Source organism: Pezoporus occidentalis, unplaced genomic scaffold, assembly GCF_034315485.1.
Source record: "Pezoporus occidentalis ecotype Australia unplaced genomic scaffold, CSIRO_AGI_Poc_V1 ctg3, whole genome shotgun sequence".
NCBI classification, from domain to species: domain Eukaryota; kingdom Metazoa; phylum Chordata; class Aves; order Psittaciformes; family Psittacidae; genus Pezoporus; species Pezoporus occidentalis.
Window position 1 is genome coordinate 17,127,358 of NW_026914940.1, and position 72,089 is coordinate 17,199,446.

The window sequence follows — 72,089 nt, forward strand, 5'->3', positions numbered from 1 at the left end:
AAAACTCAGTGATGACTTTTATGACCCTCTGGGAATGAAAATGACTAAATCCTTTTTTTCCCCCTGTTATAAACCAAAGTTCAAAAATTGGAACAAGGTCACTTTTAAACAGACACATTCCACCCAATCATCGTTTAGGTGAAACAAAATATGAAAGTCACTGCAGATTTATGCAGTAGCCACCAATGAAATTCTGTTCGATATAAATCAATGAAATTGGATCTATTCAGATTGATGGGGATAGGGGTCAGGGAAGCGTGCCCGTTCCTCAGCAGTCAAAGTGACAGATTGTGTAGGTTTTCTGCAAATCTGACGTGGTTTCTTAATTAGAAACATAAAGGAAGCGGATATACAAATCCCACTGGTATCCGGTGGAAATGAGAGGAGAATGCCAAATGATAAACCAATATTTACAGGGGATTGTTTCCAAGAATTTATTACATTGTTTTTCCATTTAATTACCTCAAACTGGTCCTATAGAAATATTATAAAGAATATAAATGTGCTCTTCTTTTAAGAAAATGGCAAATTCCTGTTTAAAGTGAGCTAATTAGGCTTACTAAATACATTTGAGATCTGCTTTGAAATCCCAAGGCTTAGTCTGCTTACAGCATAATCACCTTAGCTGACATCTCTCAATGGAAAAGTCTAACCTTTATGGGGCACTGGGAAAGATGATTTCATATATTATTCCAGCGTTTACAAATCTCTAAGGCAGCTGGATCCATTTTTAGAATAAAATCACACATATTGTATGATTTGCGGTTCATTATTTGCATTGAAGAAGTTAATTGTGCTTTTGTAAGAGAAAGAAACAGGCATCAAGAACGCTGTTTGCAACAAAAATCACCTGGGGGGGAGGGTTTAGGTAAATTTTTCTGAAAGAAAGTTTTAAGGAGGGACTGTTTTTTTGGATTTGGTTGTTTTTTGGGTTTGGTTTGTTTGTTTTTTTTTCCTAGAAGTGTTCAGAATTAAACAGCAGCAAATTTGTGCCATTTCCTCTCAGTCATATCCTTGAACCCAATTCTGGTACGATTTTTAACTTAAAAAACATCTCGGGAAATTTCTGGAATCAACACCTTCTTTGAAATCAGAAATGGTAGTCAGGAGCTACTGTTTCAGACCAATAAAAGTGTAGCAGTACATATGAAAACAGACAAACACTGTGAGGCAGCAGAAGATAGGGTGTATTTCCTGAAGGAAGAAATAGGAATAGGCATTTTTCCAAGTATTATTGTTCTTAAAAAATACTCTGCACTGCAGTAACACCTAAGAGTTTTATTCCTAGACCTGTCACGTTTAAAAAAAAGTATGATCCCTTCAGAACTCAAACCCACTTCACAAAAAAACATTGAGCTCCATATGTCCTATTAAAATTCATAGGTCTGACAAGCTTAAACATGTTTGCAAACCTCAGCTTTTCAATCAAATTTGAAACAAAAGGCAATGGCTAGATATAGATCAGCAAGACTGGTAAATGAATATGAGCTATCAATAGTCAGTGAGACTTATTTGTCTAGTTTTCCATCGGCAGCAGGTAAAATGAAGATCCACGTGTAGCTGTAAAGAATGGGAATGTGGACAGAGGTCCTGCCTGGGCTGCAGGACAGTGCGGGATAGAGCTTGACAGTGTCTGTCTGAAAATCTGCTGTGTGAGCAATGGAAGCTGGAGCCCATCTTTGATACTGAATGATGGGCAGGATGCAGATAATGTTTTGAAAATTTTTAAGAACTGAGACAAAGGGGCTTATTTTCAAAATGATGAAGAGGGAGCCAGGGAAGGATTGCAAAGGGAAGGATCACAGTCATGGGAGCAAGGCAGAAAGATGACCCATGCAGGAATACACTCAGTGGAAGGGAAAGGCAAAACTTCATTTATCAAAAGTGGAAAAAGTGCATAGAGAAATCACAATGTGAGCTGATGAAAACTGTGGGGTGAGTTTAGCTGTGCAGTTAGATAGCAAAGGACATTTCTTAGAGATGCTGGGCAGACTTCAACTGTTTTTTCTCACCTCACTCCTCTTTCCAGGTGTGAAAATGTTGAAAGATGTGGGAAAAGGATTTGTCAGTTAGGGGGAATGACAGACACATACTGCTGCTGTCTGCAGGAATGATGATGGAGTTGGGAGGCTGGTATAGAAACATAGAATAGTCAGGGTTAGAAAGGACCTTAAGATCATCAAGTTCCAACTCCCCTGCCATGGACAGGGATGCCTCACACCAAACCATGTCACCCAAGGCTCTCTCCAGCCTGGCCTTGAACACTGCCAGGGATGGAGCATTCGCAACTTCCCTGGGCAACCCATTCCAGTGCCTCACCACCCTTACAGTAAAGAACTTCCTCCTTATAGCCAATCTAAACTTTACCTGTTTAAGTTTTAACCCATTACCCCTTGTCCTGTCACTACTGTCCCTAATGAAGAGTCCCTCTCCAGCATCCTCGTAGGCCCCCCTCTGTCCTCCAAGGTGCTCTCATCCATACTAGCTCTTGGAACAGTTCCTTGGCTGCTCTTTTCCCCAGACTGTTGGGGATGCCCTTTCCATGGACATCTTTCCATGAAGAAACACGGGTTGCCACAGCCCAAACCATGCTAGAAATTGTGCTACCATTTATGCCATTGACTGACTGAACATCAGAGCCGTTGCCTTGTTTAGTTTACTAGAAGTTGTAAAGACTAATTTAGTTTACCAAACTAGTGCTACTTTACTAGTGCCAAACTGAGAGTGTCCACTTGGGGGAAGTGGAAGGAATGGAAGGAAATGTATAGTGGGTTGAGTTTACAAAAGAAACTTCTTGAACAAATCCCAAGTTTACCTAACTCACATAATCTCAAGAAACAACATTAGCAAAAGCCTCCCCCACTGCATATTTACTACTAATTGCACTAATCTGTGGGCCTGCCTGTCCACTCACTGCAGGCTGTGCGGAGGATCAAATTGGTTCTACCTGTTACATAGCACTTCCTACATACTTACCAATCACCCTAGTATTGGGGAGACATGAGCAAGCTCACCACCCTTGTCTTACCAGGAAAATTAGGGCCAGGTTGTTTCACAAAGCTATAAGCTCATTGCAAAAGTCACACCTTTAAAGTCTCCTATTATTAGTATTTATTATCTGCACTGCAGTACAGCCTATGCACCCTTAGCCTCAGTGTATGAGGTGCTACATACAAAACCAGAACAAAAAGATGTTCCCATGCCCCAGTGAGCTTATTCTGATCTGGCTGCTTAGCAATCTTGAAATGTTTTGTTGAATGTTAAGATTGAACAAACAGACAAGTTATGTGGCTTGTACTCAAATATTTTTTAATGAAATTTTCTGACCCAAATGACCCTTGAAAGGTAGAAGTTGTCATTCTGAGAAATGTGTAGGGGCAGGCGTCATCTTTTATGATGCAGAATCCGACACGCTTTCAAAACACTGGCACCAGAAGTAAGAGAGACTTGGGGACAATTTTTGGCATGAACATTAAGGAAAACTGTCTAAACACTGGAAGAAACTGAAAAGTTTACACCTTCTTGAGAATTTAAACTAATCTATGGTGCTTTGGGGTATTTTCCTGTAGAATAAGTATTCTGTCTTCTATGGCACTGTACAGTACATGCAGCAGAGGATACCACTTTAGAGAAAGAAAATAAACCTTACAACAAAAATCCTGCTCACCACACTTAAGCAAACATCCTTCGTATTGAATCCAATAGGACGACTTATGAAAAGTAGAGAAGAGAATTTGGTCCATTATGTGGCTATCAAATTTAAATTACACCAATAACTGAGATGCATGGTGTATCAGTGACAGGAATACTGGACCCAGAGTGTATGATTACTCAATTACTCCAATGTCTGTTGGATGCTTAAAGGCTAAAACAATTTTGGGTTCCTTCCAGTTAGTGCATATCACTGTCAGCTCTTCAGACAGTTTACCTTTCCCAAGAAGCTTTTGCTTACCTTATCACCTTCCCAGATCTGCTGCCTGCATTCTCCAATTACTGCACTTAACTGCAAGCCACGTTACATATACTTTACACTTCATCTTTATCTGTTCCATTTCGGTGATGCGATATTAGGCAAACATCTTAAACTTACAGCGCTGGGCTTTAAGTCACTGACATCTTAGATTTATTTCCCCCAGAGCTTTCAGTTCTAGCAGGAGCTCAAATGGAGCTGTCAGAAAGCAGAGAAGGGAGACATAGCCACAAATGTGGAGGCAGTTTGGCGAAAGAAAGTATTCTTAGCATGCAAGGCAAAAAGGAGCAAAACTCTGCAATGCTCTGTAGTTCTGCCTCATGAAAGAAATCACAAAATTGAAAGTTGAAAACAAGCTGAAGCAAGATGATCTAAATCACAAAGGAGAAATGCATGAAGCAAGGGATCTAAGTAACCTAAGTTAAAAGAAATCTGTAAAAGAGAACACATTAGCTGGAAACATTTCCTATTATGATGTATTTCTACTTAAAAAAAAAACAAAAACAAAAAAACTTAAAGAAAAATAGCTGTTCACAGAATGAGCAAGAAATAACCTATTTCCTCCATTAAACAATTTTATCTGATTCAGATTTACCCTGCAGTACCTATATTTGAAATGTAATGCACCATCCATGGGAATAACAGCCAACCCATAGCTCACTCATAAAAGGAATGTGGTTAATACTTAATACCTAAAAATCAAACTCGCTTGTTTGTTCTAATTTGTCACATGGGTCTTAAACTGGCTTCTGTGTGCTGATAAAATGAATCCATAGCCAAGTGGCTTCTGCTTCCATCATTTTTTTTAATGAAAATTTAAAATTACACATTTTGAACATCAGTCATCACTTCTTACAAATGCTCAATGATATTTTCCTCAGTTTGCTGTTTCTCTGGATGCTTTTTCTGCTCCAGAACTAAAGCAACAGTTTTGTAATGCAAATCAGAAAAAAAAGTTTTCAGAGACAAATGAGACAAATTGCTTACAGACAATAAGTGCAGAAAACTCACACCAATAAAGAGAAATAATAAGAAAACCAGCAATGACTACAAAATAACCAAACTATTAAACTTCTTTTCTAATATTTTTAATATTACAATACAGTTTTAATATGAGATAATAATTGGCACATTTTTAATACTGTCTAGAGAAAGTGGGATTCTTTATGTAACTCTGGAGTATTTCTAATCCTTGTGCTTTCAGGGTAAGAGCTCAGGCCCACAGAGCTATTCAAGGAAGGCTAGAAACCTAGATACTTCTTCAGAGCCAGTGTACAGTCAGAACTGGGCCTCTGAAAAAGACTTTACAGTCACGAAATGCACTGATTTAAAAGCATCTTTGGATTTCAGGTAAGCACCTAAGCATTCACATGACCATAAGTGAATGCTTATTGTTGCTGACTGAAAACGCGTGTTTTCTTCAGAGGGTACCATCGACACTACTGGTTGCTTAGCAGCTCTGTAAATCACGTTATTCCCTGGAGGTGATCCTATTTAAAATGAAAGGCATGAAATTTTAAAATATCATGTCCAAGTCACACACACATAACCCACCCATCTGTACATAAAACCAAATCATACAAATCCATGGAGTGCCTTGCCCAGCAAGGCCACATAAACACACTCCATTATTCAGTTCAAGAAAAAAAACCCTCTCTAGATAGTTATATTAATCATTGATTGGAAGTTTGGAGACTTCAGAGCCGGTAACCCAAAACCTGCCTCAAATTAGAAAAAAATGGATGTGGTAGTAGTTAATGTTAAGGTGAAATTCTTCTGATTGAACTATTTATCTGGTAGTGTTTCAGATAATTAAAATTAGGCTCTGAGTAGTATGAAAGGGTATAGTTATGGTCAGTTTTCTATCTTCTAGCACTGCAGGGCTGTTGGGACTTGAAAATTATATGCAGACAGGTTTGGAAGGGGCCCAAGGTAGACCACACTGGACTAAGTAACATCTGGTGTATAGGGCTTAGGATTTTAAAAGTGTGTCTGGACAGCTGTAAAATGGAAATGACATACGTCACTGAGTAAAGGCTATACGTAAAGTTGGCAGCAAGTTAACTGTATGTTATTAGGAAAGGCACTGTTCTCATCTCAAAGCTGGGTGCAACCAGGTACAACCTGGAGTATGTGCAAAGACATTCCAGGTACACTTGTAAAGAATTTATTTTACATCAAGTGAATTAGAAATACTTGTAAAATCTTTATCTTTGACTAGCATTTCTCCTGCCTCCTTTTCATGTTTAACAAGTTGAAAAAAACCCAAAACCAAAACAGTTCTAAGACCTCAGTCCAGCCCTAGGATGTCACCAACACAGACAATCTACAGATGACTTCAGAAACTGTTTACATGGTATGGAGTGCTGATATATATCAATCTAGTCATTGCTGAATTTAAACAGTTATATTTTTTACTCAAAGTTTTCAGAAAAAAAAAGACTTTTCTGTAAATGATAATGTACAAGCAATGTCTGCCATCACTGTCTCTGTGTTTTTCTCCATACTGGTGTAATGACATGACAGTGCTTTCTTCTGTGAAGCCATAAAATCACCTTTCCATAGAAAAGACCAAAAGCCAGAGGAAAACAGATGCCTTCCTGACCCCTACCCTGAGCACATACTGCATGGTGAGGAAGGGTGTCAATGGTGGAAGGGCGGCAGCAGAGGCTAAAGTTTATTACCATCTGTTTCTGGCCAACTCCAGTGCCAAAATGTATATTTGCATGTTTTCTAAAAACAATAGCTAAAGAGTTCCCAAGTGATTATAATCACTCTTGGGAACAATGGCCAGTGCCCACTTGCGTGTTTATTACAGTCAACCTGATCTCCATTCCTCTCTCCAAATGTTCGTTGCATTTCCCTGTTGCATGATGTCTTAAATAGAAATGCTCCTGGGAAAAGTCACATATCACATGTATGTCCAAACAGCAACTTAGACAATAAGAATAATATATCGTTATATCATAGAATCATAGAATGGTTTGGGTTGGAAGGGATCTTAAAGCTCACCCAGTTCCACTTCCCAGTCAGGGGCAGGGACACCTTCCACTAGACCAGGTTGCTCCAAGCCCCTGTGTCCAACCTGGCCTTGAACACTGTCAGAGATAGGGCAGCCACAGCTTCTCTGGGCATCCTGTGCGAGCGCCTCAGCACCCTCACAGGGAAGATTTTTTCCTCATATCTAATCTAAATTTCCCCTCTGTCAGCTTAAAGCCATCCCCCCTTGCCACAACACGCTCTTGTAAAAAGCTGCTCTTCAAATTTCTTGTAGGTCCCCTTTAGGTACTGGAAGCTTTTCTTGAATTACAGGTCAGTGTGAAGCCACCCCTGGCTATGCTGTTCTGGTCTGAATTCAGATATGTAAATATAACATATATGTACATATAGAAACCAAAAAAATGTCTCATTCTCTCTTACACATCACCTGACAGGCCCATGGGTTCCTGCTGAAAGCAGACCTCTCCCAGCTAACCACTGGTTTGGGTGCCCAGCTAAGTTCCAGTTGTGGTAATTAAGTCCAGTCAATACTTCAGTTAAGAGTGGGCTGCACATATGCACCAGCCAACTAGTCCCTGAGTCTACCAGAAGTGAATCCTTTTTCTTCTTCTCTGCAAGCAACACAACACATCTTTTTCCCAAGGAATCACCACATGCTGTCATCTGCTGCAGCCATGCAGGCAAAAGGTTGGGCTGGTGGCACCCTGTGAGAGCAGTGGTACACATGCACACCAGCAATCACATCTGCTCACTCCTGGCTGGACGGAAGCCACTTTATGAAGGTCTGTGACCCATTGCCTTCACAAAGAATCACACTGTAAAACTCCAAGAGACACCCCAGGACAAAGCACCTGCAAAATACACTTACTCCAGCAATACTTTTTTTCATTTAACAGCATCTGAAACCATTAAATCAGCAAATAACAGTGTTCCTGAAAGTGGAAAAAAAATAAGCCAAACCATTTTCCTTCCAAAGTCTGAAACATAATTCCTAGGCTGTGAACATCGCCAATTTTTATCCCACAATTACATTTTTGCTCATTTTAAAACTAAATCTATTGCAAACTGTGACTGAGATTTTATATCATATCAACTCAGTACTTAAAACTCAGTCACTAATTCCAATATGACAGATTCCTTACAATAGGAAAAATGGACCTTTAACAGCAGTGGTTTATATTAAAAAGTGTTTAAAAAGGGTCGCAGGACTCTTTACCATAGGAATGATCATTGCAAAGGTAAAGCAGGGAGAAATCAAAATGCCAGAGGTAGAAATAGTACTGCCTAGGAAAACATTTCCAGTGCCCAGGGTAAAGAATGAGGAAAAGTTTTACTATCAAGAAATGAGACTTGGTAACAGTCTCAGATGAGCAGCGCCTCCTTATATCCACTGGCTAAGGGATGAAGAAATGCAGGGAGCTGAAGGGTATTACAGGTGAAGGACAGGGCACAAAAACTTTCTGTGCCACAGTGTCACTGCAAGTTTTCTCTTCTACACTCTGCCTCTCTTGGTTGAAGTAAAGCTCCTGCTTTATGAAATGGCTGCAGCCATTTCAGTGTGGAAGATACTAACAGAACAGCCACATAGCAGTGTGTAGTAGCATGCTGAGCCACAGACTTGCTAACATTGTGCTCTTGCTTCACCATCTTACGCTGTGCACTTATGCTGGACACTTTAACATCAAAATTTTCCTTTAGCAGAGACAGCTACTCCCACTAAGCCGCAGAGCTGCCTACCTGCTTGCTTCTGCAAGTACCAGTGCTGTAAGGAAGCTGCTTCCCTTCAACCTTCCTCTGCAATGGTGAGGGGGAATTCATCCCTCCTTTGAGCTCCCATATACATTATCTAAAAGAGTCACATTTTAAAATACTAACAGCTTATTATTTCACTATTTTTCCACTTTCACATAGAAAATACTATTACTTGCAAACTACTTGCAGCTTTTTGTCTCTATCTGAAAATATTCTTCCTAATTTGAAATACAGGGAGCATGGACGACATCCAGCTACAACCTGAAATTCATACCAGCTTCTATGTAACACCACAGCCAGGGGTCGCTTCACACTGACCTGTAATTCAAGAAAAGCTTGATCAGTTTTCGTAAGGCCCAAATACCTAGAAGGTGAGGAAAAAGGCAAATATACTTTCTACAATAAATTTCAGAAGGCATAAAAATGACAAAAAACAACATCTCTGGGTGACCTATAAGTGGATTCAATCAGGAGATACAAGCTGCAGCTGTGGACTACTGGAGGGAAAATCAGCATACCTCTATAGCATACATCCAAGGCATCCCTGAACCTGCTCACAGCCCTGAGTGTGCCTCACAACCACACTGGGTGGAAACAAGCAAGCCCAAGATAGGAGGCAATGTTTTTTGTTGTGACTGAACATCAGGAGCAAAACTCTGGGCTCACTAGCGTGTCCCTGTGGCATGTGGACACAGCATGACAAACCAGCTTGCCCTGTGTTGTTCTGTGCTTCCAGGATCCTTTCATTTGCTATCTGTGGTTAGAGATGGTTTAGATTTGCATGGGGTAAATTTTCCACATCTTGGTGTTTTCCTAGCTATCTTTCTGACCATGCTGCTCATCCCGGCACTGTTCTTCCTCCACCTGGCCACATCTTGGCTCCTCCCACTGTCCTACAAAGGAGAAGGCCAAACCTGTCCCTCCTGGCTTGGCCCCTGGCCAGACCAGTACAGGGGAGGTCCCTGTCATTACACATTTGCTCCTTCCCAAAAGACAGGAGTGGCCTTTTCCACTCCCTACAAGAAGGTTTATAACTTTCACTTGTAGAAAGTCACATGTAACAACTCAAGTCACAGCCAAACCACAGCTACTGCTCCTGTCCATACCCCCAGCCGTACCATGCGCTTAACAAAGACCTGTTTCAAGTCAACATAAACTGAATTGAAATCCATGCAGTGGTTTACCCAGTGTAATTACAGCAGATTAGGTTTAATTTCCCATTGTAGCTTACCGTGGGAAGCGCTCAGCACCACCACTACAGCCTCTACCCATGAATGGTACCTTGCTGCTGAGTATTTTCCCATTGTAGCTGTGTGTGCAGCTGTGATGGGCGATTTCCTCAGCTGACCTGGCTGCCATATGAACAATTTGATCAGATTGCCAGGGTAAGTAATGTCCTAGCTTAATCTCTCTCAACATCCATACCTACAGTGGTTAATAACTACATTTCAGTAGCAGCCTGGCATATGAGTTTTCAAAAAGCTTTTATTTTCTCCAAACATGAACACTGTATTTTCAAACCAGTCGCACAGAAAAAACATGCAGCACAATGAGAACCCAGCAACATCTCTGACTGACCTTTGACCTGAAGCCTACTGTTCAATTCCTGCTAAAGCAATATTCCCAGTAAAAAAATACAGGATAGGAGGAGGAAGGTAATACAGCACCACAAATAACTCACTATAGATGCTTATGGTTGGCAGCAATACCTGTACAACCTTCACAAATCAGTGACGAAGTTTAGCCCAACTTTAGCCTAAAAGTCATTCAGGCCTTCACTGCAGTCCTGTTGAACCCTTCCAGTTTCCACTGAATCCTCTGTTACACCATGAGCAGGCATAGAGAAACATCTCCAGCCCAGCATGCGGTGTATGGGCCACCACATGCTCCACATCCTCTCCTGGGCACCTCCGTGGGATGTTCCTCATCGGATTTGCTTTTGAATGTAGCAGAAAGCTGATTTTCCAAAGCATCCTGGGTCTCTGAGCTTCATGAGCGCATGTGGGATTTGTCCCCCAGACAGAAATCTTCATTACAGCCTGGCTGTGGGGAGGGCTCTCTCAGAATGAGAAAGCCCATCAAGTTTGGATATACTATACCGCATCAGGTAGATGGTTTATCAGGACTTAAACCTGACTATACCTCATAAACATGTCCTTTCAAAGAGCCCCTCGTAAACTGGAAACAACACACCCTGCAAAGGAGAAAGCGTGGCCTACAGATAACTTATTTATTCCCACCTAACATACTACAGACTCCTGATTTTTACAGCATTACATGTTTTGAACCTTTTCAGTAACGTGGAGGTTTCTCATTTCAGCCTAACTGCTGTTAATCTGTTCCAAATGTTAACATTGCAAATAAGGTCTGGTTACCGTCTCTGCCCCAAGTCGATAATAGGAACAGAACTGATCAGCATCTGGTTTAGTTCAGAGTACAACTTGCTGCCTAATACTGCAGAATTTGGGTTGGAAGATCGTTGCATTTCATGAACACCACAAAAAAAATTAAACTAACAACACTCACATACAGTCATGTGTCATTATTTATTGCTCTATAGGCTTGCTAAAGATGGAATATTGCATTACTAATTTTGGCAAATTCCAGCACACATAAACAGGCCAAAACCTCTTAACATAAATTATACCAGAGCTGCCTAATGATAATTAAAAAAATTCAGTCTCTTACTTTCCAGACTTGTGATGGAAAAAGAGTTTAAAAATAAGAGAAAATTTTAGATCAGTTTCTTATTTTACCATGCACTTTGAACACTTCATTGTTATGTGTTGGGTTCAGTGCAAGTTACTTGCAATATGGCACTTTGAATATATAGAAAACTATGGCTATAAAGGAAAATGGTCTAAAATTTATTTATAAAATACAAATTAGTATTTTAGTGAAATACAATCATTGACCTAAAACTCAAACCACCAAGTTCAATTTTAGATCAAAATAAAACCTCCTGCTGAGTTAAATCAGAGCTGAATCCAACTCTCGCTATACAGAATAATTCACCTCAGGATTAGTTGTGACCCCTCTAACACTGAGAACTACCTCTCCTTTTTTCCTTCAGGCACTTTTTTTATACTTTATTCCAAATTCCTTTACTGTCTGATCTACTGTTTTGCAGTTGATTGTATAAAAATTCCACATACAACATACTTTGATTACATTTCTTCTGTTAACCTAGATGGCAGATTATCCTTACAAACTCAATGAAGAATCAAAAGCTCTTGACATGTATAAAAAAACCCATGAATAATTAATGACAGTTTAAGGTTAGCAAGGCACACTAGCTTATCCATCAACTATTAGTATTAAAGTTCAGCTGGAGAAAAAAAATTAATAACTACCTCGAATATTAAAACACCATTTTCAAAATGAATGCGCGGAATGTTTAAAACATCTGGAGCCTGTATAAAGCATACATGAATTCTGCCAAATTTACCCTACACTTTCCTGTCACCCGAAGCACTGACTGGGTTGACCCACATGATATAAATTTCTTTCTACCTGAGAGAAATGACACAGAAATTGCTTCTTTCCCCAGACAGATGTAACTGGTTGATCAACCAAATGGCAATATAATATTTATGAAGTTAACCAGGGTAAAACTGATAAGCACTGTATTAATTCATGGTGACACCAATGAGCAGTGATTTTTTGGGCACAAAAGATTCCCTTGATCCTATTTTATATTCAAGAAATCTGAAGCAGAAAAATTCTAAATTGACAAATTGCATCACATTGCAGAGCCAAGTCAGTAACGGAACTCAGGAAGTGGCAGGCTGTGTCATGCTGGTGACAAAGCTATACCATTGCTCATGTTTTAGCAAGATTTCTCTCATTGTAACAGACTGAGTAACTCTCACTCCATGGGAGGGGGAAATTATTAATCAAAGATGATTTCCAATAAACTTACCTATTTGATGCATACAGATTTCATCAGAGACACTTCAAACTACTCCACAGGAATAAAAAAAGGAATAACCCCCCACACTGGATGACTCAGGAGATAAGACATGTTATCGGTAACACAAAGATCAGCATTTACATGTGTCTTTTAAAAGATCAGCATATCAAGGCAAGCAACCTACTCAACATTGCTAAAATCATACACAAAACCTAAAACCACCTTGATCAGGTAAGAAAAATAAACTGATGTGAGACCTGTCTTTGCTGAAATGGCAGGGGGGTAGAACTAGATGATCTTTAAGGTCCCTTCCAACTCAAACCATTCTATGATTCTATGATTCCTTAACAGCACAAGTTACACCATCTGTACCCTGAACCAAGCAATGTGCTAAGTTAATTCACTATAAAAAAGTGAAGATGCATCTGTATGCCTGAAAGATAATTCACCTTATTCACTCAGTTATCACTTCAGTAGTTCGCTGATACATGAAGTTCTTCATGAAAGAAAGGCAAAGTGTCTAAGCAAGGTTTCTTCTCCTTTCAAACTGCCAAGAGAGGGAAGACTTAACTAGGCTGGTCCATCTCCAGCTCTGGCTGACTCATACAGAAGCAAGGACTTCTCATTCTCACCTTTATCTTCTTTTAAGCTTCTTAGAAGTAATTTTCTATATATTGTTTACAGAATAGAGAACTAACATTATCAGAAGCACCAAAATAATTTTTTTTTGTCTATGTTCCTCCTTAAACAGAAACCTCTGCCAGGACAACCTACTTCCTGGCTTCTCCCTTTTTCCATGGCCATCTCATGAGCTGCAGAGGGCCCCTGCAAATGTCTGCATGTGTAATGACCTTCTTAGGCACCCATCAGTGGATAAAGCTGGGAACCTGGCTCTGCAGAGACAGCAAGGATTCCAGACGTTTCTTCCACCTGGTTTATCTGCACTTGAGGAGATTGGGCTGAATTCGGTCCCTATGGGCAGCAGAGTCTGTACTGACATCTCAGATTGTCACCCGGGCTCCCTCCTTCACTTGCTCTTCAGAACAGAACCAGCTGTGCATGAGCTTCTTCTCACCAATCACTGCTCCCTCCTGCCTCCAGTCTTTACAGAGAAGTGATGCTTCCCCTCATGCCTCCTCCCAGCCACAGCCCGGAAGTCTATTTCTCCAGAGAGGAAAAGAAGATGGCCAGGATGAGCAGCCTGGTGCTGCTCTTACAGTGAGCTTGAAAGGAGACTGGGAAAGTCTATAGGGATCGAAGCTGCCCAAGTACCCACGTGAGCCCTGCCCTTTCCTCACTGGAGTCTGCTGGAAAAGCGAGCTGTGCACAAGAGAAAGCAGACAGGCTCCTTGGATAAACCAGCTCACCTTTGCATTTTCAGACACAGGCAGAGCTCCATAGAACTGTCTATTCTGAGCAGTGGCCTGCTCTGAAGCTCAGCAAAACCATCCACATCCACACAACAAAGTCCATTAGTAAGCAAAGAGGGAGCAAGTGCCAAAAGCAGATTCATGTTTTCTTTTCCCTGTAAAGTTCCAAGTTTGTTAGCTGTAAAAGATGCAAGTTACTGTATAGTAAATAAAAGGTAAACCAATGTCCTGGTTGCAAAAGATTGCAATTAATCGTGTAGTCATTAGGACCCATAAACGCAAGAGGCTTTCCACAGAAAAGCATTTGTTTCACTGGAGACTTCTCAGGGTTGGGTTTTAGTGAGTTTTAATGAGAAACCCAACCTATCAAAGCTAATTGGCCAATCTCCTGTTGAATTCTCCCATTTTCCCAAGCATCCATGGGCCAGAGACTGACTCAGCAACATGATGGTTAGGTCACTTGCTGGGAATACAAATAATTTCAAAGTCTCTCTCTCAATCAGGTAGACAACATAAACGTCTCCTACAACCCAGGGAAATGACTCAGTCATTAGGTTACCGGTAATCCAGTGTGGAGTCAGCCTTGTGGCTATGGCTTTTTCAGCGGGGAAAAGGTTTCAGTTTTTTTCTAATATAGAACAAAATCAGAAATCAAACCTCAATTTTATTGTAAAATAGAATTCTTGCATTCTGGCCAGTCCTCAGGAATATCACTTCCCATTTAAACAGTTGTCACCCATGGTATTACTGCTTCCCTGCCTTCCACTGCCATGGTGGCATCTAAGTGCCACAATAAAGACACATACTAATCCACAGCTTACTTCAGACCACTGCAGACCTGACACCTTGATTTCTACTTCAACTGCCTGAAGTGACCAGAAACGAGTCAACACAGCCAATATCTACGCCAATTCTGGCATTTTGGGTTCACTGCCAAAGAACACACCTGCCGTTCTCACCCACCACCAAAACCAGAACAGGACAGAACCACTACCACCCCGGCGTGACCAGATGTCATCCCTCAGTTCTCACGTGTGTCACGTTGGCCACAGCATAGGGACAGAAACCCTGCCCCAAAGAACCACTGCGGAAGATGTAGCTCATGAGAGGTGACAGACTAGAGACCACAGGAATGGATGGAGCATGAGGAAAACACTATGTGGCTCCACAGCCCAGCAGAGCCCAGGCTTTGTTACATCTTCATTTCAAGCAGACCTTCACCTCACTAACTTCTAACAGCCTCTGCAGCCTTTCTTGCATTTTTTGTTTAAAACACTGCTCTTACTGCATTAGTCCACAGTCACTTTCTTCCTATGATTTTAACACATAGATTGCCACAATATGAAAAGACACTTTTCAACTGCTTACAAACACACAGCCAGGGTGATTTAGACAACTATTCTGCTTCCACTTAGGAGTCTGGCAAATGAAGGACACAAAAGAAGTTGGTGCTTAAATTTAATAATCGAATCCATGTCTAAGCACTTAAGCACTTAATGTGGCCTGATGCTCAAAAAAATTTGGCATCAAAAAAGTGCCAGCAAGGTCAAATGGGAGCTGATGGCTTGGAGAATTCCATCCCTTATTTTGTTGCCTAAATAGCAACCCAGGAACAGGACCCAGGAGCTCACTTTAAACAAAGTATTTGTATGTATGCTGGCTAGAGCTGGAGGGAAGAAACAGGATCATTGATCCCCTCTGAATGGCAAATTGCTGGAATTTTATAAAAGCATTATGCATATTACACAGGCATTCAGACGATTGCATATGAGAGCTGGGCAGTGAAAGGACACAGAAAGGTTGCTCTTGTCCTGAGGACAGCTGCTAGAACTGGGTAAGAGGCCCATGTGCTCTCAACCTGGAACCTGCATAAGACATGGCACCTTGTATGAACTCCAGCCACCTACCCGCGTAACAGGCTCATACCCCTGAAAATCCACTTTCTGTTACGCAGCTAGGCAGCTGACACACAGGCACCAGCCAGCCTCATGAACCTTCTTCGCAGAGGGCTTTTTCTTCGGCAAACTTCACATTAAAAAGAAGGGCTGATGGAAAACCAGACATAAACCTCTTGCAAGGCTTCTTTATCCAGTTCCCTCCTGAAGCGATGGTGTCACGTATCCATCTGCTCTCAAAGCTGCTCCCAAACAACCAAATCTACGTCTCTGCTTTACCAAGAAGATGGTTTGTAAGTGGAAAAGCCTTGATGTTCCTTGAAACTGCCTGGATAACAGGCATAGCCTTTTCTTTCAAGTAGGTAATCAGGCTCTACATTACCTGAATATGGGAGCTTCCCAAGAGGAGTAAATTATCCATGTGAGCAAAGGCTCCTTTCTCAGTCTGGGTGGTGCCTACACTTAACTAAATCAAAGTTTATTTAAAGCTTATTAGAGCTTTTGGCTTCATACAGGCATCACATTTCTGGGAAGTTTTGCTGAAAAAGCTTGGCATGGCTACAATTACAATATTGTTGCAAGTCACTAAATGTTTTTGATATATTTAAAAGAAATTCTGTGCTCATTTTCTATATAATTTATCTCAATTGCAGTCAGCAAGACCAAGGGATTTATAGGCTTTGCAGAATTTTCACCCTCATTTTGAATCTTCCGTATTTCCAGCTTACAACAAAGCCTGCTAATAACACCCAAACAGCCCCCACAATAATCCTTCAGTTCAGAAAAAGAGTAAAGGAGTAACACTGCTGATTACAGAATTACAAGGATGCAGCAGCTACTCAGCTACTTACTTTTAATAGACCTATTAATAATTTTTCATGGTTTTCATCTTTGATTCTAACTTACAACAAAATGAACTGCAGCAGCTGTCGAGGGAAAGAGATCCTGTTCTACTGGGTACTTTTCTTATGCTTCTGCCCACATTACGATCTATCCACATTTACACCATTTCCAGACTCTAAACTGAAACAAATACCCTCAGACGAGCAGTGACAGCCTTGGGTGTTGTAGCTGTATTTAATAGAATAAAAAACACAAACCAACTTGTCAGACACACCACTGTGTCAAGCTCAATTATCTAAATAAACAGAGGTAATGGTTAATTTTACTTGCTGCTCTTGTTGAAACTGCCTCAGTGTGGATTTTTGCTGTCTCTTCCCAGGAGGATTACATCTGCCCAGTTTAAAGTTTCACTTCCAAACATCATGTCCAAAACCTAAAAGCTTGCTACAGAAAAACTGTAAATTTAGGAAAAGATCCTCCATTATTTGGAGGAAATTAGCATTGATCCTAACAGGAATCTTATTTAAGTGTCCTGGGTTTAGCAGTAGCAGTCAGTTTTTCTCCTTGGTAGCTTGGTAGTTTGTGGGATAAGTGGTGTTCCCATTGCCGGTGCAGGTAGGTTGTGATCTGCCCTAGTGGAAGCCCATCAGGCACATTTCCTAAGTGAATGGTCACTCTAAACATGTCTTCATCCCCTGGTGGCCCTGGGGCAGATGCCTATATGATCACCAAATGGCACAAAGCACCTTAACATCAACATGGTGTTATTGAAAGCAGTTAAAACACATAGGGATGAGGAGAAAAACATTTTTTGAACTACAATTGCACGTTATTTTGTTTTAAACAGTCTTACGCCTCATTATTTATGCAATGCAAAAGAAGAGCATTATTTTGTCATCTTGTGCAGGGAAGAGAACTACTGGACCTATGCTGACTCACCCGAGCCGAAAGGTGGCTCTCCCTCTCTCCAGCCATCCCTTTGACCTTGGCTCAAGGGCCTTCCATCTGGAAGTGTTTTTCCGAAGCTATTCACTCCATGCTTTTCCACACACATACAAAAAGGGCCAGTGACTGTGAGAACCAAGCTGCAGCCACCATGATACCACAAGTGATTTATTTATATACTTGCACTTTGTTCGGTGTGGGTAACATCCACCCTCTTGCATTGTCAAGCCCCCACAAAGGAGCTACCCAGACTGCAGATGTTTCCCAGAACAGGCCTGCTGCCTGATGTCGTTTCAGTCCAAAGTAAAGGTCCTTATGCTGACCTTCAGGTGTGCACTCAGTGCACTGAAGCTAAGAATGTGCAAAACCTTTACGGGTCAGGATCAATCCCACAAACTGATCCATCTGTATCCTCACCTCCACACTGAGATCCAACAGAACTGCTAGGGTAATACATGGGCATGGATCTCCTGCAAGATTCCTGCTGTGCAGAGGCCAAGGGGAGAAAAGCAAAATACAGAGCACAGTCCCTTGCAGGGGCAAAATCCTGCAGGCAGATCCACACCAACATTCAGCCCTACCAACAGCTGGTGGGAACTCACATCTGTATTGGGTCTCTAGGTGCATGTACCCAAGTCCCTGCTCTGCAGGCTCCAGGCCATGCTGCTCTGCTCTTATGCAGCCCTTTTCAGCCGCAACTGTGCCTGCCCACCACGGATGCTCACCTCTGGGACCTTAGCACAGATGAAGAGTGTTTTCTTTGCAGCTTGGCACACAAAGTCCTACTACAGCATATGGGTTGAACAGGCCTTTGTGCCACTCTGCAGCCTTTCCTCCATTCAGACAAGCATTAAGGATTGCACTGCTTTATACAGGGGATTTCCTCATCACAAAACAAACTCACCTATGAAGTACACTGATAAATGTTTTCCATTTCACATCCAGCAGCTGAAAAACAACTTCCTTTACGAGAGGTGGGTTCTGGAGGGCTGCTTTTTTGTTTGATTGGTTTGTAGGGTGCTGCTTGGGTTTTTCTGGGGTTGGTTTTTGGGGTGTTTTGTTGGGGTTTTGTTTGTTTGGGGGGTTGCTCTTGTTTTTTTTTTTTTTATTTGGATTTTTTTTTTAAGAGGCAGTAGATTAATAACCACTTATTTCTGAAAACCAATCTCTAGGTTGAATCCAACTTCGAGACAGTGTCTATCAAGAGAATACGGATCTATAAGGCTGCACAGTTGTCCCAAATAAGACTAATAACTAATTTCAAGCACTTTTTTCTCCAAGTAGACTCAAGTACCTATAGTTAGTTCTAAAACTCTATTCATGCCCCAAGCAATGCAAGAAAGAAATACTACATCAATCCATATTAAGCAGCATTCCTTTTCTAGACAAAATCATATTCCAGAACTGCCCTATCACTCCTCTACTCTGACACCAACTTGAGGAAGGGTGGGAGAACTGTATTTTCCCTGCATACAGGGGTACATGCACACTGCATAGCACTGCTATGCTGGAACCTGTATGGTTTGGATTTTAATGGAGTATTGGTTTTAGAGCTGAATGTATGGAAGCTCTTGAGTTACAAGAAGAATTATTATTGCAAACATGACTACAGCTACAGTTGGTGTTCTTGGAAGATGAGGGTGCAAGTAACAAGAAGCTAACAAATTCGCGCCAGTACATCAAGTTTAATTTGCTTTTCTTTTCCCCTCCCTTCTAAAACTGGCTGAAATGCAAGCTCCACTGTAAATGCAGTGACTAGCAAACATAGATGCCATCAAAAATACAGCGCTGCCAAGAGGAAGTCCTCCGTTGACTAATAACAGTTTCCAATAGCAAATGCAAGATATTCTGGGCACTGAACTAAAGAGATTTAGGGATATATTCTATACAAGATGTGCTTTTTGCAGCTACAGAATATGAACTGTATAACATTTGGACAAAAGGGTTTTAAGAAGTCACCGGTAACTTGAGAACATAGGCAGAATCAGGTTTGGTGGCTCTTCAATGACCTTTACTTCAACGGGTAACAATAAGGTTTCCCTGTCAAGCCTATTATCAACTTATGGCTGCAAAAAATGAAGAGACAAGTCACTGCTATAGAGTTTGGCATTACAGAGGTCTCAACTTTTTTGCTGTTGACTGAAATATGAAAACAAAGCCTTTTATTTTGAAAAGAGGACACTGCTTGCTTGATACTATTATTTTTGTGTAGCATTTGTCACTGTCAGAGCACAATACAGAGCATAATCAAGTTCATTTGTCAGCTACATAACCCACTCTTTGAAAACCTCTTTTTAATGCAAGACAGCATCAGTGATATATTACAAAACCAATTACTAGAACTGAAAATTACTTCTATAAAGATCCCATTATATCAAAGCTTATCCTCTGTACCCTTTGCTTGCTGAGAGTGCAGGACATTTCATATAGTTACTTCTCCTGCAGACATAGGATTTTGGTTTTCATTTGAGTATGAAAAATACCCTGAATTTCCACTGCTGTGATTCAGTAGTTCTATCAAAGACTGCCCATGTATTTTCATAGGAGTAATTTATTTTACCTTTGAAGTAAATACAAATTTGTCAGAAATACTTGCTAGGTCAGTTTTTAAGCTATACTATGTGGAGATTATGCCAAAATACAAGCAAAAAATCAGAATGTTGAATAGTAATTCCAAAAAAATGCTAAGCAGTAGTGAAAAGAAGGTTCTAAGCAGCCAAATGAGGAGAATTTGTCATCAGATCACTCAAAACAAGAAACAGAACAAACTTCCATACAGAGAAACTGATATATTATGTGCCCAAGTTGGACACTGTTATGTTAAAAGTTGCCTCTCAATAAAACATTATATCCGACACTTTCCAGCAGCATAGATGCCACAGCTGCACAGGGATACTGCACTGCTGGTTTTAGTACCTTGGAGGTAAAATGTTATGCCTCACTAGGTAATTTTGGTCTACAGTACAGCTTCCCACCATTCTTAATTTCATAATGCAACCAAATTCTATGAGATGTAGATAAAATAAAAAGACTAATGAGCATTTACAACTCTAGGTGGCACACTCATACTGCAAAAGACTATAAATCTGAACAGAAATACATACTGTCACCCAGGATATTTTTTTTGATTTTTCCACCTGATACATACAACATCTGTCAGCAAATACTGCTCTGAGCTGGGCTGTGAATTAGTATTTAGAAGGATCTGCACTATTTCCCCAAGTTAGAATTGGGTGATTTAAAAATACTCTGCGGAAGTTGCAGTTTTATATTTCAACAGTACTGAATTAAGTTAATTTATGACTCCATATACAGCCAATTCTCATGGCATAGCACCCATCCCACCACACTATCATACTCCAACCTACTTCACGGATAATAGGAATAAGACCTTACATGTTTCTTAAAGGCACAGTCTCATGCAACAACCAGTTCAGTTACACACATTTTTAAGCTTTGAACTTACAAAGGAAGCTTTTGTTGCTGCTTTGTTTTTAAGACGGAGCTCAGCTTTGGTTTATTACATCAAGTCCACATCATAAAAAGGCCATTTTAATACACAGCCTTTAATTTACCCATCTACATAGTGTAGGCAGTATAAGAATCAGCTGCGATGGTGGTGACAGTCATGAAAATGACATTGCAATACTTTTATTAGTTTGTCAAGGGTATGTTGCTGCTGTTATGCAATCTTCCTGAAGCCGTAATGAATGAAACAATAGCTGTGCAACAGAACTGCCACAGCGTACACCTGAACAACTTCAGGAGTGACTGCAAAATGCATAAATTAGTGTTTGACTAATTATCTGAGTAAATAACCTCATGCCTAAAGACGAATACAATGCAGATTTACACTGTTCTAGATGTTTCATGCTAATGGTGGAAAAACACTGTATCCTCCAGCAAGTACAAGGCAGGTGAACAAGCTGTCTCTCATCCTCCCAGTGTGGTAACACTTGGCTACTGTGGAGAAGCTAACATACCACAGTGAACGGGCACCCATACTGTAGGTACAAAAACTAGTACAGACCAGCATGCAGCCCTGCCTTCAGATGGTTTTGAAATTCATGATGTGGAACATATGTACAACAAAGGACACACAGAGGAATAAAAAAAGTGCACATGCATGTACTGACTGGAGAACTATGTGGGCATGGAAGCATCTGTCCAAAAAGCCACAGAGGAGAATGTCTTTGGCCTGAAGCCAGTACAAGCACACCTCAGAAGCAAAGTACACAAATAAGTCTCTCCATTTCTTCAATACTGGATATCAAATCATTAATAAAAACATTAATGTCAACTTTTTTCTCTAATAAAATGTATTTATAATCACTCCTTGCTGTATAGTAAACATTTGCCAGAAAATGTACATCTGTAGCATGCTTTCACTCTTAAATATGCAAATAAGACACACGTTTCTATCATCTGTCGTTCATCTACATACATAAATTCATCATTTCCATTTGCAAGTCCAATAAACGGTCACTGTCATTTTTATAAATCATTTAACAAGTTTATTTCTACAAATTGTGACTTAGAAGCTGGTACTATAGATACAAAAATCTGAAAAGATTGATGTGCAGCACATGTCATTTCTTTTTGTTGTCCAAGTGGATAATTTACTCATTTCAGTGGGCATTCATCACATTTCTCACAGCAGCAATAAATAGATATTTTACTTTCCATAAAACATTATTTTAGATAGCAGGTTAATCAATACAAAATTAGCATTTAACAGCATTAGGTCATCGCAGGGTGATCATGGGATTGGAAAATTTAATATTAGATCTCTGTGCCCACCTAAGACTGAGTAATTTGGAGGGTCTCCAACATGTCTTCCACTGCCTTCAAAGAGTATTTAGTTTCTTTCTTACTGTGACCTGCAAACTAAACAACAACAACAAAAGATTGTCACATATCAGAAATTCTGTGCATAGATCCTGCGCAAATACCAGTTCTAAGCATTAAGTACCAAAAATTAACTCTATTGACTACAAACTTAAAAGCATACTTATTGTTTCACTCAGCCTCAGTATTTTTACAAGCTACCTCACCTTTCCTCTAATATGTACTGGAAAATACAACAGAACTCCTTAATTTCACCACTTGCTCTGAATTTGAATATTCAGCACTAATAAATATTCCACTTTGAAACTGAACATTTATCTGAAGTGAGATCTTCCTGCTGATTTGCTTGCCTGGTAAACTTTAACATAATTTTTACTTCAGCTTTGATTTTTTTAATGTGATCCAAATAACGTATTAAATATTAAACGTTCACAATTTAATAGCAGTAAGACTTGGACCTGTTATTGAAGCTAATCTATTTTCTATTTTTGTTACAGTGAGACAGTGCTACTTACCAAAATCTCCTGTAAAATAATCCAGTCACCACATAATTATATTTTATGATTCAAAGTAACTGTGAGTAATGACCTTGTATTTGAATGTAACCTCCTATTACAGCAGCAGTTTCAGGGAGCATTTGAAATAAAGTCTGTCTGGATAACAGAGTACAGCTTAATAACTACTATTAATGGCTTTAGATTCCCTAAGACACATGCAGCCATGTTTGCGAAAGAAAGAGGCAGAAGGGTAGGAGATGTTGCTCACCCCATAGTGACCTCAAAAGGGTTTTTCTAACAGTGCTGATGATTCCCATCACTTACCATCCATATCTAACACAGCAGATTTATTGACTAGGTTGGTCTTTGCTCAAATGAAACTCTCAACGATTTTTAATACACCTGCATTAAAAAGTTTTGCATTTTGAGTTGGGAGGGGTGGCAAAGAAATTACAGAAGCAGTAACCGTAAGTTGCTGCTAGTAAAACACCCTATTCTCTACCTAAATGTTAACATCTAAACACTCAATAAATTTTCAATTCAATGTTTTTTATTTCAAATACCACTGGTGTCTCACATAGTTAGTCCTTGATTTATAATGTGTCCCTTCTCTCTTGCAATTAACTTAATTTAGCAAACTCTTCATGACCTGTTAAGAAAGATTAAGTCATCAAACCCAGGTAATATCACACCATCAACAAGCTGCAGGACCTGTTAACCTGCTTTTGACCCCCAGGCTACAATCTAACACTGGGACTCTCAATCAGTACTGAGTTCTTACAAAAGTAGTTTTGGCACAGTAAATGAAAAGCTATTCCAAATTAAGTCACTAGGAGAATGAAATGTTGGTTTTGTGACAGCACTTTATAGTTAAGAGACATACTAAACCCACTGTATTTTCATATTTCTGGATGATGAACTGATGTGCTGTGTTTTTATTTTAGCAGTACGCATAAACCCATTCTTCAGGTTGTGCAGTCTCCAGAGTGACCTGCAGCCATCAGTGTCAGAGGAAAATCAAATTCTTAAACACTCTCTCATTTAGGAGAAAGTAACTATTGCTTAGATCTAACTCAATACTCTTTTTGTTCATTCTAAACAAGAACTGTCCAAGCAGATACCTGGGGAGTCTTCAGAAAAACAAGAAAATGATAAAACAGAGCTCAAAATCCTCCACTGAAAAACTGTTTCCAATTCAAAGCATTCAGAGATTTCAATACAAAGCACAGAAGCCAGAATATACTGTGGTCAAAAATCACTCCTGGCAAGACAGAGAAAGCACGCAGAGAAAAGCTTCAAAATCAGAAGAATTTCATTTTACCTCTCTTCAGGGACACTGAAAACAAAACTGACAGAAGACATTAGTTTAACAAATGTTACTTGCTAGTTTCAAGAGTGGTTGCCTTCATGATACTGACATGTACTTGAAGCTGAACAAATAAAACCAAACTCTGCGTCATAACAAACAGGAGTATACTTGGAAATGTAATCACTTCAAATTTGCCCTGACGAACAATTATTTTGTCTATTCTGCCATTACACAGCAATTTGACTGATTGAGCCGGAATCCATTTCTTAAAATCATGATTTAATTTTCTGTTTCCCAAATGGTTTGTAACAAAATCACCTTTCTCTGACCATAAATAACATGTGGATTGCTAACACAGAAGAATTTAGCAATGTACCCAAGAAGCATGTATCTGGAAAATTACTACGAGTAGGATCACATAAAAGATTTTCGTGAGCATTAATCAAACTCGCTTGCCTCTGCTGAAACGCTTCTACCAGAGGACATGCTAAACCAATTACCTAATTGAAGAGCACTAGGTAGCCATATTTTGTTTCGATGTTAAAATAACTGTGACTCATGTCATCAGTCAGAACAGAAACACATTTCTTCACAGGGTCCACACAGAGAGAAGAATCTGGCTTCCCAGTGATAAGGCAAAACTGAGCTTATAATGAGAATAATTCTTTGAATAACGAGTATTTCTCTAACATCTGAAATGAAAGATTAATATTTTTTTTCCTATCCAGTCAATTAAACTTAAGTGGCCCAGAGAATAATGACCTTTCTTTTAGCGCATGTGCCAGCAGCCAGGAATTCCAGCTCCATAAGCAGCCCTTGCTACAAAACTTTTCTGTCTTCCTGCAAAAGCTTACATTTCTCCTAGATTAGGCACAGATGAGAAGTACTAATCAGCACATTTAACATTCAAATAACTATATTAACCAGATGGAGCATCAAATATCAGTACTTTTTAAGAAAATTATTTCATTCAATTGTCCTTTAGCCCCATGTGTACTGGTAAACAAACTGCTGCATAGTCTAAGCAACACTAGCAACAGTAAGGCCTTCCCTTTCATACCCTAAGATTGTTTTCTTTAATCTACAATAAATGTAAAAAGTTCCTCTGATTTCATACAGAAATGCACAGCAAAAGCAAAAATCAAGTGCCAAAGCAAAATGCCTGAATGAAAACATAAAACTGAAAGAAGAGGACCAGTGAAAATATTTTAAGCAAATTGCATATAAAATTAAAATGCAACTATAGCCAGTGCTGAATTTGAAAAAGTAAAGGCAGTTTTCAAAAATTACTGAGCAAACTGCTGGTAATTCAAGTTTAAATCCAGAGTGAAAAAGAAAATGGGGAAAGATCTCACTGCAAGCCAACTGCTTGCCTGTAACTTTTTGAATTAATAACTTCATATTTTAAGGTCACAAATCCGTATCATTTGTCTAGGCACTCAAGTCAGGATTCTAAATGCATCTTATTCTCTAGAACATGAATACTGGAAAAACTGCATTTTAACAGTAAGAAGGTCTGGCTAATAAAACAAGTCAATGCCAAACTCAACAAGCTCTTAAGGCTTTCATTACACTTTAGAAAGTGCTTTAGATAATGAAGGAAAGTGGGGAGGATTTACAGAGATAATATTAAATATCTTGCTTAAAACCTGGTTAGACAACCCCTCATTAATGAAGGAATGCTGTAAGTGTTTCAACTGGCATAAGCAATCAAGGCTTCATCCTTAGGTCCAAGAGATGACAATTTTCAACTCAACATGCTAAGGGAGCAACAAATCAATACAGACTCACAGGGGAAACTGCCTCCTACTACATCACCAAACACCATTTGCTGTAGCAGCTGTATGTGGTATGTGACATATACACTGGAGTGGCCAAACCCTTCTGCTGTCATGTAACAAGCTCAGTAGGGCTGGGGCTAGGGCAGCCCCGTCCGGCTGTACTCACTAGAGCTTCTAAGAAGACAGGGGTGTTCACACCATTTGCACACCAAATCCTAGCTTGAGCACTTACATCTCTGTACCAAAATTCCCCCTGTGATTAGTCAGACACGGTGTTCATCACTTTATGTCTGAAGCAGCTAAAAAGAGCAGCTGAAGTATGCAACATATCACGAAAGTATGAAGTCACAAAGAAGCTACGACATATGTTTCAAATATATGTTAGTTGTGTTAACATGAGCTGTTCTGGGAAGCATCAACCAAAAACGCTTAATGCAGGATTCAAAAGAGTTTCACAGAAACAGGGGAACTGCACTTTGCAGTAAAAAAAATCCAACAAGACCAACCTCCTCAAAACCCCCCACAGCCAGAAACCTCCTCCACCCTCCCCAGTACAAGTCCTGTTTTGTTAGAAATGTTGTGATGTTAACAGGAAGCCATGTGGAGCAAAAAAGAAAGAAAAAAAGAGGCAAGCTTATCTGGCTATAAGTCATGTAACTACAAACTGCCATAGTTAAACTTTCACTACACTTAGAATCAGGAGATGCCTGTTTCTAGGTCTTAATCTTGGTATGCCACATTCCACAGCCAACACTGGTTCTATGGTTCAATCCTGAAGCATCCTTTGGGCTGTTTCCCAGAAGTGCTAGCAAACGTCTACTGGTGGTAGAACTGGAACTGGAAACTTCAGTCACAATATTCACTTGCAATACATGTTCAGAACCACTCTAACAGTTCATTTTATTGAGATGTAAAGCACGAATAACAGTTTTCACTATCTTCAAAATTCACACATCTTTTAAAATCTGTTTTGTTCTATCAACAGTGAAACCATTGTCTATCCTGTTCTTCAAGGGTTTGGTTTTTGCTTGTTTTGTTGTGTTTTGACTTGAGTCAAATTTGAGTTTTCCATTACAGGAAATGTCAGACATACTGAAGCCAAAAGAAGTCCCACTTATTTATGGGACATCAGACAAAGTTGGTAACTCATAGATACCTTACTGTTGTGAGCAGGTAAATTAATGTAAAGCAGGGAGTCATTTTAAAGAGAAAACCAGAGAAATCAACTTCAGGCACGCAAGTATAAAATGCTTAATTATGTCCTCAGGGATACAATATTCTTCACTGTAAAGTACAGTCAGAAGTTACAGGGCCAATCAGAGGAAATGGAAAATACTTCAAAGTTGTAATACATCAAAACCATGTCAGCCAGAAGAAGCTGCACTCCTGGCAATAAACTGAAATACTGTATTAAGAATTAACTGCATGGGCCATAAAAGAAAATCTAATTTAATTCCATAATAGATGGAGCTGGTCAAAAGGCCACTTGGTAGTATTAACTGTGAGACAGTAGCAGCCAGAGAAAGATTAAATACTGGGTTCTGATACTGAAATATTACAGAAAGAAAGGAGTGTTACGTGTATATAAAGTCTCTGCATTTAATACCAACATTTTTCCTCAGAAAAAATTATGGGGAAATCATGACAGCATGATGCTGATGTTCAGGATTACCTACACATGAACTTTGGCAGGTCATAAGGAACAGCTGTAAGGGAGTCAGACATACTATGTCTGGGATGCATGGACAACAGAATCTGTGAGCTAAAACCTGTTTTCATTCATAGTTATAAAAAAAATATACAGACTTATAATGCAAAAGCAAAATAGCTATTTATGCATAACTCTGCAAATAGCTGAAAAGCCTCCTCATGAGTTCAGTAAGCTTTGATTGTGTCCTACAAAGTCAACATTTTCACAAATCAATGGGCATTTTTCCATAAAACTATGCAAACCCAACTTCAGTCACAATTATTAAGATAATTATCAGGAACCCCACTAAATATGAGATTTGAAAGGTCAAAATAAACAGAAGGAAAATAAAATTCTAGAATTTTGTTTGTTAGTAACAGATTGAGTCACTCTAAGAATTAAGACACACCAAGTTTTATTAAAATACTGAGCTGTAGGACTGAGTCTTGGAGATCAGCACTGCACTAGTGTCCATTCAGTTAATGTTAGTAGAAAAGAAATCTGGTTAAAGCTATTAAATAAATAATACAAATTAATCACTGTAGAATACCAACTTTATATTCATTAAAGCTTCCAGGACATCAAAACACAAGTAGAATATAAAAAATCCAAGCAGATTATGCCAATTTACATATGTCATATCTAGCCTCTTGAGCAGCAGCTGATAAAAGTGCAGAAAAGAATTACACGGCATGATAAGACTAAAAACACTGATGTACTAACCTGGTATGCTCTATTTATTTGGTTGGCTGCCCAGCTGGCATATTTCATGTTATCTTTTTTCATTTTTGCACTTGCTTTTGGATTGGAGGCAATATGGCTGGCAGACTAGGAATACAAAAATAAAACCAGTGTAACTATAAAATAGATGTGCATGAAATTAACTGAGAGCAATCAGCACCTTTGCATTCAGAGCCCCACACAGAGCAACAGTAAAAAAAAAGGTTAAAAATACCCAGTTACTGGTAAACAGCATCCAAATGAGAATTAGCTTAAACTTTTTAAACAATTGTTTGTTATAAATAAAGCTAAACCAGACTTCAGTTCAGTTGTGTACCAAGTCAGGAACCAAACCTGGACATGATCAGCTAATCCCAGTTGTTTTCCTGAAGTGAGGGCTATGAATTAGTTTCCTCCATTCAATTTGTTACCAGAAATGTTTTAAAATACATCACCTGTGTGTTCAAACTGCCATTAAAACCACGACATTTTTTCGTATCAGAAAAGCAGGTAAGACTATACATAAACTACACCCCGAAAAAAAAAAAGAGAAAATAAGAAAAGATTCCTTAATCTCAGAGACTTCAATTTATATAAATAAAATCACTCTTCAAGGAATCATTGCTAATCCTTCCCACAACACCTGAGTGCAAAAGTACTTGAATGCAAAGAACCACAAGAACCACCAATGAAGAACCTCCAGGGAAGATTTTAAAAAGGAGCATGGAAGCCAATGGCTTCCATGAATTTATTCCAAATGAATAATACAGTTCAAACTCAAAGAATGTTCCCTTACAGCTATTTCCCTGAAACTACCTGCAGAAACAGGAAAGGAGCAAGACTGTCAGAGAAGCAGCCTCCACAAACTTGGAAATGCATTCTCCGAAGCCATGCCCAGATGCATTAAATTTGTGATATAGTACAAGGTCAGGGACCTAAGATGGGGCATAATTCTGTCTGGTTTCCTGAATTTGATGAAGTATTGACCAGTTTCCTTGGCATATACAGCTGAAAGCCTTTGTGGAGCATTTACCAGAGTTATCGACATCCTTTGAGGGACTATGAACATTGGGCATGTCTGTCAAGTAAAAAAGCAGCAGCCACAGCAAAACCAGATCCTAAAGCCTGGAAACAGCATTACAAAGAAATAAGGTAAATTAAAAAGGCTGCTTAAAAATTAAAAATAATAATAAAAAAAAGCAGCCATCACACTGTACTGGTACTCCTCAGCAGCTCACCATCCTGTAGAGAGGAGCATGGCTTTAAATCCTTATTCATGAAGTTACCTTCAGGTGCCAATAATTACAATTCTTTAAAAACACAGGCAAGACTTAAAGGTTAAGAGCACTTCAAGTAAGGAGTACTTACAGGCGTAAGACTGTCCTGTCAGTATTTAAAAACAGTGTTAATAATCTGTTAAACCAACAGAAAAAAAACACACCCAAACAAGCCAAAATGATAAAGGATAATATACATGCATAAAAACATGCAACATAAAAATGACAACCTGGAAAATATGTAATTGTGCTTACCATGTAAAGTCCAAACAAAGCTCTCATATTTCGGTTGTTAAGCTTCAGTGCCTGCGCGAAATACTTTCTTGATAGCTCAAGGTTTTCAAGCCCCCCTTGAGTGTATTTAACCTGCAAAAATTATAAGCTCCTGAAACTTGCACGTCATCTGTACCTGAGACATTCACTCTTGAAGCAAAGATATTATGAAACTTCACTTCAGGTTTGTTTCACATGATATTTCAAATCAGGTGAGTGCTACCAAAGGCCAAATAGTAGTTCTGGAGAAATCTGAGCTCCTTTCAATATACAAGTTTTTAAATATTTAATTATAGGAGGAAAAAAGGCAGCATTAATTTGTTGCCACAAGCATGAAAAGTTATTATTTTGCACCTTTGCATACCTACAACATTATAGCCTCTTCGGTAAAGTAACATGAACTTTAAATCTAAAGCTAAATTCTTACTACTATAAATCCATATTAACTTGCATGCGCTACGCCAGTACACAAAAGGCACCACAATGCCTTTCATTATCTACTCACTGCAAAACAGTGCACAAAGTTCAGGAGATTACTCCATTGTCTTTCTATTAATTTTTCTTGTTATTAGATCAACAAAAGGAGGGATAAATCCTAGAAGACATGCATTACGGTCTTTCTACTGGAAAGGTATTTAGACTTTCAAGTTTTAAAGTTAATCTGATTTTATCCACATTAACAAAACAAATAAAATACATTCTAAGCAGTTAAATTATAATTTAGGAAAAATAATAAATATCTGAAAAAAAAGAGTGCAAATGGCTAAAAACCTTGAACTAAAACTGCTAAGGGCCCTCTCTCCCCCCAGTGCTCCTTCACACAAAATTTCCCATGTGTATTCCAAGATCTGGCTCCACAATAACAGGCAATATATCATAACCTCCTAGGCAGCATTGCAGTGGTAAAATTTAACTTCTCATGCACTTAATCTGAAACGTGCATAAACACTTCAACAAGAATAGCTCATTTACATGAATTTTTACCTTCAATAATTCCTGCTCTTACTCTTCTATTTAGCAAGTAAGAAACCAGTTTTATTAACATGTTAAGTTCTATGAGATGTTAACATTGTCTGTGTACTCTATTAAATCTCTTGGGAAAAAGTTAAATAAACCATTTTTATTCCATTTTCACCACTTCATTAACATAAAACCAGAATATGCATCTAAACATAACTGATTCTTCTGAAAATACCTACTTCAGCATATTGCTGACAATATAAGTGGTTGTGTGGATTAGTCATCATAAGCTCTTCTAAGCAGAACGCTGCCTTTGCATAGCTGAGGAATATAAAAATAAAAGTGACAACATGAAGCAGAATATACAGGTTGTTTTTTCAGTGTCTTTACAACATGATAAACAAAGCCATACTTTTTTCCCCATTACTTCACTATTCACAATTAAGGAAGATGCTTTTTTTTTAAAGAATGTTTGAAAACTCAAGTTATCATTTCTAAATTATGACGAAAAGTATACAAAAAATTATAATCTATGTATATGTGGTAGAGCTCCTGGAAAACATTTAATATACTCATTTCCTATAAATAAGTACTATTTCTTATCAAGAATGATGAGTAGAAACAGGCATTTCATACTAAAAGACACTGAACTCAGAACACAAAAGAATCATTTTTTTTCTACAAGAAAATTCAGCTGCTTAAGGACTGACAAATACGGACCACAGAACTAAGATAAAAAAAACATACTAAGAACAGTCTGAAAATCAAATTGTTCAAATCTATATGTAAAGATAGCATTATACTAGTCCGAACAGACAGCAACTTACCATTAGAAAAGGCTAATACTTGTTCTTCAAATGAAAGGTTTCAGAGAGAATTAAAAAGTCAAGCTCAAAATGCAAGTTTATTTAATTACAGAAATCTTAGCTTCGTAATCTTTCAACTAACAGTTTCCTGCAGAATTTGCATCTTCTACAGATACATGATAGCACTGTTGAACAAGAGTTTACATGACAGGCTTCCAAATTTCAGAGATGCAGTGTTTATAGAGAGTGTGGATAGATATTTAATATCGAACAAAAAGTAATTTTGCAATTATGAGACAATACTAAACTATCTGGATATCTAAATTCTAGATTATTCTGTAAATCAGCATTTGAAAGAGTTTAATGATTATTTTCTTTGAGAATGGGGTGGAAGAAGTGATGGGGGAGAAACTTTTCTGTCACAGTGAGAATTATTATTTCTTCCTTGAAAATCTGATTCTTTTACTACTCTCTGGAACGGAAGGAAGCAAACAATGTGATATAATTCAGGCTGGGCTGAAGAACTAAAGAAAGGGGGGGGGGAAGATACGCCTTTGGGTGGAAGTTAGAATTAATGCTGTGATATTAGAAAACTTGCACTAAGGCTTTGAGCTAATCCTCTCACACTGGGATTTCCTCCTGTCACTATAGCAATAAGGAAAAGCTAACAAAAACATTACATATCCAATAAGCAAGTTACTACAACATGCAGCATTCTTGATTGCATTGGGTTTTGTACCCAGGCGACCTGATGCCTCTAACTCTGGACCCATGTTTTGTTTTGCTGGTGTTTTTTTTAAGGTTACTAAAAGTTCTTACAGAGGCAAGCTAACAGAAACTCAGAAAAATATCAGTTGTTATTGATCAACTGATTTTAGAAGGAAAGAATTTAAGATCTATAAGACTATATAAGATCCAGTCAAAAAATCACCTGGATGAAAAAATATGGGGAAAAAAAGGTGCTGTTCCCTCCTACATACAAACCACTTCTTTTAAAACAACAGATTTAAAAAAAAGAAAACAAAACAAAAACATGACTGAAACATACAGGTAATTAAATAAACTGTTTTTTTTTTTAAATCAAATGCCTTCGTAAAGCATTTGGTACTCAAATAAGGTCGGCAGTTATTTCCTGTTGATGCTTGTTATACTGGAAATGAGACAGCATACTTTCTAACACTTGTCCTTCAGGAAAAAAAAATCATTGAGGTCTCTGACTTACACAGAGGTTTCAATTTAACAGTTTTTTTATGTGGATTTAGCAAACAACTTACTCATGTTCATTGATGTAAAGTTCTGCAAGTTCATGCCAAGCTTCTTGGTCTCCAACAAATCTGTACAGAGAAGACATGAGAGGAGAAAAGGAAAAGAAAGAAAAGAATGTGCAAGGGATTCTGTAAGTGGAAGCAAAAGCGTAAATCAAATGCAAATTCCATTTTAATTAAAAAGATTTATTAGAATAGCAAAACACAATCTGTATTCTTGTAAGACACTCACTGTTCCAGATACTCATTCAGCTCTCGGATGGCCTCAAGATTTTTCCCCTGGGCTTTTCGAATGGCAATCTTACGCTTTCTTGCTGCCTATGGATTGACATTAATAAAGGATTAGGGTCTCATAATTCCCTGGGTTTTTGTAAAGAAAGCAATTTGAGTGTGCAAATTATTATCTCAATACCAGTGGAATTCCGCTGCAGAGAAACTGCTAGGTTGAAGTTTATAAACATACCCTATGACATCCCACTGAGAGACTGAAAACCTCTTCATACAATCACATTATGTATGCTTTTCTTTGGAAGCACAAACTGTATGCATTATTTCATTCAAATAAACGACTGTCCAGATTCTGATAATTACAAAACAGCGGGGGATGTTAATCTTCAGCCATTCCAAAGACCCCCACCTTGTCAATCACAAGATCCATGACTACAGAGGAGAGATGGGGACGGAGTCTTAGAGAATCCCACAGATGCATCTTGATTGCCACTGTATGAATACGGCTTTCAGCCATTTTTCAAGATTCTTGTTGGTGTGCTGAATGCCATCTTTAATTAATGTTAAATACACACCAATTTCATAAACAAGTCTCTCATCACTCCCAGAGCACAAAGTAGGCTCTTCAGTGTAAAGGCAATAGAAAATAGCTATTTCAATGCCAAAACTGAGCAGTACTTTGGTATGTACATGGAAAATGTATTTCAACATAAACCATATAAGAACAAGTTAGTTATAAGATGTAAAATGTTTTTACATTTTGAACTCTATGAAAGTTGTTTCAGACCACCAGGAGAAAAGATATACAGAATTTTAACGTTGATGATTCTGTGCTTCAACACATGATTGCAGTTTGGGAATCTGGCAGAATAAAAGTGAAACCAAATTCCAGCATAACAAAGTTGGCCTCAAAGAGACAACACCATCAGCCCATAACCCCTGTTACACCCTCCTGTGTGATCACAACCACTGTAGTCAGACATGAGAAGACAGATGGCCTGGTGTCTGTGATGTGTCTAAGTGTACACACACGCACACATAGATGTCATTTCTGCATGAGATAATATTAATGGGGGGAAAAAAAATGCACTTTTCCAGTAGTGAAGTCCCGCTGCTCGTTCCCCTGCTTGCTCTTATGCCATTTCATACCTTGTAAAGAGGCTTTACAGTTGGGTATCACCTTATGGAAGCCTTGACAACTCCTCAACAAAACCTTAAACTATTTTAATCTTTGGCTTTAACATAGCTCTGAAATTTGTTTCTTCATGATGTACCTTCCTAAGATCACAGTCACATACACCCCAAAAGAGTTCCTGTATTTTTACAGTATTTTGAACATAACTATTCTCTTCATTAATTTCCTATCCTCTGATCATCACCTGAACAAATTAATTGCTTCCAGAAGAAGAGCACAGCATTTAAATAAACTAGTTCAAGCTACCAAAACAACACAGCTAGAAACACTATTAACACTAACTGTAAGTTTATTCTTCCATTTGAGATCATCCCCTTCACTTCCCTCAGAACTGTATATTTCATTAAAATTCAGTGAAAATTACTCAAGAGCGGAAAAAGCATTTCATTCTTCTGTTTAAATGCAAGGCACAGGCAGAGGAAATTCATCAGAAGAATCAAGAGACAAATTAGGACACAGGCAGCTGGGGGGTTCACCCACAGTCATTTCGTTTTCCACTGCTTCTTTGTCAAACTGCAACCTGTGAAGTTTCATTCATCATTCTACTTTTACTGGGAGACATTTGGCTAAAAGCCATAACTGCCTCTGGAAATTTTAACTGCTGACCACATTTATCACTATAACAATAACACACACTGTTTATTTTTGAGGTTTTAAAATAAAGATTAACAGCATAATTAAACTTTTTAAAGACTAATTCCACATGCATATCATGCTGCTACTATTACTAAACAAAAATACAAAACAAAAAAAACCTAACCAAAACCATTGTTCTCCATCACATTTTAAGAAGAGGTCCCAAAGCATTTTGTAAAGTAGCTCCACATGCTTATGGTGGGGACACCAGGGTAGTGTTAAACTCACTACCCAAAGCTGGTATTATACACAGCCCAGTGAACTGCCCACTGAGCCCGAAACATGAAAGAAGGGAAAGTGGGGATAACAGCATGCACAGTCAAAGGAGCGTCTCACGCAATTATGGCTTACGATGACAGAAGCTTCTTCGCAGGTAACAGACTATCTACTATAAAATTTAAGTTTTAGATTAAAAAAACAGCTGTTATTTTTAAAACATAAAGAAAAAAGCAATCTAGAGTCTGATCAAAACTGAACTGCTAGAGAACGGAAATCATCTGTTTCATTTATAAAATCAATCAATGCCCTTGACATCTTAATTCGCAACAGCAAGCAGGCACAGAGTACGTAAGCCACCCTTCTTTTTTGTTTCTAATGCAACTCTTTTAACTGCATGCAAGTCAGGCCTCCAAAAGAGCCTTGAAACATATTTTTTCTATGGCTGCTTTATTTCTTAACCACAGCACTCCCAAGTATCATAAATCACTGGAACCTCAAGACAAATTTATTTATAAAAAGCTACAACTAGTTCTAGTCACAAACATTAACTAATGATTGTCTATAATAAGCATGTCGCCTCATGCAATCAAATAATAAGGATAAAAGGATTAGACATAATTAACATGTTCACGCTAAATTAATTACATGTACATTTGACAGAATTTATCTGCATCTAAACTACACTAAATCCCACAAAATTGCTGCAAAATTACATTTTTCTTATTTGAGGAAAAATAGGTTTTAAAACCTTTTTATCCACCCTACTTATCACCAGAAAAAAAAGGCTTGAAATCTGCACTCCCATCACCCTCAAATAAACCTGCAAAAGTGATGAGTAAGTTTATTTACAGAGAACCCGCAGCTCACTAAAAAGAGGCTCAGCCACTCAGAGTAGTGCTGACAGTCAATGCTGTATGGTAGCACAGTTTTCGAAAGTGTCGTTAAAACCACTGGGAAGAAGTCAGTGAGGATGTAGTGGTTTTTTTAAAGCAATTGCTAACATTTTTCCATCACGTAAACAAAACTGTAACACAAATATTCTGAACACATTGCTGAAAGACATACACATAGGTGCTCAGTTGATCTGAAGTGTTCAGATCTGTGATACCCAGGAGTAGTAAGACAGGCTAAAAATAAAGACATGAAAAACAAACCACTATTGCTTTTATCTATATTCACAGACTACTCCTCCATCTGACTTTCTAGTTTATCTTTGGATCATACAAACTATCAGTATTTTTTTAAGTGAAAACTGAAATCCAGTGACTCCAGTAGTCAATAATTTAACAAAACCATATATGAAAAAGTCTGTACTAAAATCAAGACACAGGCCATTTGGAGCACTGTAAACATCTTAATTCTTGTTCTGATTTATACCTTTCCTGAGCCACTCTCTAGCTCCCTGTGTTTATCAGCTTCCTCCTCAGTGAGCTGGGACTTGCACTCCGTATGCTGAGTATCCTGAGGACAGCAGCTTAGCTAACCACCATTTACACACATAGCATCAAGCTTTATTTCCATCAAATTAAACAAAATGTTCTACCGTGCAGACTAACAACCACTTCAGCAGACAAAAAACAGTTACTTGAAAAGGAAAGCCAGACTCCCATCAATTCTACAGAAACTTTAAGTAACATTTATCTCATATACCCAATTTATTACCAGCCTTAGTATCAGCTGATACTAGAAAACCAGACAATTTCACATCTTACTATGTTTCAGGCCATTTTTAATATAAATCTCAGATTTCAAAATATAAGCTCACTTTCAGGGGACCTATTGCAAGATACTACAAAACTGCAAACTGCAGAGTACCAATCTGTTCAATCATTAATTTAAAGTCCACTGAAAATATTAATAAGAAACTTCATTTTAACTACAAGATTTGAGATTATTTGAAATCTATGAAGCATTCTACGATAGCTGTGACAATTCTGTTAATAAAGATAAAAAATAACATTCAAGAGTTACATTTTGGTTCTCTACATCACAGTGAGATTTCTAAGAATAAGCCTAATGCAAAAATGAACTCAAGCTCCTTTCTCCTTCCACTTTAAATCAAGAGGAAAAGACAAAACTTTCAGTGCTGCAACAAGATCTGCAGTATTTGACCATGCAGAACCTATCACGTGGAATTCCCCCTATCAGTTTTCCAGAGTTTAAAACAAAACACTAGGTTCTGTAAATCCTGCATTCTTAACTGAAAGATATATGCCACTTTATGCCACTTATACCATAATCAGTATCGTATGGACTAAGGTACTTTAGTATGTCACATATTTTTTAAACACTGAACCTTTCTAAGGTATTTCTTTTAAAGACTAGTAATCCCTAATCTGGCACAAGAACTAATCCTCCATTTGTCATGATTCTTTTTAATTAGCATTAAGTAGACTCAGAGTGAAGTGAGAAGTTGAACACTTACCAAATTCTGCATTTGATTATTCAAACACACCAAAACAGAGTCTTAAGACTGCTCTAAATTTCATGCTTGCAAGGTATTAGCAGGAGAATTTTCAGGGACTGAAACCTCTCAGAAAGGCAAAATTTCATACCTGTGTAACTGCTACAGTGTTACAAGAAATTATATTTTGCGTCTTAAAAAGAAATTCTTCAATTTTATAAATTTATAAATATCAAGGACTTCACATTTTAGAAAATGCGGTTTTGATCTAAGGGTTTGATATATCAAAATAATTCCCTTCAAATTGCAGCATAAATAATCAAAACAAAACTGTAAACAACTACAACAAAGGGAAGGAATTACTAACATCAAAAAATACCACATAATCTGACTACAACCACAATAAAAAATTAGACTTAAGAGTTTTTTCAACATCAGTCATGGAAGACAGATCAGGCCAAAACTAGCAAATGGATCTATGCAGGCACAGAGCTGCTGAGCTGAAGCTGCTCCTTTAGGAATAACGTCAAAGCATAAATAGCAAGGCTGAACATAGCTTTTTACAAAAAAATAAGGAAATTTGTCTACTCCATGAATAAATTCTGAAACCTTATTTCTGCATAATGCAGACACATGCACCCCAAACTTACACAAGTTCAAAAAGCAGTAAAAAAAGACAAAAACATAAAAGACGAAGTTCTAATTTCAAAAGAAGAAAACATTTCCTTAGGATCCATGTAGCACATCCTCAGCTGAACCACTGGTCCTTCTTAGAGACTAACTGAAGCAGCAGCTGAAGCTCTTCACACTTCCCACCAACTCCATCCTGCATCAGACACAGCGCCAAACGCTCTTACTTGACTCCCTTTAAAACTACCACTATACATATGTAAGCATACGACTTGTTGTGTCTTTCCTGGCACAGCTAGCAATATATTTAATGAAACTTACACACAACACCCCAAAAAAATTCCCATCAGTAGATACTTCATTTGGTAAGAAATTTTCTTTATTGCAGCTTAAAGCATCCTGTAGATTAATTTACAAAGCTGCAAGAACATTCAAAATGAATGCAAAGCTACTGCAGGAATTTTACAGAATTATCACTGTTCCAACCTGTCTTCAACCACCTCCTGTGCCTCTTCTGAAAAATGTCCAGCTTCGCTAGAAAAAGAATCTCGAAATAGTATGGGAAACTGTAACTTCATGTGACCATATGCATGCAGTTGCTCCTGCTCACTCCCATAAACAACTGAGTTGTTAGTGAAGTATTTTATGCAGCCTGAAAGAACAACTTCACCCAGAGCACTATCTTGTCCTGTAAAGTCTAACTCTTAATTCTTCGTTCACACAATTATATTACTAGACCCATGAAGTTAATGAGATTATCCACATGCCCTAAGCTAAGCAAGCATATACAACGTCTTCTTGTATTAAAAGCTTAGCTGAAAAAGCGGCAAGAAAAACAGAATTATCCCCGTAAAGACATCAGATTTTCAGTGGGTTAGAATTAAGGCAGAACTTTGTGCCGTATCTCACTTTCCCCTGGTGCTGACCATGTGCTTTGCAATCTTCTTCATGGTGAGCTGAAGAATCAGGAAAAATTGCATATGCATTAGGATGACAGTAGTGGATCAGACACAAACCTAAGTCTTGAACACATGAACTCTATTTCCTTTTTCATCATCAATCTTGTTTGCACTCCTCGACAGGACACTTCAAGAAGGGCCTGACTGACAAAAGTCTAAGGTATCTAATTAAAAGGCTTTCCTCCAAAGCAAAGCAGGATGAGGATTCCTCAATTAAATACATTAACAGAAAAAAAAAAAAAACAAAACCAAAACCAACCCAAAAGTCCTTACTACCAATCCTGCTAAAAACCCAATGCCTCCCATATTTTGTTCTGAGAAACAGACTAAGCATTTTATCTGAAGATGTACAAACAACTCAGCCACTGTTCAGCATCAGTATGAAGATTTTCAATTGACACATTACATTTTAATTAATTAAAAAAGCCCTACAATGTAAGATGTTATGCAGCTTTAATAACGAGTAATCTGCCAACTACCGCTCTAATAAGCCTTCATTTCAACCAAAATGGACAAGAATGGAAATGATACCCATTATTATCCTACTGAAATTCACACCAGTTGTGCTTTTCACAGCAGTCACACTTTTTTAATTGTCACACTTCATTAATGTTAAACTCTTCAGCGAAGGGATAGACTCTTACTCAACATCTACATGCTTTGTTAAATGAAACACAATCTCTGAACTGACAACATTTAACGTTGCTCCACTGTCAAATGAATCATCTCTTTCAGCAGGTAGGTTCAGAGTGAGATAAACTGTGGAGACATGGTCATCTTTTAAACACAAAGATTACTTTGAATTCTATTCTAAAAAATTAAATAAAATAATTACTGCTATCTTAATTTCAGCATTTTGCATGCAATAAAACCTCATCCAAAAGTGTAAATGTCCATTACTTTTCAAAACGGAAAAGTCTACAAGGTGTCTGAAATTCATAATGTTTTGGAAAAGCTTTCTTCATTATTCTATATGAATCTGTCAGTCGATGCAAAGTATAATTTCTACATGATTCGTGTGAAGAAACGTCTGTGTTTCACTTACAGCACTTGCCAAAATGTTTAATGTACATAAGCAAATCCATGCGTCAGCAGACCAGAAGAAATTGCTGTAAGGTAAGGTGAGTGCCAAGACAAACTCAGCAACAGTTTCTTTTTTTAAAATCTTGAAATACTTATTTTCCTACAGCAGCCACATGTGCGCATGGAAATAATTAACAGGTAAAAGACGCAAAGACATCTGCACGTGACAATTTATCAGAACTTTCTATTTAACTTGTATTCTTCACATGCAAGGCTTAGCCAACCTACTCTGTAGTTACACAGCAAGAAACCTTTGCTTTGCATTTAACACTCTCCACTTCTATTCTCAGATCTTAAGAAATCCAAGAGATCATGCAGCTGTTCTAATATTTACATCTTATGCTTCTAAATATTACCATTGTATGGATCTTTATGATTTTGTTAAGGAGGAAATCCAGATTAAGTAATAGGCATACATATTACCTAAATATATAGTTTTGTTTTATAAAACCATCTGACAAACCACTCAGATGACGAAAGCCATGTTGGGACAGCTGAAGAGTAAAGCTGCCAAAAATGCATATTTCAAAGATGTGTGGCCCACAGAAGTCACTGTAATATGGTGCTCCATTTTCCACTGGCTTCAGCAATAAGTCACGAAACATGCACCCAGGTGACCTATTCTTGTGGCTTCACTGTAAATGGGTTCCACCTACTTTTCAAACATGACTCTGAAGACTTAGTGTCTCTGAAACTCTTTGTGGCCTACACTGATAAAATCCACCAACATTTATTGCAGACAACTCTGCACCTTGCGCTCAAACGTCTACTCAAAAACTACAGGCTCTCAAAGGAGAAGCAGATCACTTACATTTGTCACACAGAACACAGTTTATGTAGTTCTGCTCTAGGGAAAGCGAAAAACAAGAGTGAAGAAGTTAAATTTTTCTTTTTACCCTTGCCTAAAAAAATACGAGTTCTATCACTGCTAAAAGACAGTTTTATCTACCACTGTCATCCAAGTCCTTAACTTGGTATTAACATTTTCAGATGTGTTACCCTGAAAATAATTTTCTGGTTTGTTGGGTTTGGGTAGTTTTTTGTTGGTGGTGGGGTTTGTTTCGGTTTGTTTCCCGGTGGTTCACTTTAGTTTAAGTGATAGTACTTCATCTATATCCAGCTCTGGCTCATTCTACTTAACCTGCTACATGTGTTTCTGTGGGTCTTCCCCTCCTGAATAGCAGACCACACTAATAAGCTGAGTGAAGAAAGGCAGAGGTTCAAAACACAGAAAGGAAGGTTTACATGAGACTGACAAAACATCTGCAGTATCCCAAGTATTACATTTACATGGAGTTCTACCCAGGAAAGAGAACCAGTTCCTTGAAACCAAGTAACAGAGTCAAGCATATACCTGCCAACAGACAATGATTAATAATAACTGACTGCAACATGTGGTATAAGATTTTGAAACTCCATAGCTTCTTATTTCTAGTTTTATCCTTGTGACAAAAAATGCATGAAAACATATTGCTACAAGTTTCCCCAGACTTTAATTTTTGGCATCTAACAGCTTAAGGTGGTTTATACAACCAGTGTTCAAAAACCGCTTAGAAGAACAGCCTGTCTCAGATTTTGTTTTATATGACTGGCATGCTTTATAACATTTTGAGTCAAAAGCTAGTAAAGCATCCCAGACAATAAATCAAAATAACTGCTATTCAAGCAGTACCTGAGTGTATTCATACTTAAATCTTTGAGCTAGATTAAGCATTATGAAGACAGAAGACACAGAGCAGACTGTGTTAGTCCTTTAAATACTTAGTATTTAGTGAAAATGTAAAAGCTGAAAGGCCCAATCTAAACCCTACTAAGACTGCATGGAAGTTTGCTAGCTATAATCCTACCTTCTAAACTCAGTTTTTAAGCACTTTAAGTGCCTTCTCATCATGAAACACATCTCATTTGTTCTAATGAAGGTAATACAGATTATACTAGGAAACAAATACAGTAATACAGGCCTATGTTTTCCCACAGAGAAACCCACAAAATGTAAGCACAATTTCAAACAAAACACCACTGCAGTTCAGAAAACTATTTTGAACTTACTGTGTTAGTTGAATCTTCTTGTAAAATTCTATCATATAACTGGATAGCATCATCATACCTGTTCAAAGAAATCATTCACATTTATTTCTGCTAAGGCAGAACTCCTGACTTTTTGACTGTCCTTGCAATACTTAATAACCCTTCTGCAACTTTTAATAATGAACATATTTAAGCAAACTATCTCATACAAAATTCTCCTGAGTGCTAAATATGAACAGCAGTATTTTATGTTATTGAGCTAAATAAAAAGTACATAGTAATTGCTTTATGGAATATTGTTTCAGCAGCAATTTAAGTATCTTACACCCAGTATCTTACTTTCCTGCCTCTTCCCTCTTTTTCTTTTACCCAATAGGTCCAATTATCACATCCCAATTCTCTTTTTCACTCTTCCCAAGAAACAGAACCCCCAAAATTTGAAAGGGCATCCAAAATAATGACTTTTTACTTCACAGTTGTAATTTAAAACTTCATGTAAGTTTCTTCTATTATGATTTTATAAAGTATAAGCAGCCGCACACAGTAAACTGGCAGGATTCACACAAGAGTCCAATCCTTGACTATACCAGAAATCTTGTAAAAAAATCTTCTCCACCATCACTACATAGGTTTTATTAATTAACTCTGCTATTTGCAGTATGCACAAAACAGGTTACTCCACCTGCTGTAAATGTTTTAGACCTGGGAAACAGATCTGTGTGTTCAGCCAGCTGTGTACATGATCCAAATAATTCAATTTAAAACACATTTGACTACACAGCTGTTGCGCTATTACCACATAACTAGGGCATATATTATGTCTTCATGTACAGTTTGACAACTAGTTTTTCAGAAGTACTGCTGACTGATTTTGATACTACACATCCCATTCTCACCTTCAACACCACTTACGTACTCTCACTGCTCCCTAAACAATGCTGACATTAGCATAGCTCAGCTGTCCAGTCCAGTTACCGTAAGATACAAGAACAAATGAGAAAGAAAGCACAAAAGCAGAAATGAGTAGAAGGTGACTGCTACAGACTTGGCAGACACACTGTAAAATGCTGTATTCATGTTCTCTGTAAGTTGCTACTTTATCAAGTATTTTTTACAAGACTGAACAGGATGGCCATAATCCCAGCTTTACAGGTGAATTTCCAGAAAAGCATTCTTTTGATCAGCAAGTATCTACAGAGATATCTCAGTCTACAGGAATGTCCTTCACGATTTCCTATTTCTGTTGGGGAAAGCATGATCCTTCTAGATCCTAGAAGTCACTTAGAATTTAATAAGAAGCTTAATTCTTCAATTGAAAATGTGATACCCTCCAGCCTAAGTCTCCCTAGGCATCATTTATACTCAAGGGAAGAGAACCAGGCTTCTCCAGGCCATGGCTGAGAGCACCTGCAGATGAGTTCCTGTTCAAAGCAACGCAGAACCAAAGCCTCCATCTTCTCTAACTTCTGGAGAAAATCTATCAAGATGAAACCTCAGCTTTCGTTAACACGTCTGCTCCCCTGATATTCCAATCTCAAGGATCTAACATGCCAGAGTCATTTAGTCAAGAATTTTTATGAGTGCTTTTGGAAAACTGTGGCTCAATATCACTTCATTGCTGAAATAACACATAATGTTCATGCAGCAGTCATCTCCCACAGAGATCTGTTCCCACTTATTATATTCAATGTAGTCACATAAGCCTAGGACAGAATTCTGATCTTTTGCACTTCTGAATAGGTTTTGGGAATTGAGAAAATCTGCTGCCATTCTCTCACTGTCTTCCTACCCTATATAAAATGAAGACAGAAAAAGAGCTAAGCTAATGGAAATTCTTCATGAATGCGTATTTGATAGGAAGTGAGTGAGAAATGTGGAACACCTAGTTGCCTTGACACTGCCTTAGAACAGAATGTAAATACCAAAGATTATCCAAGGAGAAAGGCAGACAATAAAGGTCAACCTCAAACCCTGAGGTCATTAATCTTGGAAAGCTATAAAGTTTTAAGCTGTTCATTATTTTAATAATTCCTGCTAAACTCGCTATGTTATAACAGGATATTTCTAAATGGTCAGTTTAATTTTTAGGTTCTGCCATCCTATTTGGTATAGGTTTTGAGTTGTTTCTATAACGAATTCCATAGATTTAATCCTCACTAAGTTCTATTGGATTTATCCACACTCAGAAAACAAGGGAAAAGAGCTATATCCTGCAGTGATTAGGAACACAGGAGAACAACAAAGGCAAAAAAACACTGGCACTGATTTTCATATGCTGCTCTAGCTCTGTGAGATGAAATGTATGCCTCCTGGACTCCGCCAAAAAAGTGCCTAGTGTTGTATTGTATAATGACTTATACTGTCAAGTAAGAGACCTTTTCACTTTATGAAGTCTGATTGGAAGATGGCAAAAAATAACACTGCACAATATATGCAAAAATGCAACAAAAATGTCTGAACATTATAATATGATCATGCACACCACTGTTTTCTATAAGGAAACTGCCCAGCCTGGATTTGCCATGTTTCCATAGTGCCTGAATGCCTTTTTAAGAAATAGCAAGCATCTTTCCAGACAGAAAGCACAGTGTTTTCAATTCAGGTTTTACCTTTCCATAGCTTCAAATCGCATTCCAGTTAATCGCTTAACTCTGTGGCTCCCAGGAAACTGCCGCCTTAGCTCCTGAAGACAAAACTGTACAAATAAAACCCAAGATACTATTGTGAATACAATTATCTACACAGAAGGTGGATGAAAAAAAGAAAAGTCCTTGGCTGATAATTTAACAACCTGAAATGGTATTTCTGAGTAAAATCAAACAGCTATTTTTGAAGTAATCACTAAAATGCATTGATAAAAAGAAGCTCGGAAACTGAAACTCTGTTAGAAGACTAAATCTAAGAAATAGCTTCCATACAGGTTGTTAGATCATCAGGCTTTCCTGGACATAGTTATCTGTTTAGAAAATTAAACTCATGTACTAAACCAGTTCTGATACTATTAAAACTTGAAGTCTACTTAGTCTACTATAATAACAGAAGACAGTAGAAAAACAAAACAAAGATAGTAAGAGCTTATGTGATACTTCTTTAATAAATGGGTATCTCTCAATGGAACAAACTATGCTAATACTATGCTATGTATTTATTTTTAAAATAAAACTTTGAAATCCAAAGAAAATGTTTGTCACTGGCTTGGGCTGAGCCTGCTGGCAGAAGCAGCACAGCTTTTAACTCCTGAAATCAGTGAGACACCTGGGCTGGATAAAAAGAATTCATCACAGGGAGATTTCTCTGGACTAGTGAAAAAGGGACCGAGTCACAACTTCCCCAGAGCAAATTAACTCTAACCATATCGTGAATGTGGCTAGATAACATTGCAGAGCCTGTAGCTGACTCATTATAATGGGAACCAGGACAGTCCACAGGCTCCCTAAAAGACCAGTAGTTTGAATCACATTAAAAGCTTCACACAGAAACCTCCTGTTCCAACACTTAGTTATACAACTCAGTTTCTAAAGTTGCTCTTCAGACGCAAAGTTTCAGCAGAGGCCATCTACATAATCTGTTCCATCTTATCAAATCCACTGATCAAAAGAATAATACAGAAAAAAAAAAAAAATCAGTAAAAATTAGTAGGTTCCCTGTTTCTATACAGAAACAGACTGCTAGCGCACAGCAAAGAGAAACAGCCACATCTCTCCCAGATCCAGAAAAATACAGAAGGAAGAGAGAAGGGAAACATCAATCAAGGAAATAATGCATAGCTTCAAGTAAGCACAGACTATTTTCATCATGATCACTTTAACTTGCAATGAAAAAGATTGTAACAATGCCGCAGCACACAGCAAGGCTCAGGTTTAGTACAGGAACAGTTTACTGGCACTTTGAGTGACATCTAGGTGAACTGCTGCTGCACTGGACAACAACCTGTCATAAAAACTGCATGTACTTAGCAGCACATCAGATAGCTGAACTGATCTGTGAACATTCTTAAGAGATGGCAAATCTTATCTCAAACTCCAGAAAAGTAGTTTCACTCAAGCTTTTACAATCCAAACCACCTTTTAGATTTAAAAAAGAACTTTCGCAGACAATAAGTCCACCCTGTAGCCCAGTGATCTGGGAATCATGAATGACAGTGATTTTCAGTATAAAAACATGGACTTTTACTGCTTTTCCACAGTAAAACTTTGAAATGTCAGAAATTGTAACATTTGCAATACTACTAAGCTCCAGAATCTGCAGATGGACTTTCACATCTAGAAATTCGCCACTGACAATATAAAAAAGCTGATGAAGTAGCAATCAAGCGCAGGAATACTATAAAACCAGAACTGTTCACATTAGATCCAATTATGCAATCATTATTCAACCAAACTCTGCAGCCACAAAGCCAAAATAAACTCCTGTAGATTAAGACATCAGTCACAAAAAGTGACATAAAAAGCTGTCAGACAGTCAAAACCAACTCACTGTAACACCTCTGAAAACAAAAGTGCATGAATAAACCACACGAGGTAGATCTTCAAAATATTTTGGACTCAGCAGCACTGAATACCCGCTTTTCAAATTTAACTTGTAATCCCTATAATCATTTATGTTATTAAGGATTTATTCTGCACTATGTCAATAATCTACTTGGGAGATTCTCTCAGAAACTCAGCAGTTACCATGGCAAATCTCATTTGTACGTGAAACTTTAATTTGCAGTCAATTTGCTTTCTGTTTTTTTTTTTTTTTTAATCACATCAGGTTTAAATTTTAAAGGTCTGAAAAGGCAAAGAAATATAAACCTGGATTTCAGTATGTGAAACACTGGCAGTGCAAGTGCTTGCCAACAGTAGGTGACTGCACTAGAACAGCATGTGGAATGGGCTGGCTGCAGTAGGGGCATGTATTATACACAGTCATTCTGTACAGGACAGAGAGGACAAGAGTAAGAAAGAAAAGAAAAGAAAAAATTCAGATAAATGACTCTGAAAACCATCTCAGATTCCTCATTCAGAGCAGATGAGACCCAACCCCCTAAGCAAAATGCATCACAGCTGTCAAAAACTCACTGCTAAAAAACAGAAGTTCCAAAGCTGTTTGTTTACTTTGAGGCTACAGCTGTAGCGAAAAGCCACATATGATGTTGACTTGTCTGAATTAACTACTTCTTTGTTATAAATCAATCAAATTAAATTAACATAAAACAAAAAACTAAATTTCCCTCTAAGCTTTTAACCTCCTTTCTGAGCTGCATATAAACTGTTGCATTCTCTCATCTAAGCAATAACCCTTACAGGGCACAGAAACTGAAATGTAGAATCCCTGCCAGGGTTAGTAAAAAAAAAAGTGTCTCACAACTGATCTTTCAACCCTGGCTCCCTCAACAATTTTGTGAAAGTCTTCCTAAAAAGACCCTGAAAATAAAGACCAAAACTGGTTTAGATATAAATCAGAACACAGAAAAGTATTTATTTAAACAGTAAGTCTGTTTGTTTTGTTTAAACAGGCAGCTATACAACAGTATTTTCTTCTGAGGAACAAAGGAAAGAAAGTTCAGTGGGTTCATGACAAGTTCAGAGCATTGTGCTGTAGTTTCCAGCGCACTCCCATTTTACCATATATATGTGGGATGCGAGATAAACTTGTCTAGTTCTGCCTACTTTCAAACTGCCTTTCTCCCAACTATATCCTCTAGGCTGACCCTTTGTATATCACAGACCATTAAGTTTCACCCAAATGACACCACATGAAGCTCAAAGACTTTATGGGGTATTTTTGCCATCTGACAGAGCAACTCACTGGAAGAATGAAAGACCTGGACTCCTGAAAACACCTTTCTTTTCACTCAGAATAAGCTCAAGCTTGCTGGCTTTCAAGGCACAAGACAAGGTCATTGGTTGTTTTGTTTTTTTTTTTCCCAGCATTCAGTGAAGGAGGGATGAAAAGATTATTAAATTTTTCCTGAAAAACACACTTTTGCCTTTTTAAGTTGCTGCCTTTAAAGGATCAGCTAACCTAGCTGGGGTTTTTGTTTGTTCTGGTGTTTTTTTTTATTTTTAATCTACTCAACAGGTGTTACGAGTTCTAAATAAACTCATTTAATTTAAATCGTTATTTGCATGATTCAAATAAATTTCCATACAAATTAACTAAGCCCTAATATCCATTAACAATATTTTTTATCAAGAATCGCTGAACAATTTGGACTGTAACAGACCTTTGGAGGTTATCTGCTCCAAATTCCCCCTCAAAACAGAGCCAGCTTCCAAGTGAGCGCAGGGCCACCTCCCAGTCCATTTCTCAGCATCTCTAAAGGAAATGCCAGGGCATTTGTCATAAAGTGTTCGCTAGGTAACCACACTGTTAAAAACCTCTTCCTAGAATCTAATTGTAATTTCCATTGTTGCAGCTTATGTCTCTCACACTTATCTTTTGCTGCAAATCTACTAAAATCTGTTTCCACCTTCTTTATACCTTCTCATTAGTACATATCCGAAGATAGCAATCAAATTCCTTCTTAGCTTTCTCAAGACCTAACAAACCCAGATCCCTCAAGCCTTTCCTTATACATTATGTAGTCCAGCCCCTCACTCATCTTGAAGACCTGCTCTGGTATGTCAAGGACTTTCTTTGATGATAGCCAATACCACACATAATATGACATGCATAAGAGGACCTTTTACTTCAAAACACTCAAAAACCCCAATATAATTTGAGAGGTTTCCAATAAACAAACACTCTCTGTACAACATGGAAACCTCAATATTATCCATGACATCTAGCCCATACTGGAGTAGCTGTAAATATTTTCATGGCTATTGGAAGAGACATGATCGTCTAAACAAAATTTACACATGAGAAGAGGTAGGTGGTGGTACTTTCTTCCCAGCAATGTACTTCTCAACAGATATGCTAGAAGTCCAAGCTATGGAGTTCAGAATATCCTGTAACTGTCCAAGGAACTAGCTGCAAGAGACGCCCAGAGGAAAACTTTAAGGTTTGAAGAGAAAGTCAACTTGAAAACTTACCAATGCCAAATCATCTCGACTGCAGTCCAGGGCAGCAATCATCACCTGTTCATATATTATCCAAACTGGACACAAAAGAGACATTACATGCAGATAAGTGATTTTTTTTAAGATAATGGGAAACACCTACAATGTAAATAAGATTAATGAATTCTGTCTGTGTATTTTCCCCCTTCTACTCCTGTGGATCAGTACTAAAACAGAGACATTCTAAGAAACTGCTGGAATTAATTAAAAAGGCATTGAAGCAATTTTATTGCTTTTAGTAACAAAGTACTTTTTGACATCTTGAAAGGCAAAAAGGCTCTAATTCTCTACTTTTCCTAACATAATAGCTGCAGTCTTCTAAATAGATCCCCATTAGGACTTGCTCTCTGATCAGACCTGGAGAACAGCCATTTGGGCTACAAAGAAAACAAATTTCCCTTAACTGTTTCACTACTGAAGTCCCACAAATGTTGTCTTCTTCCTGGAGTTGAACAACATCTCTAAATCAATGACATATTACATTATTTCTGTTCTAGGCCTACCAAGCTCTTGAATATAAGGAACTTAACAGCATGGCTTTACAAGCTGCTGAAAAGAAAGGTTATGGGTAGAGGGAAACACGCAATGTAAGTGTTAGAAGTACCAAGTGCTTTGAACTCATGTAAATCTAATGAGGTGCACTCAACATGTTACAGAAATGAAACAGAAATAAATGTCCTCCAAAACAAAAATCTAAAATAAAAATACAGTACAATATAGAAATAGCAATAACAAGAGCCCTCTCCTTTTAAAACATTAGCTTCTATGATGAGAATTTTCACTACTTTTTTTAAGAAAATACTATTTCTTGCTAGGTATATAAAAGAAAAAAAAACAGGCATTAATTTGCCTGTCAATCCTCTTCATTGGAACTATCTGTAAAATACGTATTCTATCTTTATTATGTAATGTATCCATTTTTTCTCAAATAGACAAAATACAGATAACATATATCCATGACACTTGAAAAGAAGGACAAACTCAACCCTGACAAGAAAGAAATAACTCAGCCCTTATTACTGAGAACAATGTTTCAAAAAGGCATCAGCAAGATCTGAGAGGAATATCAAACTCCTCAACAGTTCCTTACTAAAATATAACTCTCAATAAAGTACTAAGCAACGTGGTAAGAAGAAAGTAAAATCAAGGTTAGCTCTCAAAGTTCTTCTACAGCAGTAGGAACCTACAACTCTCTTGTAGGTGGGTGTATTAAGCATACCCAGTCTAAAACCAAGCATGCTCCTCACAGCTACAATGCAAGACCCCCACACAAGTGCAGTATCTGCTTCAAGCACTGGACCTCCAAGCGCACTTCGTGACTCACTGCTACGCACAGAGGTGTCTTCAACACATGATACTATGGGTAGACAATCCATGTATTTATATCCAAAAAAAGTACAACATTTGCAGTGGCCAAGCCCTTCAGAATGGAAAGAAGTCCAGAACAGAATTGCAGATGAGAGGGTACAAGACAGAACCAAAGCAAAGCATGATACAAAACAAATTCTACCTTTAGAACCCCAAAATCAATACTGAAAGATTCCTCACCTGAGGGAGGCAGTCTTCCTGAAATAACCATGTGGACCTTAATTCCATGAACATGGAGTTAGGGATTTGAAATTAAAGTTAGTTTACTAAACTAACTGACCAAGTTAACTAACTGAATAATCCTATGGAGTACAGTAACTGTTATTAGTAAATAGAATGCACTGCTGTGGCTGCTAAAATCCCCTTGTGACTATGTAACAGCAGTTAATAAAAGTAAAGCACAACAAGAGAAATGTATTAAAGAATATCTATATTAAATGGCCTGAAATATAAAAAAAGGGGAAAAAAAAGAAAGAAGCATGAGCATTAAAATAAAAACCCATGTAAGATTAATATGCAAACCTATTCAATCTTGACAGCACTTTATTACACTTATTTTATGCCTATAGTAAAGAGTTTTTCCATCTATTTTCACTGCCGCCCATATGTGGGAAAGAAATAAAATCTAGGAATTCTGGCAGCCTATTAGACTTGGAAAGTAATAAATATTCCATCAACATAAGCAGATACAGAAAGGCAACACATAAGTACAAAATAGAGACTAAAAAGAGAAAACAAAATCTGATGATGGAAGTTTTGAAAACAATGACTGTTTACTTACTGTCATCTCCAAGTTTAGATGCATATTCATTAATTAACTCTTCTCCAACATCCACTATCTGTTCACTGTTCCGGTAGTTTTCTTCCCTCCATTTCCTCATTTTATCACGCATATCTGGGGCAAAAGGGAGAAATAAATAAAAAGAAAATATTGAGAGTTCCAGACACTAATGGAATTTTAATTTTATTTCCAGAAAATATGCATATGGAGAATAGGTAGAGCACTAGATTTAAGAAAGTGACTTCTACTGATATTAGAAAACTACTAGAGAACAGATAGCTATACCAGACTTCTGAAACCGTGTCCCACAAACTGTGCTCATGCTCTAATATCAATTCAACTTCCAAGTTTGTGGTCTCTCAGGTTATTAATATATGCAGTAAAAAACCTTTATACCTAGTTATCCAATAAACAATAAAAGTTAATGGACATTCCCCCTGCTTAGGAAAAATAGGCTACAAGAGATTTCTCCCAAGTAGTTTCACACATTTACAAACAATACTAAAACTGCTTTTCTGCTCCAGGTGGATAAATTTTACTTAAGAAATTTACAGTTGAAGTATTATTAAAACCATGATAATTCAATCACTGCTCATGTTTATCAGTGTAAGCAAAATGCTGTGAGCTTCCACTCACAATCTACACACTCCTACGGAAAGGAGCCCCAAGAAAGGCAGACATGGAAGCAAAGGCCATCTACACCAGGGAAGTGCCCAAAGGTATAAAAGTTACCACTGTTTATCTAGGTCAGATTAAAAAAAAAAGTTTATTTTAGCATTAGGATTTGTGTTTCAAGTTTACATTTTACTATGATCAGATACCCAAGAGAGCCAGCTCACACTCATGAAGTCAGCTAGTGAGCAGTACCTAGCCCAGGTTTTATTTATCCTCTGGATGAGGAAATTGCTAAGAATGTGATTTTATATACACATATACATTTATATACAGGTAGATAGATGTTCCATATGTAAGAATAAATTTTGAAGAAACTTAAGGAAAATAGGTTTCATTACTAGATAGTGGCTTTATTAATATGAAGGTACCACAATAACTATTACGAATATTTTTTAACAAACTTTAAAAAAAAACAGCTGGAAAACCAAACACAACCATAGATCTAAACACTGTCAGTTTTTCTTGCACTTCAAAACACATAGTTAACATAACTGACAGCTAAAAATTAAGCACTGAACTTTCTTCCATCTACCTGAAGTGATCTCAGATTGCTCATAAGACTGTTATTGTGCTACATTTTGTATTTTGAAATTCAACCAAAACCACCACAGGGTTACATTTCATATGCATGGGTAACGTAAAATGGTTCTAGACACATAATGGTCCCTGGAAATCCAAAGTAAGACAGCAAGAATGTGAGAGAACACAAACATTCACAAAAGCTGACAAGCTAAATGCATAAAGATAAACAAGCTGTCTGATTTCTACCCACTCATTTACTTGGAAATTATCAATGCCTCCATTCCAGTGTGATTCCAAACGGAAAAGTGTCTGAATCATGCATTAACAGAACGCACATCTAGCATTCATCACCCAAGTACAGAATTTACAGCGATGGAAAAAAAACTGCAGGACAGAGAACAGTGTTCTCATTCATGTGGCTTTATTGAGAGGCTCGTTGGTTTGAGAGATACCTCATTTTGATTAAAAGGTAGAAGAAAAAAAAAATGCAATACTAATTTAATGATCCACATAACTTAAGAAACTTAAGCCTTCCTCCTGAGAAGAGTCTCTGCATGGTCTACTGCAGGACTCCACTCATTTTCACTTTATTTTGCATCTCTTAAAATTGAGGAAAAAATACAATATTTTTCAAATGCATTCTTCTAAAGCGGACACAGCCCCTTGTACCAACACAGATCTTCCCCTACACCCCAACTCCTACATTTGGACATAAAATGGCATATACCAACTGAGAAGTTGATATGACAAAACTCCCCGGCTGGTCCCCAAAAATTTCTCTTTCAATATGCAGAAACTATGCACATAGCACAATGCCACAGATGTCCATCAAGATTCTTGGAAATAGAATATCTAGGGAATATCTAGGTTATTTCTAAGAGTAGGAAGTTCAACTCCAGTATGAATTAGCCAAGTGCCAAACCAGCAAACTTAAGCACTCATTTATCTAATCTCTGACACCTGAGAACAACAGGTTAAAAACAAAGCAAAAAACTAAACCTCTGGGTTTTATAAAAACGTATGTTCAAGCAAAATAAAACCCACAAAAGTTCTTTACACAAGCTGTTTTACGGAAACTTCTGGAAAAGCCCAACAGTAACACCAGAAAAACTCCATACAACTTCCCTGCCCAAGCAGTGGCCTACCTGCACTCTACCCCAGCTGAGCTTCACCACCGCTGTACCTCCTCACAAGAGATACACAAGAACAAGCAACCAAGCTTTTCTCAAAAGTGACATCATGGTGATGCAACCAGATTACAGAGCAAAACTACCTGTAAACTGACCAAAAAACGTACTGACAAGAAAGACCTATTCTTCATCCTAAATCATTTAGCTACAACACTTATTTTCTTCAACACAAGATAAAAGATTTTCTGCGATTGATGCAATTTGACCCGAAAACTGAATATCTGAAATTCCATTTTGTCTTGCTTCAGAGTCCTGCAAAAAAAAGATGCAGGAAAGCCAGTATGGCCACTGTTTCTGATGGGCAAGTTACTGGCATCTGCTAAAATACATCCCTTGCAATGTTGCTCCTCCTATCCACATACTACAAACCTAAACTAACCAATAATCTATAATCTGGGAATTATTTTCCCACTTATTTCTTCACAGACTGGCAGAAAATATATAGATATAGACAATGTACCTAAAAACAAAGATCATACAGCTGCTCTCTGCATTACCTTCTCTACGGTATGTTTGTAACATGTGGGACCACCTAGCCAAAGTTTCCCCCTTTACAGCCGAAACTATGGAGAAGCATGAATCTGTTCTTGATATGAGACAGTAGTAGGCCTGAGTGCTGTACGAACTCGTATTTGAACATGTACTGCTTATGAGAAAAGAGCCACTGCGAATGTCAGGTAAACCTCAAAAATGTACTGCTATAATTAATTATTAGGATTAAACACGTGAATGATACAAAGAGCAGGGGAGCAGGATTTTCAGGAGTTTTTATGTCAGCTCAGAGCTCCTGCGAGCTCCTCCACAAACGCACACCACGGAATTTCTGGAAAACATCAGGTATTTTTCTGTCGCTTCAGGAGGTGAACTGACACAAACTGCTCAACCAAATAAGAAGCCCTGTGTTCTTGTAGGCGCTACATCAGTATTGTGGGGTCGGAAGCGGGGCCGAGAGAACCCGCCGCCGGGCTCTGGAGAAACGGGGCTCCGTCAGCACGGAGCGGAGGCAGCTGCTGGGCCCCGCCGCACCGGTGCGTGTGGAGACATCCCCATCCCGCAATGAAATGGACCCCCAGCCATGGGGGCAGGCGCTGGCGGCTCCGCTCTCAGGGCTCTGTGCACGTTACCACCGGCGGAGCCGCGGTCACCGCGGGGCTGAGCACGGGCCGCCAGCTCCGCTTGTGCCGCCCGGCCACCCACAGCCCGCGGAGCCGCCGGCCCCGCCCGGGCCCCGCCACCGCCCGGCTCCGGCTGCCGGGAACAGGCGGCGGCCTGCTCGTCCCCGCCGCGCAGCAGGGCCGAAGGGGCTGACCGCCTTCACCCTGCGCCCAGGGGTTTGGGGGTCGGGCCGGGCGCGGCCTCGGCGGACGCCTCGTTACCTTCCCAAGTCACGTCGTACATCTCCGACACCTTCGCCATCTTGGCGGCCGCCCGCGTGACGCGCCGCCGTGACGGCCCTGGCCCTCATTGGCGGCGGGGCAGGCGGGGAAGCGGGCCCGCCCCGCGCAGTGCTGCCGGGGCCGCCGCGGGGTCCCAGTGGCATGCCTGCACTCCTGTTCCCCACGCCTACGCACCGGCCGGGAGTATACACCCGCCCAGGCGCGAGTCCCCAGGAACCGGAGCTGGCCAGGACGGAGAATCAAAACGCTCGCCTTTTCCCCGGCTTGGCTTTGGGGTTTATGTAATCGGTGTTCGCGTCGGGAGCGAAGATCACACACCAGGAGACGTGTGATCGCCTTTTCCGTGGCACCCTGCACTGGTCCTGCCCGTGGCCAGACAGGCCTGGCTGGGCTGAGTTGAAGTGCATAGAGCCTAAACCAGACATGGCACTGAGGCCTACAAATTGATTTCTCTTGTATTATAACCCACATACACTTTCCACGTCCAGTTTGCATGGCACAATGTGAATACATGCCTGTGAGGAGGTGCCTGGTTTGGTTTGTGTTCAGCTTGCTAGCTGCCAGTGCATGTCAGGCCCTCGGGATCCTGGAGATGGGCATGAGCCATCAAGGATGAGCCAACTATTCCTCATCTTTTTGCTCTGGCCACTGTATGTGGCCACCACATCCCACAAATTAGATGTGAGTCAGAGAAGCGCAGAGGGTCCTAGAGCCCAGAGCAGGGTCAGGGGCCTGCTGCCTGCTGTGCCCACCCCTGTCTCCTCTGTAACGTATTTTTCAATACCATGGCTCCTGGTGACAGCCAGTCATGGAGATGAAGGGTTTCTTAGTAAAGCAGGCTCCTGATTTCAATACTGCCTAGTCATTAAGAAATAAAGGTATCTCTGCTTAAAGATATTAAGAAGATGATGGTGGTTTTTAACTTCATGTATGCTAAAGGAACTGTTTTTTAGAAAATATCACCAGATGGAGGCACAGACCCAGAGGTAGAGTGCAAGCTGGATCGTTTATTGAACAGATTACACGATATTTATATGCTTCCAAGCAATTAGCCAAGCACATCTGTGTTTGCCTTGCGGTTACATCAGGTGAAAGGTCTATCTGATTTTCTTATTGACATCCTCTTTCCAGTTCCGACATCCTTGTTCCTTGCCAGTTCCAACATCTTCCAAGTACCAGTCAGGGACAGGTCACTCTTAATTGCCTACTAAAGTTCCTCCTTCCCATGGCCACTCTTAATTGCCAGCTTTGATACATTCCAACCCCCACAATTCCCCCTTCTTGTTTTTGCAATGCAGTATACACGTCTTTCAAAAGCTTGGGATAACATTTGCTGCATCCATTGTAGTAAGCAAGGTACAACACATAATGGCAAAGAGAGCAAGCAGAAAGATCATTCCTCCCGTAACCAAAGTCAATAGCCACCCAGTTATGCCCCAGTCAGAGAAAAGTGATGATAACCAATCTTTATCATCCTCCCTTAACTTCATTACACTGTCTTTTAATTTACGGATACTTTCATGTATGGATTCTGAATGGTCTGACAAATTCATGCAACACATTCCTTCCAAAATTTTGCACCCATGTCCATGCACTAAGAGGAGAAAATCGATTGCTGCTCTGTTTTGCAAAGTTGCATGTCTTATAGAGTCAACCTCAGTGAGCAACGCAGAGAGAACAGATGCTGTAGCATTAGTTTGTTCAGCAAGCCAACATCCTAACTTATTCAATGTTGCTAAAGCTTGAGCGCTAGCTAATCCGGGGGCTAAAAATGAGGCAGCTATTATTTCACCTGGGTTCCAAAAATTTACTTTGTCATCGCAGCTCAGCTGAAAAGCATGCGTTGACCTCCAAGAGCGCAATCCTCTCTTATTCATTATCATGGTGTTATTGGGGATGAACATGCCTAAGGTCCCTACTGCACATGGGCCATCCTTTATATGGGATAGCACCCTTTGCCAGGCCCAATCTTGTGGCAGCTGAGGCATGGACTCTGTTTCTGGCTACAAACGAAATCCCTTATTGAGTGAGCTTACAGGTTTTTATAGTATTCTGCTTAGCGGTTAGTAGCAGTTAGTTCTTTTGGTACTTTTCCATCACAAAACAATTTTATTGATCACGCAGTCTTTCAGCCAATCACATTACTGTCCACACACCTTTGCTTGAGTAATTATTTCTAAACACAGTTCTCTGCTATCACTACTCATTACAATCTCACTTTCACTTCCCCTTGACTACACATTCTTTATCTTGTCTTAAGTATCCTCCTGTTTCCAAATTTACAGTCCTCAGAAATTATCTTGATGCTTTTTCTTCTGTTCCACCCAGTGTTCTTTCTCCAGTTCTTCCCGACTTGTCCCGTTCAGTTCTCCTAAGGTTTGTGGCTGGTAAGAGTCCAGATGTCTGGGCTCTCGTCCAGGTCTACTGGTGCAGCTTCTTGTGCAGCATTCCCCTCATCTCCCCCTTCTTTGTAAACTAACAAAACATTGTTAACAGACTTAGCAAACAAAAGATTTATACAAGCAATTAAACAAGGAAGTTTGATTAAAATACACGGATTTTTACACAGGTTAATGTGATTTTAATAATGTTTTTCAAGCATGCACTGATGCCCTATTCTGACAGCAAACTTTCTAGCCAAATCCAGCTACTCTCCACTCGCAACTTCTGAACTCCATCCTTTAGGTTTTGAATTGCATCATGGACAGACTCAGAATGATTAGACAGGTTCATGTAACACATTCTATCAAAGTCTTTACAACCGTGTCCTTGAGCTAATAGCAAAAAATCTATGGCAGCTCTATTTTGAAGGGTAGCGTGTTTGACTGAATCGTTATCTGTGAACAGACTATTGCTGTGGGTGAAAGACCTGCGGGGCAGAGGCTGGGTTTCTTCCCGCCTCTCACCGGGAGGAGTGGACCCCGCAGCCCGCATCTTGGCGGGCGCAGCACAAAGGCGAGGGGCGGGCGAGTATCAGAGCCCTCTGCCCGCGGGCAGGCAATGGGGGGAGCCCGCCAGAGCCTGCTGCTGCCGTCGCCGGGCGAGTGACTGAGGTCGCGGCAACGGGGAGGTGGAGGCGGCGCGCCCGTGCTCCGCAGCTCCTTATCCCACCGCTGCCACCAGGTGCAGCCCCTCGGTCGGAGGGGAGCCCCCGCCGCAGCCTCCGCTCGGCTCCCGCGGGAGCTCCGTTTTCCTCCCCGCCGCCCAGCCCGCGGTTCGCCTCGTGACAGACGGGATGTGGAGCATTCAGGTTGTGGGGCAGGCTCACAGCTCCTTGATTTTCCGCTTCTTTTTTAATGTTTTTCCACGTATCATGCGGGTCAGGGGGGTAGAGGTGGGGTTCTCTGTCAGGGTCTATTGGTCCGGGATCAAAAGGGTCATCTTTGCTTGGCTCATTTGCTGTTGCAGCCTGCCAGCAGATATCTTCCCACAGATCGATAAGCGCGGGAGGGTGTGTGAGCACCGGCAAAGCTTGTGTCTCACGACAGCCAATGCCAGGATCAGGCGGGAATAGACCCGTCTCAGTTTCTGGGTCTACTGGCCCCGGGTCTAGAGGATCCGGAGTGTTCTCATAGACTGAGTGCCATATGGCCAGCAATCTGGGGGCCGCCGCGTCATCCCTTGTGGCTGCGTCCCAAAGGTAGACCCCAATCTTGTCCCATATTCCCTTCTGATAAATATTAGTTGATGTCGCCTCTGGGGCATGGGCTGAGGCCCATATTAATAAGTCTTTCAGTTTATCTTCATTTACAGTAACCCCTTTCGTTGCTAAGAATTTCACTAGTACTCTGTACACCGATTTGTGCTCGGGATATCAAGTTCCCCATGTTCCCATTCCCAGCCGCTTACCTTCGTCAGAGGTATCGGTTAATTGCTGCAGCCTTTCGGAGTTCGGCTGGGCTCCTCACCAGTAGCCAAGTCACAGCTCTCTGTCTTGTCCCTGTTCGGGTGCCATTTCTGAGGATGGAGGCACAGACCCAGAGGTAGAGTGCAAGCTGGATCGTTTATTGAACAGATTACACGATATTTATATGCTTCCAAGCAATTAGCCAGGCACATCTGTGTTTGCCTTGCGGTTACATCAGATGAAAGGTCTATCTGATTTTCTTATTGACATCCTCTTTCCAGTTCCGATGTCCTTGTTCCTTGCCAGTTCCAACATCTTCCAAGTACCAGTCAGGGACAGGTCACTCTTAATTGCCTACTAAAGTTCCTCCTTCCCATGGCCACTCTTAATTGCCAGCTTTGATACATTCTAACCCCCACAGAAACTTAATTGTCTGATACTCAACTCTCACAAGATCTCTTCTGGAAATGCCTTAGACTTCATACTCAAAATTAATTCCTTAGCTCAATCAACAAACATGCCATAATATCAAGAAAACTGTTTCTGTATTCTCTGTGTTGCTTCCTCTGACTAGAATAAACTACTAGTTCTTAATACACTCTAGTGTAATTGCATGTAGAGTTTGTCAGCTGAAAGGCCTCAACTGGAATTAAAGTGGTGGTCTAGAAAGACCATGTGCCTAATTTTTCTTCCTTTGAAAGTGTTTTTTGATCTTCTTAGCCACTGAATTATTTAGACCTTGTGTAGCACAGTTGTACTTCAAACTAGTTTTACAATGCCAGTGTCTGTGTTACCTGAACACTTCCAGAAGCATTTATGTATTTACTCTTGCAATGTTACTGTGAGTAGGGAAGTATTACTCCTCTTTTGAAAGTAAAGGGATGAATGCAGAATGGTTATGTGCCAGATCCATAAAGGACTTTGCACACACCTGCTCTGTGCATTACAGTGAAATAGCTGAGGTAAAATGAGAAATTAGCTTTCAGGGTTTCAGTGCTGCTGAATTGCTGAGCTAGCTGTAATGCCTAATGTGGGACGCAGACAGAACTTTTAAGCATATAAATCCCCAATTTTGATCTGTTTAAAAGCCCTGTCAGCTGTCACCTAATGCTGAAGGAACCGAAACTTGAGAAATGTGTGTTTGAAGTGTTTGGGAGAGGTTTGGACTTTCTCTTCCCTGGACATTGAGCTCTGTGCCTCTGCACCTGCCCACAGCTGGCTCTCTCGGCAGGAGGCAGGAGACGGTACCTCACAGACGCCCGCTCCAGTTACTTCGCTCAGCGATAACTCTGATCTCTCCTAGCTAGGTTTAGACAGCTCCCTGGTTATGCTGGATTGCTTCCTAAGACATGCAGCCCTCCACCTGCACTGTAAGAGGAGACTGGATCCTGAAGTTATGCAGTGTGTTGCCTGCTGCCTTATTTGGACGTTGTCTTGAACAACTTGCCTAAAATCACATACACCGTGTTCTGCCAAGCTCAAAATTGACCCTTCCACTGCATTCCTCTGCTGTTACTGTGGAGGAGAAAACCATCCACACTCACCAAGAGACGGGAATTACTGCTACAACATCCCATTATGCCAGATACTGTTATAGTTGGAAACAGAAATGTTTTTTGTATTAAGGTTTTTCTTCTTGGAAGCTAAAACAGTGGTTTTCAAAGCTGTTTTCTAATGCCAAGGACCTCCAATCACTTAATTCAAAGTTTGAAGTGTTTTGTTAATAAAGATTAAAATGCTCTAAAAAGGGAATAGTTATGTGAAATATCTTTTTTTGGATCTGTCATGTTCTGCTCTTGTGCCCCTTCTGCAGGAACCAACCAGAAAGGCAGTGGTCCAAATCTCACATAATAATGGTAAATGCAAGGTGTTTTGAGGGGGATATTTGAAAGTGCAGAAAATTCACCGTGAGCTTTTCGTAGGTAGCACAGCTAGTTCTACATGCTACCAAATGAAAAAGAAAAAACAACCAAACAAACAAATCCCCTTTTTTGCCCAGTTTCCTATTCAAAAAAAAAAAAATGTTCTCTTTTATTATGAAACCCATCAGTCATTTTAATAATAATTCAGTCAGCATTACTGTTCAGAGAAATGACACCTACCAGGAAAGAAGAACACAGTAATTTGATTTACAGTTTAGCAATATAGCCCGGCATGGAAGTTCTGTATGTGAGCAGACATTCGAGCTCATCACCTAATAGGTTCTAGAACCCACTGTAGTTCAGTAATGTTGGGGGATTAGTTTAGTATGTAACAGTGGTGGCATCCATCGAGTAAGTAGGAGTTAGGAGGAAACAATTCCAGGTCAGTCATGGCACAAGAAAGAATGTACACCTGTAGGATCTGTGCATGCTGTGAATGAATAAAGAGGTAATTTGTCTTCTGTGTGAACTAAATGATTCATTCACATGTAAAGATGCTCTTTCTCACTTTGTGAGAGTATGGACAAACTTCTTTTTATATATGGAGCATTTACAGATACCATTAGCTTGTGTAGCAATGATAAAGGCGAGTCCCAGAAGATAAATTAGTGGATGAAAAATACAGGAAATTCAAGAAATTTTAATTCTGCAACTTAAGGAATCTGTGTTTTAATGTAGCTTGCCTTTGAGCCTGGTCCTTCTTGGCATTCATTTACTAACATTGGAACTTACCTCAGGTATTTTCTTACATCAAGTTTAAAGTTTCCCAACACAAAAGAAAAATTGCTATGAAAATAAATTAATAATTTTGCTTTAAGGGAATTACTGTGACAAGTAATGTATAGAGAAGAACATTTTAACATGCTTTTATCACAGCATCACCACAAATAAGAAACACCAAGTAAAAATCTTTTAAGTCATCTTGACAAGTTTGGAGGTATTTTTCCTTATCATTTTGACTAGCACAAACTATTTTGTATAGGAACATACATAGCAAAGCCATAACACTTTGAATTTCTAATACATCATTAGTATTGTGTCAATTTAAAATTAATTCCTAGTTTCTGACTCCAAAAGAACAAGAGTTGACTTGCAGGAGGATTTTTTTATCCTTAAGCTATACATCTTCCTGGCTATTGACACTTGCAAATGGAGAACATGCCAGAATGACATCATACAGTCTGCCATGGAAAACGGCAAAGAGGAGACACTTTTGGAAAGCTGGGGAAAAAAAGAAATATAAATCAACTTGATGAACTGACAGTGCTAACAATCCTTTAGCAAGTCTTATGGCACTTCCTCTATGGCTTAATAGTCTGAACTGTATCCTGAGAACCAGAGCCTCCTGAGACTGATTTTAAAATGGCAGTGAACAAATGCCACAGGTCCAAGCTTCTGAGTTCATATGATAAGGTAGTATGTGCTTAAATTTTAGGATCTACTAGCTGAATATATGCAAGCTTGATACTGCTGCCCCAAAACAGCTTTCTGCTTGCTTAAGTAAGAATTTCCATAGACTCTTAAGTAGATCCTGTGGGCATTAATTAAACGTAAGAATGCACTAATAGTAATCTGCCACAGAGGCTTAAATTTGGTGCTGGAAGCTGTTATTTGCTCTAGCTAAAGTGAACAAATGTGCAGTGAGGGGTAGTCTTTGCCAGGGCAGGTGGGGAGCTGAGGAGGTGCATCCAGCTGGGCCAAGCCACATGCCCACTGGCCTCTTTTCCTATGGGTGGATGCCGAGAATGGGGCCAGCCCTGCAGGGTGATGGGCACAGTCAGGCCCTGCCGCCCCAGTCCTCCTCGGCAGCGCTGCCAGGCGTGGGAGGGAGCGATGTGTGTGAATTACCGTCTGACCTAATGCCACAGTTTTCATCCAATTCCAGTTCCACTCCCTGGGCAGCATGAATTCACCACTCTCCTTAAACAGGGTTTGGCAGTCTTGTGCTTGCCTGAAGCAAGCAGCAATACCCCTCTAAGGGCAGACCAGGAGAAATAAATGTCTTGCCCACGTACCTGCTGGGATGAGTGCTTCTCTCTTACGCAAGAAACAAGGACGAGAAGCAGCGGGACTGGAGAGAGCCCCTATCCCAGGGAAGCAGGCATGCCAATGCTCCTGAGCCATCGGCTATAGGGGAAGGGGATGGGGAGGAGCCAGAGGGAGGGCTTGGGGCCCGGGTTCTGCAGCTGAGCAGGTCCCAGGGACTTCCTTCAAGGGTGGTGGGGGACACTGCAGGCAGCTGTATGCCTGTAGGCCTGCACTCACCTCTCCAGCTCCTCATAGCTGCAGTAGTATGTCATATACATTTGGGGTCTTTTTGACTGACTTGAAATAAATTGTACTGAAGTTAAGGGAATTGCTGTGCTTGCCCTGGGCTGAAGTCTGCTCTCAGAATGTTTTTTTAATGCCCTCCTGACATCCTGACCATTTAAAGATCTTATCATTTCTGAACGATGTGTCTGTCTCACAAAGAATTCTCCTGTGCTTTCCCTCAATCCTTATTTATTAACTTCGTTCTTTTTCCAAGTTCTGTCCTCGTGTTCAGCTATGTCTCATTATTTTTGTGATGTTTCTGAGATGAATTTGTCAGGACAATCTCTGGACTTGGAGGGGAAATGGTTTCTTTGTAGGGCAGCATGTTTTATTCATTAATACAGTGGTTTTAAGGTGTTCCTACCCTTAAAATGAAATGTAAACTCTATTGGAAACGGGCTGGTTATCATACCTGCCAAGGCAAAATAATGGTGACAGGTGGTTGGTGGTAGCTAATCCATTCTCACTTCAACAGAGGCAGAAATTACTTCCAGTGTGGTTCTTTGACCAAGGCTTCTCTTCATGCTGAGGAGAATAAGAAATCTGTATACCTGTTTCTCATCTCAGTGTTACAGATGAGAAAATCAAAATACAGGGAGCTGATGTAACTTAGCTAAGCTGCTAAAGCAAAACAAAGCACTTACCTATCACAGTATCACAGTATGCTAGAGATTGGAAGGGACCTCAAAAGATCATCTAGTCCAATCCCCCTGCCGGAGCAGGAACACCTAGATAATCTTACACAGGAATGTGTCCAGGCGGGTTTTGAATGTCTCCAGGGAAGGAGACTCCACAACCTCCCTGGGCAGCCTGTTCCAGTGTTCCGTCACCCTCACTGAGAAGAAGTTTCTTCTCAAGTTTAAGTGGAACCTCTTGTGTTCCAGTTTGTACCCATTACCCCTTGTCCTATCATTGTTTGCCACTGAGTAGAGCCTGGCTCCATCCTCGTGACACTCCCCCTTTATATATTTATAGACACTTATAAGGTCACCCCTCAGTCTCCTCCAAACTATAGAGACCCAGCTCCCTCAGTCTTTCCTCATAAGGGAGATGCTCCACTCCCTTAATCATCTTAGTTGCCCTGTGCTGGACTCTCTCCAGCAGGTCCCTGTCCTTCTTGAACTGAGGGGCCCAGAACTGGACACAATATTCCAGATGCAGTCTCATATTCATGCACAATCCAATTGTCCAATTTGAAAGTCCTTGTTCCTGGATTTAACCATATTGCTATTCAGTACTCACACACATTTGTTTTATGCATTGCTCACAACTTACACTGCCAGGTCCTGTTGCAATTAGGATAGGTTTGTGAGGCGTCCAACTTCCACATTAATTTTTCTAGGTATTCCAGTCCTTCTCCTGCTTCTTAAAAGCTTAGTGGCAATATATATCTTGTTATTTGTCATTTAATCACTCATTTTCTTTTCAAAACGTTCCAGGTTGCTTGGCCAACATTTATGAGTTTCCACACTGCCAGCTAACTGAATTTTTAGCAGTCAAACCAACTGCTCTCACACTCCAAGTGACTGGTTAGAAAAATAGAGTCCATATCCGAAGGACAAAGCATGTCTGGAAGAGCTACACTGAACACCACCGTTGCAGTAGTAACTCACATTGGTATTGGCAGCAGCCTCCTCAGCTGGTTTTTTATTCTACTAAAGCTATGAGCACAACAAAGATATAAACAGCGCAACTGGGAATCAAAAGAAATTCATTACAGGGCCAAGAGTGCCTTGAGGAAATACCCTGCTACAAAAAACTGAATGAGGTACTTTCTGGTTCCCTAACACTAATCTGCTGATTGCTTCATCCAGTTCTTCAGCATGGGGCTTCTTTTTGGAGCAGAAGCAGACTAGAAGAGCAACGGCAGAACCTGGACACTGCGATAGCAGGTATTCCTCAGCAAGCAGAGCTGCATGCTCTCAACCTGCTCCATGAGGTGGCCTGTGGATTTTCTCTGGAGATGCTTTTGGTAGTGTAGCCTCAGCTGCACCCTGAGCTACCAGGCAGTCTCTGTTTCTGCCCTCTTTGCTTGATCTTGAAGTTTTCTCATGAGTTGATAATGAAAACAGAGTTAAGGAGGATTCTGACTTTCCTGGGGTGTCACTGGGATAGAAACTTTAGTTGATGATTTACACATCTCCCTCACCTAGCTGTATCCTTGACAGTGTGTCTGCCAAATGAAAAGAAATAACATTTTAAAAGCACAAGCCAAGCAGAAAATGCCTCAGAATAGTCTAAACTGTGATTCTAATTACCATGACATTGTTACACACTGGAGCTTTTACATAAGATTTAAAAAGAATATACAATACACCATTACAATCTGCATGAGTGAATGTTAATGGACTGCAGCTTCAGGGGGGGAAAGAAGTTAATCAAAACAAGGCTGTGATTTTGCCTGCAAATAATAGAACTCCTACCATGGAAAATGTTCATGTTAAAAGTCAGCAGCAGAAGGGTTCATCTCACTTCACTGTAAATGCATACAGTCTAAATGTCTATATACAAGCTATCTATCTTGGGTTCAATTTGTAGTAAGTGGAGCAAATTATGCATTTCTGGGGTGCATTCCATCCAAAAGCAGGTGTCACAAACTAAAGTCACATCCTAAAGCCAACTCTTTCTCTCTATTAACTGTAAAGGGAATCAAGAGGACTGGCTCTGCTGCAGATGCCTTCATTGACAATGTCTGTGTTTAGTTAGATAAATTCTCCCCACAGGAGTATATCCTGTCGTTGCTTGAGCCATGCTACAGCCACTGAAAATGGGAAACTGCTTTTCGCAAGTCTCCCTCTCCTAGGGAATGAGTCATTAAGGTTCTCAACACAAAGAGCTCCTGAGAGTCTTTCTTCTTTGCCTCTTTGCCCTGTGATGTTTTTTCTTTCTCTTACCACTGTAATGAAGTGACATTTGCCAGTTTTTATACACCTAGTTAGTGAGTTAAGGAGATAATCATGCCCATTTTGTTCATGTATATGTTTTGCAGTCACCAGACTTGTAAAAGAGTGTATTTGAAGAAAGTAATTAACTGGTGTGAAGTGCCACCATGCTTTGCCAGACAGCAACCTGTGAAATATTTATGTTCCTAACAAGATGATCGGCTTGAAAGATAGCAATGGAGCCCTGACAATGAAAGAGATCTTTATATCATCAATATCCATGTCCTGCTTACAGGAAAATTGCTATCCATCATGATAGGACACCAAGGAAAAAAATTATGAAGATAATTATGTGCTGTAAAAGACTGCTTGGGCAGTTTGTCACTGAAGGGTATTAAAACCAGACAAAATAGGAGCAATTGCATTAGGGATGGATTTCATGTTTCTATGCCTTCCTATACTATTTGTATGAAAAAGAAGAATACAACTTACCTTCTGATATGACTGCAATTGCTTTGTGTTCCCATGCTCACCTCTGAATTACCCAGCTTGCAGGCATGATAAAAGCATAAAATGCAAACTGTAGCTATGTAATACTCAAGACAGGATACATGCAGAAAGGAGGAGAAACTACACGTACTTAATTTAAAACAGAACACTGAATTAACTATTTTTATTTCACACTGAAAATACATGGAGTTTTGTGGGGTGAGCTGCCTGCCAACCAACATGAATATGGCACTGCTGCTTCAGGTGGCCAAAGGATGAACCCTGATGGCCATACCATGGGTGCTGAAGAAGCTCAGCAACTGTGGAGCCAAGGCTGTCTCCTCTTCTTTCACATTTGTTCACTCTTCTAGGTAGCCCATACTTATGCCATCTGTAACATTAGGCAACTCTGGTGTACAGAGTTGGCTGTCTTGTCCAGACCTGTTGTCTTTTCCCTGAAAACACAGTGTGCCCTCAGTGGTGCTGGTACAACAGTTTTCTGGTTCTCAGCCAATAAGTATAGGCAGGTGAAAATTAACCCCAAAAGAGCTTTAAAAAAAAGAGGCTCATCTGCTCCAGCTCAGGGCCAGGGATCTAGTTTCTCACTGAAGTTAACCATATTGAAGGAGCCATACACTGTGGCCCAACATAGGAAAAAATGGCTGAGGATTTACTTATCCATGGAATGACGAATCCCTTCTGTAGTGCAACTGCAGCTGGATGGTGTGACTATTCTTTTCTTGAACTTTAATTTTATATACACTTCAGTTTTGGAATTATTCTGCATTTTAGTTTTGCCAAGCTTCATTTGCACATTATTTTAGCATTTAAAAGAAAACACTTGTTTGCTTGTGGCACAGCTGACTGTAAGCTTGTTTAGCTTTCTTTATCACGTATTTTGCCAGTTTAATAAAATTCAGTGTTTGTTGAACAATTTATTGCTGTAAATGCAATTGCAATGAAACAGAAAGCCTCAAGACACTACTGAAATATTATGAACCACCAAGCAATATGTACAGTCCTCAGAAATAACGTTCCATGATCTCAAAATTGCAGGCAGAAAAAGCTCCAATTAAATCAATACTTAACTCAGCAGAAAAATCAGTGCTTTATACACTACCAGACTTAGAATTTACCAGGAATAACATCTGCCCTACAGATCAGTGTCTTCTTCAGTGCAGTACTGCAACAGTAGATGCATTTCCAGTCTGCAGAACAGCACGTGAGTTAGCAGGTGACTTCTTGAAAGGATAACTATGTGTGGCATGAATGTGAACACATACATACTCAGAATGCCATATGGGCTGTATTTACTTGGTGTATATATGCAGAGGAGAAAGAAGTGTATGTGTTACATTTCATGTAATAAAACAGGTGGTGTTGCTTTTTGTCCTTCTCATGCTTTTCTGTGAAGGCAGAAAAAGCAGGAAAAAAATTTGAAGAATTTCAATAACAAAAGGTGCTATAAAAATGCTATTGACCATAAAGTCATCCTGAAAATTTTTTCATTATTATACACTAAAGTTCCAGTGTGACTTTCCTAATTTCCCTGGTCTCTTGAACTAGGACTGCATTGCCTTTGGGAGCCCTTTCCAGATTTTCAGATCAGCTAATGAGTTCATCAGTATCCAGATATTATTCCAACATTTAAAAAAATTGCCTTCAGTTTCCCATATGTTGCAAAAAGGTAAAGCAGGTCATCATCATATGTATAGTATTTATAATACTGGCATTCAAGTGACTCTGGAAACCATGCCTTCTTGCCTCCAGCCTTCCCAGTGACTAATCCACCACCATTCTGCAACCATTACAGGCTGTAATAGCATGCACTGGGTGGATACACTTTGTGTATATTTATCTTCTTAAGTCCTGGCAGGAAAAGCTAGATGGAATTCTTCAGAATAACAGGAGGCACCTGCACCCTATTGAGAATGTTATTAGTGGGAGACAATAAAGATCTCAGCTTGTCCAAGGGTCTGTGTGTCTTATTGTCTCCAAATGCAGATGTTGTGTATCTTGCCAATGCCTCCCAGGCTGGTGCTCATAAGCTTGCGCCATGGTCCTCCGTGATCTTAAAGAACCTCTTACGGTTCAGTTAGTTACTAGCTTCTTTGGTGAAAGGGCAAACACTAAGCATATTTGTACCATCTATGGCCTTACCACAGTTTGTAAGTCCTGCTCTCTGAAAGCCAGACTCCGGTATTTATTACTCAGAGGCTGACATCTTTTAAAATAGCATCAAAAATCTGTGCTACTACATGCAAAGGTTTTTCAAGAACAAATGCTAATCTTGATCGGTTTTCAGATCATGATCTTCTGCCTGCCATAAGCCCTGTAATTTGTGTGTTTTGATGGTAGAGTGATGGGTAGGAGATCATTTGGAGCAGCAGATTTCCCAGATCTCTTGCATTCTGTCACTGTGCTCCAGATCATGTGGATTTGAACGTCCTGGAAAATTCACTGAAGTCATTCAGCTTCTATCTGACCATCTGCCTGTCCCACAGATCCACATTCTAAAAAATTCTTCTGATGGATCAGTGGTGGTACCTTATGCCACATGACTAGTTTTTGCCCTTTAATTTACAGCACTTCTGTGAATATTTTCTTTAAAATGATACAATCAATTCACATCTGTTTTAACAGGAACCTCGCCAGGTCATTCCCAAAGTGAAGAATGGGTTGCAGACTTTTCCTGGTCCCACAAGGATCTTTTTGCCTGGTGGTCTACTCTTCCAAGGCTCAAAACTGACACTGCATTCACCTTTCAGTTCTACCGTTCTGCTCTCTGCCATTATACAGCCATAAATCTTTAACAAGGGCACCTCTGTAAGGCAGACCTGCCTTTTCTTAGCATGGATTTTAAGTTTCATATTTTCTGTTCTCCCACCTTTCTGAGTATCACTCAACCTTTTGTTCTTCCTGATGATCTCCTAAATATAATCATGATTTCTGCTTAAGCTGTGACCATTGACTAGCTCCATCATATTTCTTATTTACTCCTTCATACAGAATCTCCTTTCTCTTCCATCTTTTGATTCTCCTTTTATTGTACAATGAAGGAAATGTGCTAATAATTCTCATTTTTCTTCTGCATTTTCCTCCTGGTCATCTGACAGATTACTGTTACCACTCACAGATCAGTTTTTCACGTCTTCTCAACATGTATCTGCAACTCTTGTCTTTCCTTTCCTCTTCTCCATGATGTGCCTCTCAGCTTCACTGTGGACTCCAGACACATTTCTGTATCTTCTCTTCCTTAGGGCCTATCAGATGACCTGATATGGCACAAACTCCTGTTGAATGCCCAGTGGTATCTTTCAACCCACAACTATTGTGTGCAGATAATCTTCATTATCTCCACAGTTTTCCAGATCTTTTCTACTTCTCTAGCAGCTTCTGTCTTCTCTGTCTTAGCAGTAAAGAACCCACCACAAAAAACAGAACCCCCTCAACCTTTCCTTCCTTCTTTTGTCTGCCTGATGTTGTCCTTAGTTAAAGGACTCAGGTACTGTCAAATTAAGTTTTAAGTTTCCTTGATTCAGAATAAATATTTGACTTTGAAAATAAAACATTTGACAATGGCAAATCTAAAAGTTGCAGATCTAAGAGCTGCAAATCTAGAAGTTGCAGTTTTTCATTCACAAAAATTAATGATTAATCCCCCATGCACCGCGGAGGAGATCATGTATGCTTCCTGACCATGGCTTGGTTAGCTTCTGCATTGCTTACCATGTGTGCACAGCCAGAAATCAGAGGTGTATCTGCCCTTTTTATGGTTCACACCACACTTAAGTAGTCCCAGCTTTGGATCTTTTTAATTAAATATTTCTTCTACACTTCTTTTTTATTACTCATTGGCTGTTCCATGGAACTGCAATTTTTGGAAAAGGCAGCAGTGAATGTAAAAGTGCATGATGTGTCCTTCGAGATGGGTAAGTCAAATGCGGGTGTACGATCTGTAAAACTTAACATTGTTGAAGGACACCAAAATGAATTGCATGTGGTCATTTTTCAAATTTCCACCTCACTTATCTCCAGGTCTTAAATCTTACTATCTCCAGATGATTGTGAGTGGCTATGAATCAGACTTACCAGGGAACACAAACACATCTATAACCACATCAAATAATCAACTGTCTTTTATCTAACTACAACTTTTCTCAACAGGACCAAAGTATAAGAGAAGTTATAATCTCAAGCTGCACTCCAGACTTGCCTCAAACACAGCTTTGACGTCAACAGCCCTTCCTTGCAAAACAACTGCTTGTCTTCCAGCTTCTGAAAATAAGCCACAGATGAAAAGTTTGACCAGGAAGGAAAATGGCTTATGTGCTGAAATTGCTTACTGTGAAAACCCAAAGAAACTGTGTATATGCCTTTAGCTTAATTCCACAAGCAAAAGGAAAAAAATGTTGAATACATACATTTTAACAGCCCAATCTCAAGCATAAGAAACCACAATATGTTGTCATTTACACTAATAACGTGTCTCAAAGAACTGGCATCAGAGAAGCAGAAGTGAGAGCTGATGGCTAGATCACCCCTGACTATAACAACAACCATCTGGATGTTAAGGAGAGAAAAATCTCCATGATATTCCTACAATGGAGTTGCCTCTAGTGAATGAATCACAGGACCCTAACTCAAACCCAGATGCCAGGGTGCGAGGGTTTTCTGGTGAAAGACCCCTTGTAGTGAAAATTAGGAGGGTTATTGGAACTTCTTGTACTGCTCCGGTAATACAAAAAGAACCTCATGCTTGTGAGTGATGCTATTTGGACTGTCATATTCTGTATCCTGAAATTCTTGGTGAAATAACTTCATTTACCATGGGTGAGGTCACAGAGGCTGTGCTCTGACATGGTCTTCTGTACAAGTAAATCCCTGTGCACAGGACCATGCTTTGGTACTGAAGCAAACTGGCATCAAACAGTCTGCATCTCTGCTGTTAAACTCTCTTGTCCTCCAAAATATGGTGACTGAATCCAAACTGCAGTGGTCTCTGGACTATGCCTCTTCCTGGATTGCACCCTGGAATTACTTGGGAGATTGCTAGTTGGCCTTGGACACAGCTATCCCAGGAACTATTCTGGTAATTTAAATAGTGGAGGCTGTTGATTTCTTTCTTCTGGGAATACTGTTTGATTTCACCTAGATG

At 39.4% G+C, this 72,089-nt stretch overlaps 1 protein-coding gene and 1 long non-coding RNA gene across 5 annotated transcripts; both read right to left on the reverse strand.

Moving 5' to 3' along the window:
* Positions 1-22,428: 22,428 nt before the first annotated feature.
* Positions 22,429-55,611, reverse strand: EMC2 (ER membrane protein complex subunit 2). Of its 4 annotated transcripts, XM_062627168.1 has the most exons (11): positions 55,458-55,611; positions 51,695-51,808; positions 49,519-49,583; positions 45,106-45,191; positions 42,518-42,575; positions 33,347-33,432; positions 33,124-33,183; positions 31,283-31,364; positions 30,066-30,176; positions 28,537-28,641; positions 22,429-22,575 (listed from the first exon to the last, which is right to left on the reverse strand). In XM_062627168.1, exons 1-11 carry the CDS (start codon positions 55,495-55,497, stop codon positions 22,489-22,491), a joined length of 894 nt encoding a protein of 297 aa, XP_062483152.1. In that variant the 5' UTR covers positions 55,498-55,611; the 3' UTR covers positions 22,429-22,488. The 4 variants fall into 4 exon arrangements, with proteins under 4 accessions (XP_062483152.1, XP_062483153.1, XP_062483154.1 ...); XM_062627169.1 differs by lacking the exon at positions 28,537-28,641; XM_062627171.1 differs by lacking the exons at positions 22,429-22,575; positions 28,537-28,641 and adding an exon at positions 29,905-29,946.
* On the reverse strand, positions 49,746-51,688 carry LOC134167956 (uncharacterized). The gene is made up of 2 exons (XR_009966340.1): positions 50,765-51,688; positions 49,746-50,091 (listed from the first exon to the last, which is right to left on the reverse strand). It is a non-coding gene; the product is annotated as an uncharacterized LOC134167956 (long non-coding RNA).
* Positions 55,612-72,089: the final 16,478 nt, after the last annotated feature.

Bases quoted from the DNA above. Each gene is read 5' to 3' on its own strand.
- EMC2 (XM_062627168.1), bottom strand. From the start codon at position 55,497: ATGGCGAAGGTGTCGGAGATGTACGACGTGACTTGGGAAG. The intron at 31,365-33,123 runs GTAAGTTGTTTG...TATATTCCTCAG, and splicing joins CTTTACATCAATGAACATGA to CTATGCAAAGGCAGCGTTCT. The intron at 28,642-30,065 runs GTAAGCACAATT...TTGTATTCCTAG, and splicing joins CTTTGTTTGGACTTTACATG to TCTGCCAGCCATATTGCCTC.